This window comes from Juglans microcarpa x Juglans regia, chromosome 3S, assembly GCF_004785595.1.
Source record: "Juglans microcarpa x Juglans regia isolate MS1-56 chromosome 3S, Jm3101_v1.0, whole genome shotgun sequence".
NCBI lineage: Eukaryota > Viridiplantae > Streptophyta > Magnoliopsida > Fagales > Juglandaceae > Juglans > Juglans microcarpa x Juglans regia.
The window spans coordinates 1,080,272-1,141,219 of record NC_054599.1 but is presented as its reverse complement, the minus strand read 5'-3'; the positions used below and the strand labels follow the sequence as shown (position 1 = coordinate 1,141,219).

The 60,948-nt window shown below is 33.5% G+C and overlaps 5 protein-coding genes and 1 long non-coding RNA gene across 23 annotated transcripts in view; 3 read left to right on the top strand and 3 right to left on the bottom strand.

Moving 5' to 3' along the window:
* Positions 1 to 2,150: 2,150 nt before the first annotated feature.
* Positions 2,151 to 8,126, bottom strand: LOC121258251. 2 transcript variants are annotated; one of them, XM_041159689.1, is made up of 3 exons: positions 7,955 to 8,126; positions 7,415 to 7,504; positions 2,151 to 5,168 (listed from the first exon to the last, which is right to left on the bottom strand). In XM_041159689.1, the coding sequence occupies exon 3, from the start codon at positions 5,085 to 5,087 to the stop codon at positions 2,781 to 2,783; it is 2,307 nt and encodes a 768-aa protein (XP_041015623.1). In that variant the 5' UTR covers positions 5,088 to 5,168; positions 7,415 to 7,504; positions 7,955 to 8,126; the 3' UTR covers positions 2,151 to 2,780. The 2 variants fall into 2 exon arrangements, with proteins under 2 accessions (XP_041015623.1, XP_041015622.1); XM_041159688.1 differs by lacking the exon at positions 7,415 to 7,504 and having other exon boundaries at positions 2,151 to 5,166; positions 7,955 to 8,125.
* Positions 8,127 to 9,983: 1,857 nt separating this feature from the next.
* Positions 9,984 to 18,157, top strand: LOC121258252. Of its 16 annotated transcripts, none has more exons than XM_041159699.1 (12): positions 9,990 to 10,221; positions 10,310 to 10,386; positions 11,608 to 11,644; positions 11,852 to 11,916; positions 12,164 to 12,324; positions 12,440 to 12,545; positions 13,113 to 13,295; positions 14,314 to 14,476; positions 15,417 to 15,715; positions 16,383 to 16,471; positions 17,309 to 17,339; positions 17,940 to 18,157. In XM_041159699.1, the coding sequence occupies exons 5-12, from the start codon at positions 12,253 to 12,255 to the stop codon at positions 18,008 to 18,010; spliced, it is 1,014 nt and encodes a 337-aa protein (XP_041015633.1). In that variant the 5' UTR covers positions 9,990 to 10,221; positions 10,310 to 10,386; positions 11,608 to 11,644; positions 11,852 to 11,916; positions 12,164 to 12,252; the 3' UTR covers positions 18,011 to 18,157. The 16 variants fall into 16 exon arrangements, with proteins under 16 accessions (XP_041015640.1, XP_041015626.1, XP_041015635.1 ...); XM_041159693.1 differs by having other exon boundaries at positions 11,777 to 11,877; XM_041159694.1 differs by having other exon boundaries at positions 11,777 to 11,916.
* Positions 18,158 to 26,060: 7,903 nt separating this feature from the next.
* On the bottom strand, positions 26,061 to 26,875 carry LOC121257824. Its single transcript, XM_041159073.1, has 2 exons — positions 26,657 to 26,875; positions 26,061 to 26,573 (listed from the first exon to the last, which is right to left on the bottom strand). Exons 1-2 carry the CDS (start codon positions 26,873 to 26,875, stop codon positions 26,061 to 26,063), a joined length of 732 nt encoding a protein of 243 aa, XP_041015007.1.
* Positions 26,876 to 29,884: 3,009 nt separating this feature from the next.
* Positions 29,885 to 34,486, top strand: LOC121258458. Its single transcript, XR_005939409.1, has 2 exons — positions 29,885 to 30,262; positions 33,100 to 34,486. It is a non-coding gene; the product is annotated as an uncharacterized LOC121258458 (long non-coding RNA).
* Positions 34,487 to 37,808: 3,322 nt separating this feature from the next.
* Positions 37,809 to 42,567, bottom strand: LOC121257885 (RNA polymerase sigma factor sigE, chloroplastic/mitochondrial-like). Of its 2 annotated transcripts, none has more exons than XM_041159141.1 (6): positions 42,349 to 42,567; positions 40,389 to 41,156; positions 40,136 to 40,282; positions 39,206 to 39,442; positions 38,767 to 39,030; positions 37,809 to 38,323 (listed from the first exon to the last, which is right to left on the bottom strand). In XM_041159141.1, the coding sequence occupies exons 2-6, from the start codon at positions 41,094 to 41,096 to the stop codon at positions 38,126 to 38,128; spliced, it is 1,554 nt and encodes a 517-aa protein (XP_041015075.1). In that variant the 5' UTR covers positions 41,097 to 41,156; positions 42,349 to 42,567; the 3' UTR covers positions 37,809 to 38,125. The 2 variants fall into 2 exon arrangements, with proteins under 2 accessions (XP_041015075.1, XP_041015074.1); XM_041159140.1 differs by having other exon boundaries at positions 42,357 to 42,565.
* Positions 42,568 to 58,396: 15,829 nt separating this feature from the next.
* The window catches only part of LOC121258566 (probable WRKY transcription factor 53), a 2,643-nt gene continuing 91 nt past the window's right edge, over positions 58,397 to 60,948 (top strand). Inside the window, exons 1-3 of the mRNA XM_041160101.1 lie at positions 58,397 to 59,149; positions 59,304 to 59,432; positions 59,964 to 60,948. The exon at positions 59,964 to 60,948 is cut by the window's right edge and continues 91 nt beyond it. Coding sequence (XP_041016035.1) covers positions 58,824 to 59,149; positions 59,304 to 59,432; positions 59,964 to 60,669 — 1,161 coding nt within the window. The 5' untranslated portion in view covers positions 58,397 to 58,823 and the 3' untranslated portion in view covers positions 60,670 to 60,948. The remainder of the gene's footprint in view (positions 59,150 to 59,303; positions 59,433 to 59,963) is intronic.

Below are 60,948 nucleotides of genomic sequence, written 5' to 3'. Positions count from 1 at the left end.
TGTGATCATTTGACGTGATGAACATTTCATTTTTTTTTTCTTGGTATCTGAATCAGAATGCATGTGATAGAGTTTTCCAGTGACTTCAGCAGAGAGCTAACAGATCAGCAGTATTAAATTCTATTATCAAATTAAAAGCACATTAATGCTGATGTTATTGAGTTTATACATCATTGATGATTTGCAAGTCTTAATTAATTTGTGGATTCATTTTTCTATTTTTGGTTTGAATATAAACTCTATATGATCTTTGATGAAATTATGACCTTTGAAGAAAAGAAGAATCTCATAATTTTTGCAATGAATATAATTACAGGACGAGTGTCTAACTCTAAGCCTAATTTATGAAGTTTGGAGCTATATGATTGGATAAATCTATGCCTTTTTTTGGTTGGGACAGGAGGCCCAATTAAATTATTGGCAGCTGGCAGGCAATGAATCCCGAATACATCTGGGTTCCGGCCCGGATCTTAACCTAGATATATTCGGTCTGTGACCCAATCCGGGTTTGAAATCCGGATTTCGGACTAGGTATATCTAGATAGATATCCAGTTTAAAATCTGGATGAACAATCTTAATTATTATAGAACAAGATATTTCTTTGATGATTCTTCGAGATAATGAAAACTTGCAAGGACAGCCTCCAGATATTATTGCATTGCGCATCGCATTAGCCGGCAAACCTGCGATTTGTAACACCATTTACTTTTACTTAATCATTTATGTCTGGGCTAGTGATTGTTACTTTGTCAATCTGTATTCATTAATATCAAATTAAAAAGTAATTAAGCATTTATTGCCCGACATTGATCGATGTTTAATTTTCAATAAAACCGCAATTCACTGCATGCAAGAGATATGAGCATTTGCAACGGAAATTACAAATATTAACTCAATCACCAACGAGTTTATTTTCCTTGCAATTAATTTTTGACTTGGGAATTGGGATGGTTATTGGTCCGGACTTGACACTGTACGTGGAATCCATTCTAGTTGCATTTGTCAATATAGTTCCACGCAAATAATAATGTTTATTAGCGGACTTGATATTACCAACGAAAATCTTTTTCGTTGTAAATAATTTTATTACCAATGAGTTTATTTTCCTTGAATTATGTGATTATCATTGGTTCTACTTTCCTTCCAAATAATTTCCTTACTGATAAACTAGGGATGGTAGATGCACCGGACTTCATACCGTATACTGTTTTGGAGTTTTTTTTTTTTTTTTCAAAACGGTGTCGTTTTATTAAAGAAAATTATGTGTGTAAGTGAGAGAGAGAGATTGCAGGCCGGGCAGGCCTTAGCCTGGGCACTGGCCTCCAGTTTCAACCAGGCGGGCAGAGTGACAGGTGGTGGATCAGTTTCAATCAAGCAGGCGGGGTGGCGGTTGGTGGAGCCATGCCGCCCACCCCTAATGTGTGTTTTACAATTATATATGTTTTTCTACACCAATGCAATATTGGAATTTGTAGGACGACTCCATTATAAATAGATAGAGGAATTGAGAAGTTGTCTTTCAATTCCTTAAAGAACAATACTATTTTTCAATCAGATTTGCTAATACGATACATTTTAAATAAGTTAAATAACACATTTTCGGCGAATGCATATGCTTACAATTTAAATAGATTATTACTTAAAATATGATATATTAGCAAGTATAATTGGGGATGAGAACAATTGTGATGAACAATATCAATCACGTACATTAATATTGGGTCAATAAAATCCAAGATTTAACTCACCAGTCTATTCTTGCAAAGTAGAAAATGCCATACAGTGAATGATCTTTTATATACATACATGTAAAGATAACTAATTGACAATCTGGGTGGTCAGTGATTTTTTTATTAGGTAAGTATGGATGAGGTAGTACTCTTATCCTATAATAATATATCATATTATTAAAATTGTACTAATTTTAATTGACATAACATCCTATAATAAGATGAGAGTACCACTTATCCATACTCTAAAAAGAATTAGTACTTGAATTTTGACACCTCCATTCGTCTTTAAAAAATAAAGCAAAACGATTGATTCATTGGCTCAAGCCCACGAGACAAAAAACGAGGGGAGAACAAAAATATGAGAGCATGAACCCTTGCATACACTGCAAAGTCAAGGTTCTTTAAAAAAATAAAAAAAGAAGCAAGGACCATTCATTAGGACAAATTGTCACAATCCAAAAAAGAAATAGCTGTGGGATCTGAACAATTAGTGAAGACATCCCGATCTCCATGGATCCAACTTCAATCCTCCTTGCTGATAGCATCTCACACAAATAGCATTTACCAATATCTGAAAATTGATATTAAAAAAAAAAAAAAAAAAAAAAAAAAAAAAAAAAAAAAAAAACCTATCCAGTAAGGTGGGAAACATCCACCTCAGTTGATGAAATACTTGAGACATGAAGGCTGTAACCTTTATCTCCTAAAGTATCTTCGGCTTGCAAAAAGACCTGATGGTGATCTAGTATGGTCGTGCATGGCCTTTTTCATATGAAATTTACCTGTCAATATTTTACAACATAACCAGAAAACTCTGGACCACTTGTGATCCATGAATAGCCAAAGAAGCAATTTCTACAATATGGGTTAGGCTTACAAAATAAAGCAAAAAATTTTCAAAAGGGGTGCATCCAGCGATATCCACATCCTAAATCTTCGCCTTCTTTAGCATCTTCTACCCATCAGCTTCCTTGACTACCCTGCCATGCACCACTATCTATCATCATCTTTGGTGTATTTTGTCATCCTTTACTGCCACTACAATCTCATTTGTTCTCTGTGTGGGTATTCCCTACCATCTCATCTACATTTATTTTGGGGGTACTCTGGAACATCTCCTCCTCGACTCTTCCACTGTTCTTCAACATAGGCTCCTCCTTAGCTTCCATTATAACCTGAAGAAGTTCCAAAGAGGTAGCTGCTGGATCCAACTCCCGACAACCCTTTGGAGCGTTATGAGCTTCTTGGCCTGTAAGCAAGTAATTAGGGACCTGATGAGAAAAGCGAAACATTTCTTCTTTGGGAATCCTTCTGACCTCCTTGGGGTCCATGTGCCTTTGAAACACTGTCCTGAAACCAGTAACTTTAATAAGAGGAACAACAGACACACCTTGTTCCACATTAAAGTCACCAAGCACTTCCACCATGTCATATTTGTGTATCAAGTCATCTGGTGTAAGCTCATTCCAAGCCGGGGACCAATTTCTATACAGAGCCCAGACTTCTCCCTCTCTTGGATATATGCAAATGACCCCGCGAATGCCTTTTGTCCACATTACCTTGTGAGAGAAAGAGTTTAATGTTTCCGTTGTTTCTTGTCTGCCAATCCTGAAATCCCCACATGTTTTTGAGAAACCAGAACCTATCCAGTCTATTGGGCCCAATTCCTGGTTGCTTCTTGAGTTAAGCCAACTGATCCGCATCTTAAATGGCTTCAAAGAGATCACCTTATGTACTCGAGCATAGTAACGAGGCATACCATCATCATCATCATATGCAGCCCAGACCTGGTCATCCTCAAAGGAACTTTCAGATCTGTCCAGGTCAAAATTGTGAAAATCAGAATCTGGAACATTGATTGACATAGGTTCAACATCCCGTTGATCTGTATCATCATCCATACGGTTAGAGATAGAATTGTTTTGCTGTCTTTTATTGCTAGCATCTGACCCACCCCCCTTATGCAGGTCATATGTGTCACCATTCACCACACCCAGCTTCTTCTTAGACTCTTTGTCTTTCACCTTCTCCTTCTCTTTCTTTGAAGTATTTGCTTCAGTTAATGAGCTCCATTCTTTAAGTTTCTTGCGGAGTTCACTCTGAGCCTTTTCCAGTAGCATTTTCTGTATTTCAGAAAACATCAATTCTCTCTCACCGTTGGACTTATTATAAGTACCAGAAAAACCATAAAACCTTTCTGTTCCAGAACAACCCCTAGTTGGTTCTGATAAGCCTACCATGCCAGTTCCTCCATTTCCCATAGTCATTTGATTTGCCGCATGGCCTCCATAACTGTTCAAACAATTATCATCTAGCTTTCTCTTCTTCAAGTGTATATCTCCTTTAAGGGCTGAATTACCCGTGCCCTTAAATAGATGACTCCTCTCCTGACTCCTCTCCCATTCGGGGGCAGCCGACCATTCTTCCTCACGCTCTCTCTTTACTCTCTCACTAGCCTGTTCAACAACAGTTGCAGCTTGAGCAGCAGCAGAACTTGATGCAGCAGTACAACCAAAATCAGCCCCTCCGGAGAAAGAATTCCAGTGGAAGTTTGTGTTACTGAATGAATTCAGACCTTCATTATATGGATTACAAATTCCAGGATGATGTCTTGAATTCTGATGCGTCTTGCGAGAAGACCAACTAGAGGACTTAAAAACATTAGGAGGTGGAGGCTTCTCTAAAGCCATAAAAGCTTCGTTACAATTAGGGCAAAGCAGAGTGTGATTTAAATAAGTCCTGAGGTACTCATAATGTGTCCTGCATCTATTACAAATAGTCCAAAAAGTATTAGTTTTGATATGTGGAGGAGGAACTGAAGAGGGGCCCACGCGATTGCCGCTATGACTATTCCTCGCAGTTGAAGCAACATTCCTGGTAACATTATGAAAGCCATTTGCTCTGGGTAGCACTGATGGACCACCACTCCGGGCTGAAGCATTCTGCTGAAATCCTTTCAAATTCCTCTTCTGGTTATATGATAATCTCTTAGCCTTATCTGATAACAAACTCCAGGCCTCGGAAACCAACTTAAATGCGCCCTCTGCACCTAAACACTTGTTTTTATCAGGATGAAGCATGAGAGCTAGCTTCCTGTATTGTTTCTTTACTGTCTCATCATCAGCCAAGGGATCTACACCAAGTACACCATACCAATCTGCTTCCCCACCTATTTTGTTTTCAGAAAAGATATAGACATCAAGTGTCATTAACATTTGAGAGAGCCCCTCAAGCTCGGGATACAAATTTTGAGCCTTCAAGGCAAATTTCTTTGAAGCAGCATAATTTCTCTCCATAAACTTCCTCTCAGCAATTTCTTTAGCCCTGACAGCCTCGTCTTTATTGCACTCCATGGTACTTTCTTCCTCTCACTAACTATGCTAATAAATATAAGCAATATATAACCCCAAGCAACCTTCAATGGTTATGAACCTGAACCCAAAAATAAGAAAATCAAAATTACAATATAAAAAGGAGACATTAGTATCAAATTTTGGTCAATGGTACATGAATCCCGAGTTTTAACTACTTCTGAAAGGAACAATAAGATATAAATCACATCATTCATTTGTAGAACTTTTGAGTTCCTCAAATCCAATTACGTGAAATGGAAAACCAACCATGCTACTATTTTGAACAGGAAGATATGTCCAAACAACTTGAAATGACTCTCCATCATCTTATCATCAACCTGTGTCAACCCCACTTATAAATAACAACAATCATTATCTTCTCTAGTGTTGCAGTCGCCACACATTCATCTTAACAAGCTGATCTCAACTACAATCATTTTAAAGAAGTTTTTCTTGATTGCCAAACAGTCTGAACCATACAGTATAGTTGGGCCTTAAAACAATTCTATAAAGTTTTCCCATTTGCTTTGTGGGTATCCTACAATCATACAGTATCCCAGATGCATCTCTCAACTTCATGCAGCCTGCCCAATTATATGAGAAAAATCCTCTTCAATCTCCCCAGCGTCATGTAATAAATCAACCAAGATACCCAAAAGGACCACTTTGTTACTTATGGACAATAATGGACGCATTTCATATTAACCGGACACATTTCATATTAACCAGACACAACACCTTGAAACTACTCAAATACATATAAACTTCCTTATGAATAATAGCTAAACAAAAGGCATAAAGCATGCAAGTATCACAAATCTGAAGATTTAGTAATCAAAAGGCCCTTTTATGATGTGTGTCTTCAATAATTGTGATTTGCGATCATGAATCAGGGAAAATAATAATGAAAAATGATAGCAGGTGAAAACTAGGCTGGCGGGATGGAAGAGGCAGTACTTATTTAAGGGAGCGAGAATATTAGTCTGATTAACAGTTTTCTTTCACATTTGTCCACCTACTTTATGTCTCTATTTCCCCTTCCTGCAAGTGTAACCAACCACCTTGAGAAGTTTTATTGAGATTTTTTTATGGGGTGGCATGAGAGAGGAGTTGAAATTCCATCTTGTGAATTGCCCCAATGTGTGTTCTCTAATCTCCAAGGGCAGGTTAGGAATCAGGAAATTGATTACATCCAACCATTCAACTGTGCCCTTCTAGGAAGTGGCTATGGTGATATCTCAATGAAAGAGATGGCCCATGGAGAAACGTTAATGAGGTAAATGAGTCTTATGGGATTGTATTATGGAGAAATATATGGAGTTGGGGGGAGTAGTTTTCATGACATGTTGTATATGAGGCAGGCAATGGATCCAAAATAAAATTATGGCCTGATATGAGGTGCAGGGATCAGCATCTCAAAAAATGGTTTTTCTGGATATATTCCCATTTATCTAGCTAAGGATGCATTAGTACAGACCATTTTACAATTCTGAAATGGATCACCTCAATGGGTAGTGGACTTTATCAAAGCAGCACAGGATTTAGGAATCTATCTTTTTAACCCAATCTCTACCCAACTGTATTATGCTGGAGTGAGATAGGATGGGGAAGACAAGGTGCAATGGACCACGTCCAAAAAGAGGGGTGTTCAGAGTTGAAGTTGTACCATAATACATTGATCCCTCACGAGAGTACTAGCTTTCCATGGGAGTTCATCTGGAGGAGTAAGGCCCACCAAGAGTGGCTTTCTTTGGATGGTGTAACTAGGAAAGATCCTTAATTTGAAATGGCTAATTTATTTAGACAAAAGCACGTCACCCTGCGATGCATATTGTTACGATCCTAAGGGTTAAGGGTTTAACAAAATCAGTATCCAGCAGTCCTATAACCTTTGGATCAACGGTTAGACCTTTAACAATCAGAGTAGGGACCATGTCATGAGTTTCATACACGAAAAGGGTCATCTATAGGCTGGATTAAAATATCTTGGTACTATGTATGGCCATAGGATTATGTCATTTTTTTTATAAGTATAGGATTATGTCATTGAATACTAACAGATTAGTGGAGCCACCAAAAGGGAGAAGGCTACTATCAGGTCAGTGTCAATAGAGTCAACCGTCGAGGACGTCAAATTTGGAAGAGTGGTGAAATGTTTCGATTGTTTAGCCAAATCAGTATCCAATGGTCCTAGGACAAATGGATAGGTCTTCAACACATAAATACATCACGAAGCCATCCTTATTTAACAAGATTTTCCTTTTACTTTTATCCATAAAATTTGGGTTCGGGTAAAAAAGAAATAGTTCAGAAAGCGCCTATACCTTTTTTTGGATCAGTAGTGCGTCACCTATACACTCATATGTCCAGTGCTCAACACCACGAAATTTGAAATAATGGATAAAAATTGAACACCACTGAGAATTGTATCACACAACAAATAAATAATTCATTTAATACTGAATTACAGCCAACATGCAGTAAGCCCACGAAATGTAGCAAATAATAAACCCGCCGCCTTTTCTTCACGGTTTATTTTCCCACAAACCATTGAAAACACAATGAAGAAAACTTTAAGAAAGTACAGAAAAATGAACTAGGGAAGCATTAAAGGTGATAATTCACAAACTGAATTCACTTGGAAAACTCAAAATTTCAAGTCAGCAAAAAGTTGGCGGTGGATCTACAGGGGCAGAGGAATCAGAGTAAAGTTCAATTCCCAGTAACACCATTTGAAATCTTAACCATTCAGTATTTTGCAAAACGAAACCCTAGATTCTGTGATTTTCACAGACAGTAGAAATATTTATCAGCAAAATTTATTGCTTTCTGAAGGAAAATCGAAAAATGGAGAATAGAGTAAATACCCATTGGAGAAAGGTCTCCGACTTGAAGAGATTTAGAATCCGAGAAGACCATCCCCGTGCAGAGTCCCCTATTTGTCAAAACCGCCCAAGAACATCAGAGGAATTCTCGGATGCCCATGTAACTTTAAATAAATAAATAAATATAATAATAATAATAATAATAACAATGAAAAAAAAAAAAAAGTAAGTATGGGTTTGGTTTTTTTTTGGTTAACTCTCGTACACTTTATTTTGTAAGGAGCTGGAACCTAAATGTTTAACTATGGTTAAATTTTAACTATGGGTTGAGTTTGCAATGTGCTAGAAATGTTGAAGCATGTAGCCAAATTTTGCAAGTTTAGAAAGAGATAAAAGATAAATACATGAGTTTATATTGTATTTATTTTTGTTTATGTAAATTTGTTTAACAACAATGCGTTTATGTATCTATCTCTTATTTTTTAGACTCAGTGTTAGAACAAAAATTATAAAAATAAAACTTATCTGATTTAGTTACGCGGTTCAGATGAAATGAGATAAGATATTTTGTTGAAAGTTAAATAAAATATTATTATAATATAAATTTTTAATATTATTTTATGCGAGAGTTTGAGAAAGTTATAATGATTATATTAGATGAAATAAGATAGTTTAATTCTGTATAACCAAACCAACCATTCGTAGAAGTTTTCATTCCCCAACTAATAAAAGTTTTATCCAAATAATTTATCATCACACATTTTGGTTCCATCCCAATAAAAAAGGATAATTCCAACTACACAATATTAAAATGAAATTGTGAGGTGGCTAACCTATTGGTCTCTCATTTTTTATAAGTTGTGTAGATACGTACTCATAATGTAACTAACCACCAACCTACCTCAAGGAAAGCATAATTTGAAGCCAGAATCCCCTTCAGTTCATAATAAGCTCATATATAGAGTTCCTGAACAGATGGACTCTGTTAGGAGATCCGCAACGGTTCACATATGGCATTGAATTTGTAGAAAGTGATGCATATTTTAATGAACCATGAACTCAAAAAAATAAGGATGTTCTATAATTTGTCAATATATAATGTATAAGTCCAAGCTACCGGGTCATCTGAAAAATATCGCTCAAATAATCCTCTTAGCGTGACAATATCACGTGGTTTATTGTAAAAGCAAAACAAACACTAAAAGGCATTCAAAAACATAAAAGGAAAAATAAAACCCTAAGTTCCTCCTCGATACCCCTTCTATTTTTAATCTCCCGGCCATTGGGTAATCAACCAATCGGAGTGGATTTCAATCTTCTTTTGTATTTTCCAACACTCTTTTGTGTTTGATTTTGTTTTTGTTTTTTGATTTTTTTTTCATGATAAATCATGTGTCAGCGCCACGTTAAGAGGGTCATTTGAACGGTAAACTCCATATGACCGGATAGCATTTATGATAGATAAGTGGTACAGTCACAAAAATATATCATAAAAATAAATTTATAAATTGACATGACTTCGTATAATAAGTTAAATCTATTTTACAATTTTACGTATCATATCAAACCACACTAATATGTAAATTTACTTTCACAATATCTATTTGTGGATAAAATATTTCTTTTTATGAAATTGCATTACTCCTATATTTGAATAAAAGACAATGCTAGAGCCACCACTTGGGCTCTCGTTAGGAGCTCCCGCTGGCTCTAGTATGTGTTTTTTCATGTATTTTTTTAAGTTATTTTTTACATAAATTTTTTTAACACTTTTAAATATTTTTAAAAAATAAAATAAATTTAGAACATCATTAAAAAATACTTCCTCAATCATAAAGTAAAAAAAAAAATTATTAAAAAAATAGTTCATTAATCATGAAGTAAAATAAAAAATAAAAAAAATCCCAACATGAAGATTGATGTTTTTTTATGATTTTTTATTTTACTTCATGATTAAGAAAATATTAATATTGTAAATTTTTTATATTTTTTTGCCAATTTATGTACAAAATCTTTGAGGTACGATACTACGATCACCCTAAAGAACAAAGTACAGTCACTAAATTGAAGAGTACAGTCTCTATTTATTGTTCGGTGCAGTGGGATTCCATTTCAAAAGGTCTCCTTCTCGTTGCTGACTCTTTCTTTCCGCTTTCCTTGTGATAAGATAACGAAGTCCTGATAAGCCATACCGAAGACTACTTTCGAACAAATACAATCTGAAAACTGAAAATGAAAAACCATTGCGTTCTCTTTCGGTGATTCGCTCTGAAAACAAAGACCTTCAGAACTTTCGTCTCTCCGCCACAGTATAAAATCTCTTTTACCCTGGAGCTCTGTTTTTTTCCTTCACTCTTATGTTTTTTTTGTGGGTTCAGTGACTCTTTTTGTTGGCAGGTTTGTTGGTTCTTCGTTTTCTTTTTTATGCAATGGTATTGTTATCGTGACAAAGGGGTTGGAAGAGAAGGTAGCAGGTATAATTGTTGTTCCCCCCCTTTTATTTCCTTTTATTATGTTCGTTTCCTTTTTCTTCATGAGCAAACTGAGGATGGGGTTGTTGTAGGTTTAAAGTTATGTTATTTATAAAGAAATTGTCTTTGGTACTTTAACAGGTTATGGTAAATGATTAACTGTAGCGTGACAGGAGCTATCACCGCATTTTTCTTCCATATTATGTGAAATGCGGCCATTTTTTTGTAATTTGCTCCATTCATAGTGATAGGAGGCCTATGGCTTCTAGTGCCTTGTAAGAAACAGTGCAGCCATTATTCACTTTCAATGGAACATCCTATATGGCCTTTAACGAATCCCTTCATAATGCATTACTCACAAGTATGAATGTGTCAATAAGTTAATGTAACGGGAATGGCCTAAAGGAGATCAATTGTTCTGGTATCAGATCTGTAATTTGTCTCTCCGAAAAAGAATAGGATCCTTGCTGGCCAACACACATGGTCTAATCTTGAGAGCTTTGGTGCACGATAGAGGCAATGAACCGTATCCAATTTTCACCACTATAATGTTGATTCCATGTTATCAAGTTTGCTCATGTTTATCATTTCTCTCATTTACATCATCCATATTTCAATCTGCAATGAGAAAATTCATGATTCTTCCAGTCTATGTATGTATTCTTCACCTGAATGGGTATATGGATATTGCATAATCATTTGACATAGTCTATTGGAGATTTTGTGACAGCTAATTGCTCTCGCAAAGGAAGAAAAAGAAAGGTCATTATGGTTAGGTGTTTCAACTTTCCATTCCTATGTTTATAAGTAGTGGTTAAAGGGTTCATCAGTTTTTACTTATAAATTTTTTATTTAATCTACACATTACCATGTAGACCCAATGTCATCTGATAGAGGTCCATGTACCTAATTTGAAGCATAGTTGAAATCTTGTCATCTCATTTAATTGGAGTCGATCTTTACTTTGAGTCCTTATAGGAGTTTATTTCTTTGATTGTGCAAGAATTCTATTTTATTTGGCTTAGGAGTCCAGTAATGCATCAAATTCTTGAGGGTTAGTCTATTTTAAATTATATTTAATTTCGAATTTCCCCTTTTATAAAAAAAGAAGAATTTTAACAAAAAACTTGTGGTTTCTTTCCCAAAAAGAGATATCTATTTTTGTGGTCTCTCCTATCCGAAAGGAGTTTTTCATTGAATTTTCCTCTACCATTTGTGAGACAGATCTTGGATATTCATCAGCATTTGGCACTGATACGAGGTAAGTTGAATAGCTTTCTCAGTGGGGTACATATATGTGCTCTGACAATCTTCATGGCACCTGTGTACTTTGATTGCATGCTCATACCAATAAGTCACATGATCAAAGTTGACTGCTTTTATGATACTTCAGGTGCAAGCTGGCTTTCTGTGAGTTGAGTTTTTGTCATCAGCTTTTTTGATTCTCTTGGTCATACATCCTGTGCAGCATCAAGGAAGATCCAGAACCCTAAAGTAATTGTGATTCTCTGAAATGATATAATGACGTTAAAGGTTCTATTATCTGTATCTTAGAATTAGTGAAAGTTCTTATTTTACCTGAAGTGTTCAGCAAGAAGTCTTTTCAGAACTATCGATTGCCCTACTAAAAAAGCAGTGGTTGGCCAATGTAAAATCAATACCCAGGCCTTATACTTGTGAGGTTCTTCTGAACCCAACCCAAGCTTTGTTACTGGGGGTAATTATAGAACCAGCTTGTTAGTTTTTTTCCCCACATCATTAAGTAAAGGTAACTTTACAGGAATCCGAAGGTTCAGCTGAAAAAAGGTGTCAAGGCATGTAACATATGAGCCATGCGGTGACCAACAAAATAATTCACCTGAGGCTTCTATGGTGGACTCCGGTTCAGCATCCATTTCAAGAAACATGAGCAGAAGAGTTATATGCGAAGAAAGTGATGCTGTAAGTAACTTGATCTGATGTCCATTTGCAGATGTATGATTATGCTGTTTAATTAAATGAGAGTTAACTGAATTATACAATGTTTATCTTTGTTTGTTATAAATCATTTGTTTAGGTTCACAAATTGATTGAAAGGTGCTTGTGGTTGTATATGAACAAAAATGAGGTGGTGGAAACCCTTCTGTGCCTTGCAAATATTGAACCTGGCTTCTCCACCTTGGGTAAGATACTATTTTATTCTCTAGAAGTTCCCCCATTCTCACATCGTTTCCCATTGTGAAACAGCCATTTGCCCCAAAAGTTAAAAATTGATGGAAAGAAGTAGATTTAATTATCTATATTATATCCTTGACACTCCCTCTCACATGGGGGTCAGACTCTCCTTCAATAAGTGGGTCCAACACGTGGAATATTTAATCAAATGAGGTAGAGTGTAGAGTCAAAGTTCAAACTTAGGACCTCTGTTCTAATACTTTGTAAAACCACAACTTGTCCCAAAAGTTCAAGCTGATGGAAATAGACAGATTTAATTATTTATATATCATTTCATAGCTGTCCTGTGGGGTCCCGGGGGGGGGGGGGGGGGGGGGGGAATGTTCATTTAAATGAAAATAAAAAAGTAGTAGGAACATTATATTCCATTGTTGCTCAGCAGCAAATTCAATGAAATTATGCAAGTCACAGAGCACCTGTAGAATTGGAACCCATAATTACTCAATACTTTATTTTATAGTTATCTTCTTCATCCAATTGCTCTAATGTCCAGTTTTCCTTTTTCTTTAACTTAGTATGGCAGAGACTGGAAGAAGAAAATGCAGAATTTTTCAAGTCTTACTACGTAAGGGTAAAGCTGAACAAACAAATCCAATTGTTCAATGATTTACTTGAGAAGCAGTCTGATCTAATGAACAGTTCTTCACCTCAGAAGGTTCCATTGCCTTCTATGCAGAGTGGGATTCATTGCATGCCGGGTAAGTTTTGCAAAATTTCGTAGGATATTTAAGTTCTGAACAAATTTGAAACTGTGAAACAGAAAACTGATGAGTGGGAATATACTCTCTTAGCTCTTTTAGGTGCCATAATATAAAATGTCCATCTGGCTGGTCAACTTTTTGAGCTAATTACTTTCAATGGTTTTCGGCACACTTCTTTTATTTCTTGGTTTGGATCAAGATCAATATAAAACTTTATTCCAAAGGGATTAGATTTATTCCAAGTATAAATACAATTCTATAAGCACCTTTGAAATGAATACGGCCTTTAATGATTGATGACATTTCTGACCATGTCGACCATGCCCAAGGATTGAAATTCTACAGTATAGTAATGCAGACTTTGATTAGAGGACAAAAGATTGGCTCCAAAAGGCTCTTTAAGAAATATCATATGGATTTTATCTTTTTTCCCCCTGCAAAATTGCACTTCCCTATATACGAAATCAAATCATACGAAAAGGAACCTTTGTTATGTATTGACTATTGATTGGAAGTGAGATGATTCGTCACTTGTTTAATGGTCTTTGTTATGTAGCTCATGTTGAAAAGCTTAAATAGTTTATTGGTACATGGATGTTTTTCATGAATCATTGTTTAGAAAATTTTCGACTTTTCAAAGGAGAACGTCTTCCAATGTACTTAGAGAATGTAATCACCAAACAAGTGTCTTCTCTGATTGTTGCGAAGTAAAAGTGCCTTCACTTGTGGGAGTTCTGGGTTTAGTTTGCCAGCTTTAAGGCATTGCAGAAGAAAATCCAATTCCACCTGCATTTCTAGCATACCAACCGTACCAAACCTCACTTGAAAAAATGGCACATCCCTTTACAAACACAAGTCTCGTTCCCAAGGTAGGAGTCAGTATAGGTGTTCACTCTCCACTCCATTCCATGTGAACCGAATTGATTCTAATTAAGAATTAGCAGTGTTAGTCCTTTGCCATTTCTGTATCATGACTATCATTGTAATTCACTTTTTTTTTTCCCCTGTAATGCAGTTAATAATCCACCTCTGGGGTATCCAATTCTGCAGCAGCCTTCAATTCCATTTATGAGTCAATCCCCAAGTTATTTTGTGGACCGTATGCCCAGCTGTCAGGCGGTACACACGATCCCTTCACCAGGCAATTTCAACCCTACACAAATAAATTCTTGGGCATGGTGAGAATTTTAACCCTTATCCAATTTTTTTCCTCCCTGTCATTTGTCTTTGTTGGTTGTTCAATATGTTTTTGTTATATGCATGAGTAACTCTAAAAGAGAGCCTGTATTCAAAATACACATTCTATATTTAATGTTCAACTTTTAGATCTGCTTTTTGCTCATTTATTGCATATATTGCACAGAGACACTACGAAAATATCTGAATTTTTTGATTGCATATAAAATGGAATGACATTATCTTCTCTATTGATAAATGTTGTCCGCAACCAACATTGTGCAACTACTGATTCATTTCAATTTTCTTGTCTATCAAGTCTGGTTGAATAAGAACTGAGGGTCTCAACATACACTTTTAAATGAAACAAAGAAAGGGGACACACACAGTTACTTTTTGTGATCACTTAAATGAGTAAGACCATGTAGTAGGAGAAAGGGATGGGGCTTGATTTTGGCTTCGTGAGTTGGGATTAGTTAGGTAAAAAGTAGTGGACCTTCACGTTAATTAATATTCTAGACTAAGACATAGATGATGACTGATGAGTTAAGTTGAGTTCATTTAGAATTAATACTTTCTTTTGTGTGTTGAACTGTTTATTTTGCCAAAGCTCACTTTATGTTGATTCGAAAAAAAAATAAAAAATAAAAAAGGTCACTATAAAGTGGCATGCGAGCTTTACTCCACTGGTCACATGCTTTCGCTCCTGTTTCTATGTCTTCTCTCTTCCTGGAGTTATACTCTCTGTCTCAGATTTCTAAATGCATACCTATTTATTTCTTTCATCAAATGTTGGCTGAACGCGAGAGATTGATTCTAGGACTTGTGCAGAACTTAATTGTTAAATGGCATGGTAGGAACAAGTGAGAATTATCTATGGCCTCATTTATCATATGTACTTGCTAGCTTACTGCTTTTCTCCCTGTGAAATATGGTGGCCAGCTGTGCTGCCTATACAGTACCTTCCATTCCTACTTGGTCTACCAAGTTGGAGAATCATTCAAGTTCTGCATTAATGGCATCCTGTGGCCAAGTTCCCTTCACTTTATCAGCGATGGCAGGACTTGGAATGGAAACACCAGCACTTAACGCTGCAAATAATCTTTATGTGGAAAATGTAGAAGGGTTGCAACTTGGCTCTGATGGTCAAACTGGACCACCCAAGGAACTTCAATCATTAATGCAGATTTCTTGGAATTCACGCGGCTCAGATATAGCTGCGGGGTGGCAAAACTTACAAGGTGATATGCAGCTTTCTTTCTTAAAAGCTTTGCTTAATTTGAGCAATTGTTGGTCCAGGTGCAGCTAGTTGTCACACAATTGATTATCTATCACCTGAGTTATGATTCCAAACTTGCACAAGTTGGTGGTTTGGCACTTGACTAATAGTTGGTTCATGAGTCTAAATTAGCAAGAAACTCGTAGTTTCTTGGATATAATAAAATATGAGTGTTTGTGAAAGCGAAAATGCATTTCACTCCGAAAGAGAACAGTGGAGCAGTGTCCAAATATAGTTGTTAAATCACATTTATTTAAGGAATGTAGGGAACATGTTTTTGTACCATCATGGTTTGATGAAAAGCTTTCATTTTAATGGTTTACTCATGTACAGTTTTGTGCAGTACTTTGGCCTTTCCTTAGTATGGTATTGACAATTCCATGGGCACTCCAGCGGCTTCTAGTTAGAATGAGCAAGAAAACTGCAAAAATCGCCAATTGGATCTGCATTTATGAAATAAAAGTATAGTAGAAGCTGTGTTATGCATTTATTAGAAGTAAATCGCAACCCCCCCTCCCCCCCTCTTGTCCAACTCCTATCTCTTACCTTTCTGTGTCTCACTCTTCTCCTAGAGTGACTGGAAGAACTCCATTCTTAACATCTCTTAACACGTTTCTATTTTTTGACAGATGTTGGAACACCAGGCAACTATTCGAGCGGCTCCATTTTGCCTTTTGATGCAGATGTGTTGCTTGATTCTGCAGAGCAAAATACGTGGGTAAAGTAAACCTCGCTTGCTTATTATGATGTTTTCTATGTTGAACCAACTGGATTACAATCTTCTTAGTGTACAAGTTTTGGAAATAAACTATGCATGAAGAACATTCTGAAGAGAGAGAGAGAGAGAGAGAGAGAGAGAGTTGGTTCACATTCAAGAAATGCGGTCATGTTAAATATTTTTGAAGTGTGTATGGAGAGGTTGGACTGCATATAGAGGCAGGGACCCTAGTGCAAATAACTGCAATGGATCAGTTCCTTTAGGGTAGGTTTGACAAGTGGGATGGGACACAAAATTCTCATATCATTGTATCTTATCTTATCATTACAATTTTTTTAAATTCTTATATAAAATATAATAAACAATTCAACTTTTTCAAATTCCAATTCAAAATTTTCAAATCCCAAAACAATAATAATATTAAAAAAGTAATATTTTAAACTTTCATTTAAAACCAAAAATTTTCATCTTACTATCCAGATGGTCATTCAGATGCGTGATATCCATGTAATTTAAGGGTGGATCAAGCCACAGACCTAAACATGGTCTACCATAGTATATTATAATTCTATTAGCGGTTCCCTTTGTGGCCACATGATGTGGGGCCAGTGCACAATCTTGCACACAAAGATAAGTGTTGGCCAATCAGATAAATCAAATAACTCAAGACAAGTCATGCATAGTATAAACATTAGTAAAAGCAATCATGAATTTTAATTCTCTTATGTATGAAAATTTTTATGAAATCCTTATATTTATTATGTTTACATGTAATGGGTTTTTTTTACTGAGTTTTTGACTTATTTTAATTTTATTTTATATTTTTTAACTACTCAGGTGAGGATGATAAGTATGAGCAAGCAGGCCAGGCTTAGATGAAGTAGTTGATTTAGTTCCAGACTTCTTAGAATTAATTATTTTGGTGAAAGACATTTTATTCAGTTATTGAAGTTTTTTTTTTAATATTATTGTAGACATGCTTTATTAAATAATTCTTTTTATTAAATAAATATTTATTTTATTAAATTATGAAATGTCTTGCCTGGCTATTTTATGAAAACACGTGACATCCCTAATCTTAGAGAAGAGGGTGTGACAATGACCAATGGATCTTTAGCCCTGAACCAGAGGAAATCCAGCGATGCTGAATGACCAAGGTAGGGAATAGAGTGAAGGTAGAGTTGTTGATTCACTAACATGGGTAAGGAGCTGACAACACAACGTGGAAAACTTACTCACAGTTAAAGGAAGCTTTTCCCCACCTTGTGAGTAAGGTATTTTGAGCAATGGAGAAGTTTCTGTGAAGTGGTTTGAGATGAAGGAAAGTAGGAGAAGACCTTAGTTCCCGTGGGTTTTGTTCTTTATTGAGTCAGTTAACTTATGTTAACTAGTTACTTTATGTTTACTTGTTCAATGGACTTGTCTTAATGTGTCTTTATGTTACTTATTAAGTAGATTGTCTTAGTGGGTCGGGAAGGTTGTTCGTTAGTGACCCGGTCTTATAAAGTTGGACTTCTTGTTTATTTGCTTTGTTACTAGAGTCAGGCCATGACCTTTTTTTCTTATTTGCTTATATTAGCCTATGGCCATAGAAATAGGAATATAGTAAAGGGACTCTGACAGTAAATTACTGTTGGGGATTATTGTAAAGGCATGTGGAAAGTAAAAGAATTTTTCATTCCTCTTTTTCTCTTCTTCTTCTCTACAGAGGTGCTCTACTTGAACTGAGCTTATCTGGATCTTTTCCTTAAAGCTCTGTGTGCAACATAATGTACAAGACTTCTTTGCCCTCACTAGTTTTCGCTATGTAGCAACGGTTTTGGGAGTGAGAAGCGAAAAGAGGGTTTTGGAAAGACTTAGGGTGCGTTTGGTTACCAAACTCACCTCAATTCATCTCAATTAATCATTACAACTTTTTCAAATTTCAATGTAAAATATAATAAACAATTCAACTTTTTCAAATTTTAAAATAATAATAATATTAAAAAATAATATTATAACAATATTTTATCATTACAACTCAACTCAAAAAAGGAGATGGAGTTCTGCCAGAAAGTACAAGGCCCAAAATCATTTCGCGCAACAACTGGTTATTAATATAGGTTCTTGATTGGGCTTGGAAGTTCAGTTGAAAATAAAAATAATTACAATATTAATAACTGATGATTTACTTTGGAAACGACATAAAATTATTAAAAAAATTATTAAAAGCCTATTTTTTTTACATGCTCAACGCACTAGATTTGCAAATAACTAACCTTTGGAAATGACCAAAATCGGTACTTCCAATTCCTCGATGTACATTGAATATAAGAATTTCAACTATAAAGGTTTACTTTGGCCATCAATCCACACCGGGAGTATACATTTAACAATTGGGTTGCATATAATTTGGCCCGAATCATCAGTTATTAAGTTCATTGCATACAAGGGCTGAATCATTTTCAAAATAGTTACCTCAATTATTAATTTCAACAATAAATCACCCCATACATTGAACTATAATTCATAAAAAAAAAAAAAGGATGAATGGTATGTGTTATAATTTAGATCACCCAAAAAAAAAAAAAAAAAATTCCAATGAGTTTCCAAATGTGACATAGATGAATCGTTGAGCTATACCAAGAATATAATATAAATAACTAAATCTGCCACTTTCCATTAGTTTAAACTTTTTTGATAAATAGTGATTTCATATGGTATCAAAACAGATATCCTAAATTTGAACTCTCGAGTAGTAAATTCTACCACTTCCTATCCGTTTGAGTTTTCTAGGCAAATGATGATTAAACTAATTGTAATGGTAATGTCCAAACCATTTATATGAGCTATTAGCCATGCATGCATGGTTACATTCGTTGTGTCTTGCATCGATCTCACTTGTGCCCCCAACAACTTTTGATAGAATTAGCAACAATAAAAATGGAAACGAGAAGGCATAGATATTTCCTGTACGATCTTGAGTTGCGTATATAATGATTATGATTTAGTGTGCTCCAAACATAAAGTAACTTTATAATTTGAAGTACCACGTCAAGCCACATCAGTAATTTGTGAATTTACTTTTGTAGAACCCCATGTTGGTTAAAGCATTTCTCATGCCTAAAATGCCAAAGGAAAAAAAGGATGAATTTATTCATAAGTACTTGGTTTAGAAAGAAAGATCAAACTTGAAAGTCAAGTGAGGCAGACAGTAACAAATTATGAAGCGAGTCCTATATTATTTGTTGTTAATTCATTTAATGTTATCCAAAATATTTATACAGACAACAATAAATATTGTAGAGCTGACTGTATGTGGCCATCTCTCTCTACTAGATAGGATTTTTTTCCCATAAGATAAGCAAACACTTGAACGAATGTTGCGTATGACCCATTAAAAATTATGTGGTTTCGGCTTCAACTTGGTCTTTGATTTTAGGTAATAATGCTCTTTGTAACCTCGTATTAGGCTTTTATTGGAAGGCAATAAGACAAAATTGATTTGGCTCTCTGGTCAGTAGAACTGAACGCGTCACAAAATCTATAGGCCTATATATTAAACATGGCACGTAGGTATGCTGCATGCATCAGCTAACTCAAAGGTAAAAAGGTGATACTATATTAAAGACTGTACATAGCTATTCTATTTACGGAAAAAATTTATTCATTATCTATTTAAATTTTTTTTTATTTTCTCATCATTTTATGATGTAACATTAAATGATAAGTTTACGAGTAAAATATAATAAATAATTTTCAATCATCTAACGTCACATAATAAAATGATGAGAGGATGATAAGAATTGAGACGATGAGTAATATAAGAATTGAGTTGATGACGAAAAGCTACTATTAATTAAGAGAGCAAAATTCTCACCGAGAGATGGTGTTTTGCTGAAGTTTTTACCAAAAGCTTTGATCTCTTTCAGTTTTTGGAGGCTTTTATCTCATGAGCTGCATTCATCATTGGCGTTTCGCAGCAAAAAATATTTTCTAAAACTCGTGGAGTAGTAGTAATGTACGTATGGTAAGGCATATATATAAATGTTATAGACTGATCTAATTAACAGGGTTTATGCATGCATGACGTGAGGCGAGCATGAAACTTGCACCTACGGCCTACTTGTACATGCAAAACATTCGTGACCCACCTGACCTAATAATTATATATATATATCAAGCTGCTTTCTCTTTCTACGTACCCTTTTCTAATTTCTTGAAGACATCTTCCAACTCATACCTAAAATTGATAAGCAGAGAGTTCTTTGCTGCGGCAGCTAGCACTCTTTCAATAATTCTTTTACCTAGAAATTAAAGATAATCAGGACGATATTGAATAATATAACTAAGGGGATAAGTAAAAGAAACTATATAAAATATAAAAATCTTTTAAAACATGTAGTTTAACTTGTAATCTAGTTTGTTTTTCACGCCTAGTACCATTAAATAATTAAGTTTTGAAATAGTAAATTGCTAAAGTACTATGAAAACAAAATGGGATGCCAAAATAGGGAATGCACCTATTCTAATAGCATTTACTTAAGTAATAACGTAAATATTGAGTTATGATCATTAAGACTTCACTTGCGAGATTCCACTTGAGGGAGTTGCATAGAAAATTCTCTAGATGTTACACGCAGGCACTACTTGCCGTCGCAATAGAGTCAGATAATATCGCTGCTAAAACACAAACTAAGAATGTCACCATACTCTGAAAAGTGAACTTTGCTGTTATTGCTTTTGCAATGAAAAACAAGTCGCCGTAATAGTCCTGTTTTCTTGTAGTGAGGGCCAGTTCATGGTTAATGCCACTTAGGCCATTGCACGTACAAGGACCAAAACTAAAAGTGAAGATGTTTTTTTATTTGAATATTTTTAGAAAAAATATAAAAATTATTTCATTAAATAAAAATTTAAATAATTTTTATATTTTTCAATGTGTGCAAGTAGGGCTACAAACGAACAGAGCTGCTCGTGAACAGTTTGAGCTCGACTCGTATAAACTTAATTCGGATTCGGTTCATTTGATAAATGAGTTGTTCGCGATCACTAATATTGGTTTGAATATTAAACGAGCTAAACTCGTGTAATCTCGACTCGACTCAGTGTAGACTCGTGAACAAAATTCGTATAAACTCGACTCGATTCATTATGGGCTCGTCACAATACTCGTAATATTTCTACATATATATATATATATATCCTTACACATATTATTTTATTGTATATATTTTATGTGTTATATGTATTATTTTTTGTTACTATTTTATGTGGCATGTATAAGTAACATATTTTGTTACTTTACAATAATAATGTATTAAGTGATTGAGCTAAATTATTGTATATTTTATATATCTAGAACCAATATATTCCAATTATTTCATGCCATTATTATTAGTTTTAAATGGATAAATGGTTAAGAGACATAAATTCGAGTTGTGAGTTAAATTGGTTGATAGCATGATTTATGCTTAATTTTATAACTTGTGATTTAATTGGGTAATATTTCTTCACATGCACAACACATTTTTAATATTTTATTCTTCCTTTTTATTTTTCTGGTTTTACTCTTTCATATAGGCTAATACTAGTAAGGGCTGCCTAGTTGACCAATTTTATTATGTTTCAAATTTTTAATTATAAACAAACAAAAATTTATGTATAATTTTAGAATTTTTTTCCTGTTTACAACACATTATACACATGATCTGCATAATATTTATAGCTATAATACAATGATTTATAACAACCAAGTCACAACTATGTACATATATTTTTAAAGTATATTACAAGAGCAATAAATTTGAAAGAAGATATTTAAACCATTCAACTTACTGTCTCGAGAGCGGCATTAACAGAGAGTACATTCGACTTGTTTTGGCGCAATTGGCCGTATTCATTTATCAATGCGCCCAATAGGATCATTCATTCTTTAGTTGAAATTTGAGCAAGTAGTATTAGTATAATAGTATTAGTATAGAGAATATATTAATACTATTATATAGTTATACTAAATTAAAATCACTATAGCAAATACTAATATATAGTTATACTAATCACTATAACTAATACTAATACTAATATAAACTATAGTTATAACTTATACCTATACTAAATCTCTATAACTTATACTAATATATTATATAGTTATATTAAATCACTATAACTTATACTAATATAGTTATACTAATAACTATAACTATATATAGTATTAATATCACTATAGTATTATTGATAATACTATATTATCACTAAGAGCACTCTCAATGGCTCATTCATCCTATCTTTTAAAATACATAACTAAAACCCAGTTTTTCTATTTTACATACTGACTTTTACAATATACCATACATAAGCTTATCTATTTTTTCTTCATATCATTTAAATATTATACTTTTTAATTTTTTTTATTCATTTCAAATATTTTCTCTAACTATCAATGATATCCTTATACTTTTTGATATTTGTAATATCTCCCCCATATACAATGTCATAGAATTATGTTCTATTTTAAATTAATCTAAATTTATAAGCTAAACAAAAATATAAATTAATTCAAAAAATAAAAAAGAAGAATTTATATAATGAAAATATTCTTAAAGTATATTATGAGAATATACATTCTCGATAATTGTAAAAAAATATTCTTAAGATATTATTTGGTATATTCTATGAATATTCATTTTTGATAATTGTGAAAAAATATTCTTAAGATATTCTTCGGTATATTCTCTGAATATTCATTTTCGATAATTGTAAAAGAATATTCTTAATATATTCTTTAGTATATACTAAGAATATACCTTTGGTTCTCTCCAAACTTCAACTATAAATAACAGCATTTCTTCATAACTTTCACCAACATCTTCATTTCCATTTCATTATACAATTCTTCATGTTTTTCTTTCTATATAGTTTTTATGGATCCCGTCTTTGAGGTATTTGACTCTTCGTCATCTGACGAGGAGTTCGAATTAAATTTAGCTCTTGCTATGGAAGCAGAACGTTTGGGTAATGAAAGAGGCTCGCCATCACATCGTAATTCTATTCCACATTGCATATTCATTCGAAGAAATTCGTTTGAAGGCCACAAACGCCTTTTCCAAGATTATTTTGTTGAATCACCCATATATCCTCCGAATCTATTTCGTAGGAGGTCCAAATGCAACGTCATCTTTTCTTGCGTATTCAAGTTGCAGTTGAAACATATGAACCATATTTCATCCAGAGAAGAGATGCTACTAGAAGACTTGGGCATTCCTCCCTTCAAAAAATAACTGCTGCGATGAGAATATTAGCTTATGGAGTATCTGGTGATTTTGTGGACGAATACTTAAGAATTGCAGAAAATGCAGCAACCGAGTGTTTGAAAAAATTTGTTAAGGCTGTCATTAGCATATTCTCCAACGAGTACTTAAGATCACCAAACGACAGCGATATTACTAGATTGCTTGCTGTTGGAGAAAGTCGTGGGTTTCCTGGGATGTTAGGAAGTATTGATTGTATGCATTGAAAATTGAAAAATTGTCCAAGTGCATGGAAAGGAATGTATTGTGGTCACATTCATGAGCCAACGATAATTTTAGAAGCCGTAGCGTCATACGACCTTTGGATATGACATGCATTTTTTGGACTACCAGACTCTCATAATGATATTAATGTCCTAGAACATTCTTCTGTTTTTAAAGAGCTCGCTGAAGGACATACTCCGAAGGTCAACTACTCAATAAATGGAAATGACTACTCAATGGGATATTATCTTGCTGATGGTATATATCCTTCGTGGTCGACGTTTGTCAAAACAATTCATGCTCCACATGGCCATAAAAAAAATATTTTGCTACAGCTCAAGAATCAGTAAGAAAAGATGTAGAACGGGCATTTAGAGTGCTTCAAGCTCGATTTGCAATTGTACGCAGACCTACACGGTTTTATGATCGACAAATGCTAAAGGAGATTATGATCGCATGCATAATTTTGCATAATATGATCGTGGAAGATGAGCGGAATTCTTACCTTCGAGTAGAAGACTTCGTTTATGAACAAAATAATGAAATATCTCAAGAGCCAGTATCCCATGAGCATACAGATGAATTTGTAAACTTCATTCAACGTCATCATCACATTCGAGATCGAGGACTTCATTCTCAACTCCAATCGGATCTTATTGAACATTTATGGCAAATATATAGTCAATCTTAAGTATTTGTATTTTATATTTCACTATGTTTAGTCTAATGTTATATTCTTGTTTTGTACAAAATGTAACCTTAATTTTCTTAATTTCACTATGTTTAGCCTAATGTTATATTTTTGTTTAATGCCAAGGGTAATGACAACGTTTTCACACTTCAAATTCCCATGGTTTACAAACTCCCTACACCCTGCATGCAAATAACAAACAGCCCTTGCCACACTTAAGCATATGTCAATCCTCTTTCTCCAATCCAGCCTCTTACTCAATTTAGAATCTTCAATGTATCTCTCCACAGAACCATTCTTTACATACTCATAAACCAAAAGTCTGTGACTTAATTCACAACAATAGCCCTCTAACTTCACGAGATTTTTGTGATGAATATTTTCAATTTTTGATACTACACTACGGAACTTTCTTTCTTCTATGTTACCTTTCAGGTCTTTGATTGCAACGGGTTGGTTGTTCGGTAGCATGCCTTTGAACATCTTCGGTCCTATTTGGCACTTGAAATTCCCTGTAAGGTCCTTGAGTTTAGAGAAGGATAACACAATTAACCCCTTTGAGTTATGCCCTGTGTAAGCTAATAATGCTCTTCCGAATTGCAGTTCTTCTTTTGTAGATGAAGAAACCAAATACCAACTGAAATACAAAAAACACAGCCAATGTGCCAACTGAAATACTCTCTTACAATTTTAGTGGTAATTTTTCTTTTACTCATTCCTCCAAAGGCAAGTGGGGCTTTGCACTAAGGATAGAATAAAAATGCTGAATACAATGGGACCAAGAACACTAAGGATAAATGCTACCCAGGAAAATAAAAATGAAGATAAATAATAAAATGAGACCAAGAACACCAAGAGATTATATTCCACAAAAATACATTCTTACAAACATGTATAGATTCTAACTCAGGTAATATCCAATGTGGAAAAAAGTTGAATGTAAGAATTTTCATCAATAAGTTTAGATTGTCATATCCTTAACATAATGATTAAAGCAAACTCCATAATACAGTAAGTTCAGATTCCAACTCATTCATTCACAAACTACTTATTCATGCTCATTCATTCACATGATATTCTTAAATCATTCACAACTACACTTTAGTGTCCCACCATCATAATTTTCCAGACAAAGAACACATTAGACTATTAAGATAGTTTAGTGTATGAATTGTGTTGTGTTCTATACAAAAGAAAATATGGACTATCCACTGGCTACATTGTGGCTTCATATTTGTGCATAGTTCTATACAAAAAACTATCAAAATAACTTCCAATTGTGGCTGAATTTGTGGCTTCAAGTTTGTGGTATGTTCTATACAAAAAATATCAAATGAGCATTCCCAAAAGTGGCTGCATTGTTACCTTTAAAAAAATGTTCATTTGCAGCCCATACACCACTCAGTCATGGCTTTGTAGACCTTTGCTTCTCAAGTATTTCCAATTGGAGGTTACGGAAATATTCTTGTTGCATTGGAGGCAAACTTGAGATGTCTATCCTCATAAATTCCTTATCTTCTCTCCGTTGATCCAAATTAAGCCTTTCTTTTATAAGGCGGATAAGCTCTTTCCTATCTTCTCCCTTCTCAGCATTTGCTCTCTTCTTCTCCTCTCTCATTTCAGTCACCAAGTCAGCAAGATTGGAAGAGATACTATCTTGCCTCTTTCGCTTTTTTTTAGCCTTCTTACCAATGGGTCTCTCCAGATTCACATCTATAGATGGAGATATGGTGTCTTCATCTATAGATATAAACTCTGGCACATGAGCATCTGGGGTTACTGATCTTCTCTTAGTTTTCACACTGCGCTCAGCCACAGTTTGTTTCCATTTTGGATGGTGCCTTAGAATAGTCCAACAATAAAGGAAGTTGAATGTTGCGGACTGGTTACTTCGATAGAGCTTCTTTGCTTGCTCAATCTAAAAAATCATTAAATGAGATGTGAAGTATATATAATAAAATGTCATTTGAACAATGAAACTAAAAGATATTGTTTGTGCACCTTATCTTGCTCGGTAACCCCACTTGGAGACCTTCCTTCGATTTGAGCTAAGGCCCCACAAAACTTATTTGTAGCATGTTGGATGGTTGACCATCTATTTGTGAGAGAGCTTAAACTACGTTCACAAGATCTGAGTTTCTTGTTTTGCTCATAATATTCATGTACTCTAGCCCATTGAATGTTTGTACCAAAATGAATGTTTGGATTGATCAACCCCATTGATCGGGTCCAAACTCGTATTAAGCCAAGCTGACACTAGTAAATTATCCTCCTCAACGCTAAAGTTTCATTGTCTAGATTTTAATTTTCTAGCAATAGCTTGTTTTGGGCTAGGAGGAGTTACTTGAGAGTTTAATTCATTCAAAGATGTGAGGAGGTAGTCATTGTAGCTTTCTTCCCCCTCTTGTAAGAGAGTAGTGAATGAATGAACTTGATAGAGTTGTGAATCTATCCTTCAAAGGAAAAAAAAAAGAAAAAAAAATGGGATCATGGAACTCAATAATTCTATCAATTAAAAAGTTTGTCAAAAGAAATTTTAATAACTACCACTTGTTGATTAAACTAAATTAAAAATTTTACTGATCTTATCAAATGGGGATAACAGGGCAGGTTAGTGGTGTACAAAAAAAAAAAGGAAGTTGATTACACAAAGCCAACCATTTTTTTTAATACCATCAAAGTCGACTATCTATACACCCTCCACCAACCCCATTCAATTCATATATATATGAAATGAAGCTAGGAGACAACAAGTAGAATCTCCCAACTTGAAAATTTCCATATGGTAAATAATACAGCAGGCTAAACTGAAATAAAGCCAAATAAAACACCTATACACTTAGAAATTAAATGAAACCAAATAAAACACCAAGTTTCAGAAAATGAATGAAGCAAAAAAAAAAAAAGCACCAAGTTTCAGAAATTCACCCCAAATAAGAAAATGCAGGGACCCTTCGATAAATAGCACTTCTAGAGTTTTTACAACATACAAATGGTCAGCATTTACAGCATTTAAATTGATTTAACAAATCATAAGAGATTATATTCATAAGCCAACTATTTTTGTTAAGACAACCATTTAAATTCAATAAATTTTACTAAGCTAACATTTTTGTTAAGACATTTTGATGCCTCATCTAGATTCTATCTATTTCTCTTAAATAGCATACAACTGAGTAAAAGACTCAAAAGTAATACATAAAACCATTCAACTAGAGTTGGTTTTCAACTATCGAAAAGGCTCAACATTCAGCCCAGTACCACTTCATTCACATCTATACACCCTCCATCAACCCCATCCAATTCATATATATATATATATATATATATATATATATATATATGGATAATTGTGAAGAATAAAAAGGTGAGAGTTCCAAAGAAACACATCAATTACCAAAGTAGACAAGAGGTATCACCAACGTAATTGAGATAATAGGCTTTCTGGTTGTGTTTTAATTTTGGATGGGAATATTTTCAATCATGGAGGTTATAATTTTCTTTGCAGTTTTACGGAGTTATTATGTTTTACTTATATAAAAAAAATAATAATTTCCTTTGCAGAATGCTCATAGGCCTACGTCAAATCCTCTTCCATTACAATCTGAAGCTTTTTCTAGTTATAAGAATGCATTATCGGCAGAGCATATTTTAAAGAAGAAAAATATGCAAGCATTCTCGTCCCTCCCAGAATCTAACAAAAAACCCTAAATATATGACCATCCCCAAATCTAAAGAAGAAAAAATTTCAAAAAATACCAACATGCTCGAAAATCCAAGATTTCATCTACTAAAAATTATCACATAACTTATTCGAATGAGAATAGAGAGATTAAGAGAGAAGAGGCTAAACCATACCTAAAACCCACTCGTAATAGAAGTTGCGACGGGGATAGATGGAAGATGATCAGGGCAACTGTGGAATGATGCTTGCACTGGAAAGGAAGCAGATTTGAAGACGAGCAAAAACCAACTCTTGTGATCGATGGAAGACGAGCTGAAGGCACCTGTGAGGAAGGGAAGGTACGAAATAAACGGATGGAATGCGAAAAGGGGCTGAAATGAAATAAACTAAAACAAGGTAGGGAAGGGAAAAGTACATAGATGAGAGAGAAATAATTAAAAATAGATTTACAATTGTGAACAGTTACCTCTAGATGTAGTGGTAACACTGTAGAGAAATGGAAATTACGGATGAAATAGATGATCCGTTGGACGCCTCTTTCAGACCACTTTCTTCAAAATATACAGAAATAAGGGGTTTAAAGAAGCCGTTGGGAGTGCTCTAACATATAGTAATAGTACTATACCAATAGTATTACTATATACTAATACTATTAGTGTATTACTAATATTTATATATATTAATATATATATATATCAAGTATAAGAGATTAGAGATTTAATATATATATATATATATATATATATTAAATCACTAACATACTGATAGTATGATACTATAGTATTAGTAATTATATTACAAGATATAGTAATAGACTAATAGTATATTATAGTAATAGTATATTATATATAAAATAGGCCATAATGGTGTGGATTAGTAATAGTATAATTAGTATTAGTAATATTCATTTATATTAAAATATATCATAGATTCATAGTATACTATATAAATATCATATTATAATATACTATATATAGTTTAATACTCTTAAATATATATATTTTTAAGAATCTTCATTTCGGCGCCCTTTTTTTTAATATTCATATATATATCATATATATTTTTTTGAATCTTTATATATATATATATATATACACACACACATACACACACTAGTAAGGGCACATTGCATGTGTGCCCAATTACAAAAACATGAAAAATATTTTTAAAACATGAACTAACAATCATAAGTGGTACTAACAAATCATATATAATTTCTTTGGATGGTAATTAATTAAATCATTCTATCTAAAAAAAAAAACTCTCCATTTAATTAAAACATGTGATATTTTAATAATTTTACTTATCAATATAATAAAAAATAATTTAAATACTCCTCATTTTACACTATTATGATAAGTCCCTCTGCAGACTGATCTATGGCAAGTTGTCTACACTTGCCAAGCAGTAGGATTTTTAATAATATATATATTCTCTATCCATTCATCGAGTATAGACAAGATTCACAAGACAACTTTGTCCAATTTTTTTTTGGCAACTTTATCTTTATCCCATCACCATGTCATCATGTAAATTATTTTTTAAGTCAAGCTTTTGATTTTTCGGTTTGAACTTTGGACGGAATGCGACACATAAAAAAAGAAAAAAGAAAAAGCAAGACATAGGACCCAAGATGCTTGGTTTTAACTTTTTTCATTTTGGACGGACTTGAATTTGAGTTTGGGTCTTTTACTCTTTTACGAAGCAAGACGCAGGACACAGTTCCTTGGTGTGACGTTTTCAGACTGAGAGGATGGATTGCACAGATAGTTATAGACTTTGCATTGTTTTTATTTGGCCCGTGAGCAGAGTGAGAGGACTGAGGAGAGACCGTGAGATTAAAAACTCAAAAATTCAAAACCCTAATATTTCGAAAGAGGGTCCTCATCTCAGTGGTGCGTTGTGTTTTTTCTTCATCTCAGGTTCGCTCCAAGCTCTGTATTTTTTTCATCTCAATGGGACTTTTTATTTTCTTCATTTCAGTACGTTGTGGGATGCGAGTATTGTGATTGTAGATCTCCTTATCTTTTTTTTTTTTTTCGTTAGCTTTATTCTCTCTATTTCTCGGTTTCTTGTATTTATTCTTTGTCCTAGTGTGTTGTAGTATGGTTTTTCTCGATTCCCTTTTTGTTTTCTGTGGTGTAGATCTGAGCAACTCTTTAGATTTTTTTTATTCTTCTTGATTCCCTTTTTGTTCTCTCTATAGTGTGGATCTGCTACTATTGGTTGTATTGGTAGTAATGTTGTTATTTTTGTGTTTCTTTTCGTTGTTGATTTTCTGTTCTGTTTTATAATATGTAATTTAGTATGTAAAAATAGTTCTTGTTTAATGTTAATGGCTTACATTCTCTTTAAAAATGCTCTTAGATCGATTGAATGCAGCAGTTTTCAGTCTTTAGTGGTTTATATTTGTGTGATTCCTTTGGTTTTACACCTTTTTGTGTGATTCCTTTAACTTGTCATTCATTTTTTGTTATATTTTTATTCTTTGATTTTTACTATATTACTTGTTATTTAGTTTTCACTTTTGTGTCTAATATTGCCACTACTTGTCTAAAAATATTTTTTTAGACATGTCTGAACATGTTACAAATATAGAATGCTTATCTGCAAGTCCACTCATGGAAGACATAAAACCTACACAAGGAGATGATACTGCCACATTTTTTATAGAGTGTGATAATAATTATGGGAACCATGAAATTGGCAGTATTATTGGTGGAGAAGAAAACCCAAGTGCCCCTAAGGATCCCCAAAAATATGCATACCAGAGGAAGCCTAGGAAGAAAACTTCTACTGTTTAGAATGATTTTAAAATAGTGGTTAAGAATGGTGTAAAGAAAGCTGAATGTAACTTTTGCAAAGACCTATTGTCTATTTCTTCATCAGGTTCTACAACTCACTTCCATAGGCACTTGATTAGCTGTCTTCCATACATAGCTGCTTCTAAAAAGTAAAATATTTTAACTATTGACATGAAGGGTCTGAATGTGTGAACACAGTGAAAAATTTCTCGTATGATATGAAAAAGGTAAGAGAATTTGCTTCTCACATGATACTTTATCACGAGTATCCATTTTCCATTATGGAACATGTTGTGTTTAATAAATTTATGAGAGCTAATACTCCTTATTGGCAAAAGATAAGTCGTACTACAGCAAGAAATGATTGTGAATCCACTTATAAAATTGAGAAAAAGAAACTGAAAACAATATTGAGAAGTGTGAATAAAGTCAGCATAACAACAGACATGTGGACTTCAGGTCAAAAGATCTCATATATAGTTGTTACCTGTCATTTTGTTGATCCTAATTGGCATTTATGAAAAAGAGTTTTAAATTTTTGTAATGTCCCACCCCCACACAGTTGATCTCACAACAATTGTTGCGCACATAATTGTCATGTGCGTTGTTGCGCAACACAAGTTGTCATGTGCGTTGTTGCGCACATGATTGTCATGTGCGTTGTTGCATAATTGACAACGCACACAGTTTACCTGTCATTTTGTTGATTCTAATTGGCATTTTGTTGATCTCATATTTGTTGCGCACATATATCAAATTTATTTGTCAAAGATGGACAGATTGGTGAAATTGTTGATTGTGTTCAAGAATAGGTAAAATACTTGGTTGCATCAGAAGCTCGTATCAAACAATTTAGTGACATTGCAAAACAGTTGCAATTACCAACCAAGAACTTTTTTTGGATGTTCCTACTCGATGAAATAACACTTACCTAATGCTAGTAGTAGCCTTAGAGTTTAAAGAAGTCTTTCCACGATATGAGGATAGAGATCAAGGTTTTAATTATATTCCAAGTATTGAAGATTGGATAAAAGTTGAAAATGTGTGTCAAATTTTGACAGTTTTTAATGAGGTGACAAACATTATCTCAGAAACCGAGTATCCAACTACTAACTTATTCCTTCCTGAGGTATGTTGAATAAAAGATGTGTTGAACAAGAAGTCTCTTGATCAAAGTGATTACATACGAGCAATGGTTGTGAAAATGAATACAAAGTTTGAGAAATATTGGAGGGGAATGTAACTTGCTTATGGTAGTAGCTGCTATTTTAGATCCAATGTTCAAAATGATGCTTGTTCAATTCTGTTTTCCAGTAATTTATTTAGAACCCGAATCTATTAGAAACATAGAAACCATCTTGAGAATCTTACATGAGTTTTATGATGAATATGCTGAAAATTATAATTTGACTAATGTGGAGTCAAGTGGACATGAAAATTCTCGAGATTGAGGTTCTTCTTGTGGTAGTTCTGTCAATGTTGTGGGGAAGAATGTGATGAGTGGCAGGTCTATATTTGAATCATTTGTTAGAAGTGTTGATACCATTCAACCAGTGAAATCTAATTTGGATGTTTACTTAGAGGAAAGTGTATATATTTGTAGTGGGGATTCAAATTCACATTTTGATGCCTTGGAGTGGTGGGAGGTCAATGATCTAAAGTACCGCATTTTATCTAAGATGGCACGTGATATTTTGTCAATTCCAATTACTACAGTGGCTTCAGAATCTACATTTAGTGCTGGTGGTAGAGTGATTGATCCTTATTGTGCATCAATGTATGTTGAAACAGCAGAAATGCTGTTATGTGGAGCTGATTGGGTTTGAGTACTTCATGATTTGAAAAAATCATCAAGTGTAAGTATAATTTTATTTAGTGATTTTTCGTTGCCATCTAGAACTTGTTTTAACTTATTGAGAACTTGTCCTAACTATTTTTTCTCTTTCATTTTGTAGAAAGAAGATCTAACTTATAAGGAGATTTTACTGCCCTGACATGAATTGCTGGCATGTTGTATATTTTTGCCTTTTGGCATAATGCTATTTATTATTAAATTGTTATTTTGTTATATCATATTGCTAATGATATCTTGTGTGTTTTGTATCATAGGTTGATAGGGATTGTCTTCTGGCAGGTTTTTTATTTTTTGTGAATTGATCTACTAAAAATACTTAAAGGAAGTATGCTTATAAGACATGCTATTTAAGTAGGGATGTAATTATTTTTGTAAAAAAAACTTGTTGACTCGTCGAAGCTATCCAGCTAGACAAGGTTGCTAGAAATTTGATTTTTTTTTTTTAAAACTTGGACATAGGTAATTTCATTATTTGAATAGCTGACTTGAATTGCAAAAGTATATGGAATGTTGCAAACCACTGTTTTTTTACTTGATGGAGAAATATGGATAACATGAAGTAATTTTTTGTAGTGTTTTATTTTTGTACTTGGTGCTCAAAGAAATGGTTTAACATGTTGATATTGCTTTCATGTTTGTTACTCTTGGCTATTATTATTAGGTTGTTTATTACTTTTATTTATTGTTCTACAGGTTATTATTCAACTATTATGTTTCATTCATTTTTAGACCAAGTGTTTATTATTAGTGTTTATCATTTTATCAATAAGTTGCTTAATCTTAGTTAAGATTAGTGAATTTATTAATGTTTATATATTTTTTATTCTCTTTAAACTAAGACAAACTTTTACACACTTATGTAACTGTCAAATGTAGAATTAGCTCATATATTCAAAGGTGAAGGCCAACATATTTACATTGATTTATTTCTAATGAGAATGTTAGCTCCTATATCACATGTGCATAAGAAATGGGGCTGAAATGAATAAGAGTTGGTGGACTTTTCAGCTTGTAAATTTGAATATATGATTTAGAAGTTATTATTGTGAATTTGTGATTCCTTAGAAGTTGGAATTATTTACTTGTTTCAGTTTTTAACTATATTTTGGCAAGTGATGAATCATTGATTTATTTGCAATAAGAATGCTGTGAATAAACAATGCTATGTAATGTGTTGCTGTGCATCAGAGTGGCTCAAGTGAATAAGAGTTGGAGGGTTTTTTTCTAGTATTTATTTAGTTTGTTTTCCTAGTTGATGCTATAATTAGTGTTCTACCATTTGAAATTGTAATTTATTGTTATACCTTAGAAGTTGGAATTATGTACCTATTTGTAACTATATTGTGGCAAGTGATGAATCATTGATTTATTTGCAAAAAGATGTTGTTTAAGCAATGCTATGTCATGTGCTGCTGACTGCTGCGCATCAGAAATGGGGCTGATCCGGCTAAACTCATGAATAAGAGTTGAAGAATATTCTTCTACCATTTTTTTTAGTTTGTTTTCTTAGTTGATGCTATAATTAGTGATCTACCATTTGAAATTGTAATATATCGTCATGCTTTAGAAGTTGGAATTATTTAGCAATTTGTAAGTTTGTAACTATATTAATTATTGTTCATGTTCTGTATAGTTAATCATTTCACAAGAAGTAAATGATTAAAAAAAAGTCTTCTCAACCAAATGAATCCAAATCAACCTTTGGATTAAAGTTGAAAAGATTCTATGTAGAAAAGAGAACATGAAAGGTTGTTGTTAGCAGCATTGGTTTGTCAATACTTTAAAAAAAATAGTAGATTCTGAATTGTTGATTTATTTGCAATAAATATGTTATATAAGCAGTGTATAGTGCAATCTAATATTTATTAATAAAATTATAGTTAAAATTTATTAAGAGAAATAATCTTATTTATGCATCATATTTAACTTGAGCTCGAGCGAATAGTTTGAGCTCATTTATTTTTGGTATTCAAGTTCAAGTTGAGCTTGATCTTAATATATGTTAGGCGAGTCGAGTTCGACCAGAAATCTCTAATACTTTTCGAGCTCAAGTCTAGTTCGAGCAAATATATATGCTAATCGAGCTTGTGACCCCTAGTTTGAATTCGACTTCACTCGGTTTGTTTGCAGCCCTATGTGCAAGGCGCCATGATACTAAACTTAATTTTTAATATAATGACTAATTTATATTTTTAAATAATTCTTTCTAAAATCTTGTTACATTGAGGCACAAAATTTACAATGAGGCCTCATTTTAAATTGTTGCATTAAATATAAAGTCAAAAAATTTTATTTAAATATTTTAAATAAAGCCACATTTTATTGAAAATCTGAAAAATATTCAATATAATAATTTATATTTTATTATATTATAATTAAGAGTGACTCACTTAAATTTTGCCTTAGGCCTCAATTTGTATTGAGCCACCCTGGTTACATGAGATGTCATGATACGTCAATCATAATAAATATACTGCAAACCTCTTTATTGACACACTAATCGCACCATTGATGTGAGTTTATGTAAATAATTATTAATACTTTGATTCATTTTATAGGTATACTGTACACTTACTATGTGACTCAGTATACAACATGTTTCTTGCACCCAGTTATATGGTATGTGGTTTAAGAGATGGAGTTTCTTGCACCCAATTATGTTTAAAACATCTGGCTAACTAACTGCTATTGTTTTTATTTGTGACATTTTAATTGGGTTAGCCTTAAAGGTTTTTGAACTTTTTCTTTTTAAATTTTGATTGATGTGGTTTTATTTTGATGCGTTCTTATTTGGACGTTGCAAGAAAGGGTAGTAAAAGTCATGAATATGTATCTTTTACATGCACTTGTAAGAGTTTTTAGCTTGACTAGGTTTTGGTTCATAATGTGTAGACTATCTACATGTAAAAATGCTCTCTGGTTATCTAATGATGTTTTTGCTATGTGTGAGTGATGATTCAACTGAAATCTCTTATATAAATATATGATAGGGTGTGGTTTAAGAAAAATGATAGTTACAATCGTAAATATATAAACGTCCCACAATCATTTTGAAAAAATGAATAAATATGAGATTCACATAAAAAAAAATTCAATTTTAAAGAATAGATTCAACGACTGTATGTAGCATTATTCGTAGTTTAAAGATAGCATAGATTCAAGCTAGAGTTTGTCTGGTACTACATCCTCCTTCTTTTTCTTGATTTTGTTGACTTTGCTAACATTTATTTTCAATTGAATAATTTTTTTTAATCCTGTCTAGTTGGCACTAGAATAAATTATAAGGAATAAAGTTGGAGTTAATTATTTGTAGGGTTATTCTCTTCTTTCACTAACTTTAGCGTGGATTGATTAAACTACGAAGACCAAGCTGAAATAGATTTTGTCCATTGTTCTCCTAGAAAGATTATATAATGGGTCTGAAGGAGCTATTTGACTGTGCTGTCCATCTCTATTAATTTTTTGAACAGGGTGAGCTGATGTTGCATCCTACGTAAAGTCATGTATATATGGTTTTGTAAATGCTTAGTCTTAGTCAGTTGTACGCTTTTTGTTATTATGATTCTCTTATTAGGATGCTATTGACTAAAAAGTGTTTTTGCTGGTCATGTACATGTTATAAATGTTCTTTGGATATCCAGGGTTTGTATATATTATATATTTTTAGCTTGTATTAGATCATTTCGTTTCATTATTTTTTGTTTAGTCTCATTTTATTGCTTTAACAATTTTGTTTTTCTGAAATCTTTTAGCCTTTGTCTCGAATGATACTCACTAAACATTTTTGACTCAAATACTTTTTTCCCACAATTTAGAACTAAAAGCAATCATATTTTCTACGGTGAAATAATATTTTTCTCATAATTAATCTTGTGAGAAAATGTAGATATTTTCTACAAGTTGGGTTTTTGGCGGAGAAAAATATTTTATATCACCAATTTTATTTCACGAGCTCCCCACGATTAAAATTTGTGGGAAAAGAATTTTTTTACAGAATTAATGGTTTTTGCCACTACAATCCATCGTTGGAAAAACAGGTATTTGTTGTAGTGTGTTGTATCACATTCCAGGTTTATAAATAGAAAAATTCTATACACCATACTGTCATCTCACTTTCATCTCATTATGTAAAATGTGGCATATTTATAGCACATTATCACAATTGGATGATCTTTTATTGGATAATTTTTTATCATATAATGATGATAAATGTACCAGTACATCTTACATAATGGGATGAAAGTGATATGATAGTGTAGTATATAACATTACTCTTATAAATATTAACACAATATTATACTTGCCCTTTTACAAATATTTCATATGACATCCCACTAGACGCTTGGTTGAATGAGATTTGCAATATTACCTTTGCTAGATCTCCCATCATAGGAGCTTGGCCTAGCAAACATATACTATATTTCTATTTTATGACGGATTTTGAATCTAGTATTAGTCCTTATTTTAGCTCTCCCCACAAATATATATATATACATACATACATATATATATATATATATATATATATATCTATCTGATTGTATGGATATATTGATCCAAAGAAGTTTTAAAAACTCACGTATCATTATATGATATATATGTTAGATCTATTTTACAATAAAAGTAATTTTACAATCTAACTTATAATCATATAAAGACACGAAAATTTGTGGATTTACTTTTGTAAAATGTTTTTGTAACTAAAGTATTTCTTTTAAATTATATAATTTAGCATATAACACATTCACTCACTCCTCTTAAGTGTAGCTTTGGGACTATCCTAAAATTTAGAGTAAAACATTTTAGAAGAACAGAAAAAATTCACTCACTGTACATTGCTATGATGGGAAAAAAAAAAAAAAAAAAAAAAAAAAGGTACTAAATATCACGTATAACACGGCTATATGGAATGTTTTGTCTGAAAATTAAATTACACATACAGTATCGGACTTGATCTATGTTTGCCTAGCTTCATCTTCTTTCTCAACTTCTTTTTTTATTTTTTATTTTTTGGGTGGTTAAAACTTAAAACGCTATAATACAGATCATTAGTATACAGCCGGATTGGTTATCAGAAACCATTAAGAGGGAGGAGTTATGTACGAGACGGTAATTTTTATATATGTTTATACTAAATGTTGGCGAAGATAATCCACTCGAGCTGGATGCTTGAGCTTCATGAGAGCCTTAACTTCATGCTTCCGAACCATTTCTCTCGAAATATTTAAGTTTCCTGCAATCTCTCCCAATGTTCTATCTCCTTTACCATCAAGTCCGAATCTTTGTCTTATTACTACGCTCTCCTTCGGCTTCAGAGAATCAAGCTGCAGAAAAACAGAAATAAATTCCATTTTTTATCATTTATACCCTGAGTACATCAATTTGATCGCAAGTTCTTGGAAAAGGAAAACATAATAACAAAACTCTGAAGGTCTCATGATTCCATTATCTAGCTGGAAACCAACAGAGATCAGGAAGAGAGAGATTTCGCATTCTCATCATCTTGGGGAATAATATTATGAGTAGATCATAGCTCATGCAGAAATGGGGAAAAGGAGAAAAAAAAAAAAAGTGTGGAATGTGGATAATATGATGGAAACACAAACAGGTCTCATGTTTTGCATGAAACAGAATAGAAAAACAGTTGGTGAAGAAATTCAACAATCCAAATGAAAATTCTATAGAAATAATAAGAATAAAAAAAGTGAGTAAGCTATGTATGCAATACGAAATGCAAGGTTGGGGAGGATGAGCGATTAATAATTACCACATCATCAAGGGCAAGCCTGAGAAGAGCATGTTGCCTCCAGTTATCACCTCCACAACCATCAACATCAGTGATCCCATTAATGTACTCTTCTTGTGTGGTTGGATGCCTTAAATGGAGAGAAACAACAGGTTTCGAGGCTCTCATAACTTCACGATACCTCTCAGGGGAGATCCCAACTTTTTTTATTATCTCATCCTCTGTTGGTAATCTATGAAGCTCAAACGACAACTCAAGTTTGGCTCGCTGAATTTCGACTCTAACCTGCGTATATTTAAGCATCAAAGTTAAAACAGATCCATCAAAACTAACCATGATGGTCCTAACACAATCAGAAGGCCGAAAGGTTCTTTCAATCTAGCTCAGAATACTATTTACAAGATGCGTGTATCACTAAGCTAAAAAGAAGAGTAGAAAGCTTGGAAGGAAGAATGCATACCGATTCAAGGCCAAACGAAACACGTGTAAAACTGGAGAGTGTCATGGAGCGTATAATGGCATGCCTGATCCAAAAAAGACCATATGTGGAGAGCCGGAATTTCCTTTTTGGTTCAAAACGATCGACGGCTGTAATAAGTCCCTTCACTCCAGCCTGACAAAGGTCTTGGAATTTTGGGCCATTCGAGAAATCTTGAAAATACTTGTTGATTACAAACAAAATGAGACGCAGATTGTGCTGCAGTTCAAGCAAGCATTATGTGTTAATCTACAATTATTTAAGAGAATCAATGTATTCCAAAAAATCAGTTCTTGGAAAATCAGCTGAAAGATACCAAAATTATTTCGCTTAAAAACATCCACAGAATATAATCAGCCTCATATACTGATCATAAGAATACAGAAGCCATAGGTAACATAGAGAAAAGAGAACAGAGCAGGACAGAGGCTTTAATTAGCTAACATGCAATGCATTCTTCATATCATCACAAAGAAATTAAAATGTGCCTATTGTAGCTGATTTCACTAGGCCTGGAATTCAAAAATGCTATAAGTATGACTCCCAGAATAATCCCATTACATTCTATATGCACCACAAATTGAAGTCAACTTGATCCTAGAAGGATATATGCCAACTTCAGATGCTCTCTCTCACTTCTTTACAGACTTTCTTTGAATTTGCATTTTCTCATATCATTTTCTATCCTCGAGAATATTTCTAGAATATTGCTTAAATGAAGATGAGAAGACAAGTCTATTTTGTTGCCAGAAAAGGAACCTGAATTACATGTGTTATTTGCATCTTACTGCATGGTGGACTCCGTTAAACATACTTATAACACATCTCACTACTGCACCAGTTCAAAGAAACATTTTGGAATAATTCCGCATAAACAACAGAAGTGGGGGAAAAAGGCCAAAAGAATACTACCTTTATGAGCTTATTTCTTGCCGCTCGACCAACCTCTATGAGTTTTCGTATTTGAACTGCCTTTATATCCGTTGCTTCAGCTAATTCACCTTCTGTTGGTTCTTTCCCCAAATCTTTTTGCAAGTTCTCTTTCACTTGAAGGAGTGCCTAACTTCCAGAAAACACTAAAGATCACACATTTTGATCTCAAAAAAATAACAAATAGAAATTCAATGGGAAATTGTAGTTTCCAAACTGGAATCAGAAGGCCCACCTTCATGGGTTGCATCAGCTTGAACAACCAAGCATGCTCTGAAGAAGGAAGAACTGGAGGTATCTTCATCTTTTTCCAGTCCAAGCTAACCAAATCAGTTGAAGCCGAGTACTCCCTCACTAGCTTTTCAATCTTTGCACTTTCATCCTTACTATCTTTTCTCTTCCGTTTTGGAGCAACTACTTCATCTTGCTTATTCCTTTTCAATGCAATCCTCTTATCAAGACTCAATCTTTTAACCTTATCTATTTGGTTCTTGATCACATTATCACTGGCTTTCTTCTCCACCAGCTTTTTGTCAACTTCGGTAATCTTTCTCCTCCTTCCCCGTATTTTCCTCACCAGGCCATCTATATTTTCCTCATTAGAAGCATCAGCTGCTGGAGTGAGCTTGTATAAATTTTCGAGCTTGGCGGCGGCTTCATTGTAATCCACTTCCAAGGCACACGGAGAAGCTTCATCTGTGAGCACAGCTTTCACTCTTCTCAATTTTTTGTTAGCTTTTCCTAGTCTCTTTTGGTGATCCTTACCTGTTTCTATGGGCAGAGGGATTTGCTCCTGGGATGTAACCAACGCAGTGGTATTGGATTTATCTGCTTTGAATGCTACAATCAAGGGTCTTTTCAATGTAGACCTTTGAGCTGAGAATTTCGTGCCCAATCCAACCGGAGTTCGTGAAGCTGAGCTAGAAACAGTCACAACTCCCATGCCAAGTTGCCTAAGCAAAGCTTGAAATGATGAATTGAGTGCTTCCTTACTGCCCAAATCCTGCAAGTACAAAAGAAACATGTATTCCAAGTTCATTTCTGTCCTAACAACATAGCACCAATTTAGTGAATCATTAAAATTAATGGTAGTGTTAGCACATAATTTTTTTATTTTTATTTTATTTTATTTTTTCTTTTTTATGTCGGGAACCTCTCCATGGTAGGGCCCTTCGGACCCACCTCTGCAAAGTAAACCCCGGTTCCGTGCATCACACTCTCAGAAGTTTTCCTACATAGAACTGGTTAAATCACTGATTTTTTACCACGGGGTGTAAACCCAAAAAATTGGTTGCACCCATGAGATGTTGAACCATGGACCTTGAAGGGAGCGATATGCTAAGACCAAGGCCTTCACCACTTGGGCCAACCCCTTGGGGCTTGTTAGCACATAAATTAAATGAATAAGTTCACGTCTTTCCATTGGTTTAAGTTTTTGGGACAATTCATGATTTAATCACAAGTAATACCAACAAATTCAGGAAGCTAACAGCTCCTCCATACAAATATGCATTAAAACTCAGAATATCAGTTCTGTGACCCCCAACTGCCACTTCTTTTGTAAATGTGATTCCAAGACCCTATACTTGCAGATTGCATGTATCAGCAAACCAGTCTCAATATTCTTTGATTACATTCTAATCAAGGTCATGCTTTATGAAGTTCCAAATCCAAATTTAGCACTAACTAGCAATTAATCCAAATAGTCTGATTCTAACGAACCCAGTTTTCAAATTTGAATCTCTACAAACCAAAAGCATGCAGTTATGATAAGTATAAACTCAAGAAGGAAGAAGTGCTAGTTAATAGTCCATTAAGGAATTCGATGTTTATTGATCAAACAATTATTCTACACACCCTCAAACTCCATGATTACACTTCTCAGATAATCAAAAGCTTTTACATCCAACCCTAATCAGGGCACCTTTTCTTTTCATTCGCGACGTTATACTTCTCAAATATTTTGAAGGAAACCTCCAGTAGCTGCATTAGTGATCGAGGGTTTCTTGTGTTCAAAATCATTGAAGTGAAAATATGATTCTAAATTCAGGACAGTACTGAAAAATGTTACGGCCTATTCTTGGTGTAAAAGATGATCAAACTTGTATAGAAAGATACACACAACTGATGAGAGAAACTTTTAGCGTAAGAGAAATAGAAACAAGGATAGGGAATTCAATGCAGAAATACCAGACCTACGCACCTGGACGAGACACTGCCCGATCCGAGTTGTCGAGTTAAGAAAAGGTTTTCCGGTTTCAGATCTCTAGAATGAGGAAAAGTGTGAGAGTTTATGTATGAAACTCGTAATTAAGGACGTGAATTATGGCGACCACAAAAAAAAAAAAAAAAAAAAACGTCTGTTGAAAAATGAACAGCGGAGACTTGGGGCTCAGGAATCGACGGTGGATGAGGTAAACAAGTGGAAGGAATATGGAGGGTTTGAGAAGTTCGTTAACGTGGCTAGCAGAGGAGCAGAGATTATGCACTTTGGGAGGGCTGTTGCGCTGCGTGGCCATTTGAAAGTGGACGAGAAGATATTTTGATGAGAAATATGGATGGAATTAATGACACGTGGGATTTTGTTATTGGTTGAGGGATATTACTCTCTAGTTTGTGGGACCGTCTTCGTGTGGTGGCCTGCGGAATCACTACGTTGCGCAATAGCAACCATGTGAAAGGAAAGTAGCATTAGAATTTGGAGACTCGTGGCTGAGGATCACCATCACCGTGGTTGCATTTTCCCTTTGATTTGTAATTACTTCATTTCTTTTTGTATACCCAAACCCAAAATTTTAAATATGGGTATATCTGAGTCTAATTATATCTATATATATTGTATTAATGACTTATTATATATATATATATATATATATATATATGCTTTTCGATATAATATTGATCAAATAAATGATATCTATATTTAATTGTAATAAGCAATTCTATTTCCTTTGAGCTCTAACTTCATGCATGTTTATCAAACTTCATATTTATTGTTTTCTCCGTTGAAAAAAAAATGAAGTTGGACGTTTCATATAATTTGAAATATAACATAGATTTGCCAATCAAGCGTGCATGGAATGTACTATTCGTAAGATTTAACAAAATAATACTGAAGAGGAATGCAGTAGCTTACTGCTTTGTGTATATTTGATTGATATAGATAAAAGTATACAAGTATTGGATTGTTATAGTGGTTACATAAATCATATATATATAGATACAAGTATTAGATTGATCCTAATATAAGGTAAGGAGTTATCTCTATAACAACTAGCCCTTATCCTTATCATCAGATCTGTGTTCATCTTTTGTAACTAACACTAGAGCATGATCTAGCTACATCTTTTGTTGTTGTGTGATTTGTTGGGATTACTGTCTTAACATCCCCTTCAAGTTGATAGGGAGTTCACGGACTGAAACTTGTCCCTAAGATAGAGGAAGCGTGAGGAAGTAAGGCCTTTGGTGAATATGTCGGCCAATTGAACATAAGTGGACAAATATCTAAGAATGATGTCCTTCTGAGCAACCTTCTCACGAATGAAGTGGTCCACTTCAATGTGTTTTATTCTTGCATGGAAAATTGGATTTGCTGCAAGAGAAAGGGCTCCAAGGTTATCACACCAAAGAATAGGAGGAGAGTTGAGTGGAACTTGGAGATTAGCGAGAAGCATGTGAATCCAATAGAGTTCTACTGTTGCAAAGGCCATGGCAAGGTACTCTGATTCTATGCTAAAACGGGAGACGACATGCTGCTTTTTGGCACTCCAAGACACTAGGTAAGGACCAAGAAACATTGCATAACCTTTTGTTGAATGACGGTCGATCATATCACCTGCCCAATCAAAGTCGTTGAAGGCCTGAAGTTGTAGGGATCCTTTTGCAAAGTGGAGGCTGTGATGAAGAGTGCCCTTTAAGTAGCACAACACACACTTTGCTGCAAAACAGTGAAGAGAAATGGGTGCATGTATAAATTGGCAGAGTTAATTAACCACAAATGCTAGCTCAGAACATCTGAATGTACAATACTGAAGAGCACCCACAACTTGTCTGTAGCTGGTGACATCTTGTAGAGGGTTACCTCTAGTTTATGAAAGCTTAGTACTTGTGGCTAAAGGAGTAGAGCAGGGTTTAGCACCAGCCATCTTGACCTTGTGTAGTACATCTGAAATATATTTGGATTGTGATAAATAAAGACCGGACTAATCCCTAGTGACTTGAATGCCTAGAAAGTAATGGAGTGATCCCAAATCTTTCATAGCAAAGTCTTTCTTTAAGCAAGAAATAAGATTCATAATCAAAGATGAGTGTGTGCCTGTCACGATCAAATCATCCACATAAACAAGTTTAAAAATATGCACTCCAGGCCTTTGGTAAGTGAACAAAGAGTAGTTAACATGGGATTCACAGAAACCAAGTTGGAGTAAATTCAAAGAGAGGTGATGAAACTAGGCTCTTGGTGCCTATTTTAAGCCATAAATAGACTTATGTAGTTTACACACATAATTGGAAAATGATGCATCAATGAAACGAGGTGGCCGTTCCAGAAAGACTTCCTCTTCCAAGGTCCCATGTAAGAAGGCGTTTGATACATCTAACTGCCTGAGGTGCCAGTTGTGGTGAACAGCAAGTGCCAAGATAATTATGATGGCGGAAGGTTTGATGACTGGGCTAAAGGTCTCGGAATAGTCCAACCTATTTAATTGCTAGAAGCCTTTGGCGACAAGCCGATCCTTAAGTCTTTCAATTGATCCATTTGCCTTTTGCTTGACCTTATAGACCCACTTATTTCGAATCACATTGCGGTTGCTTGGCCTTGGACATAGTGACCATGTACCATTAGTCTGTAGAGTCTGAAATTCTTCTCTCATGGTAGCACACCATGCAGAAACCTTCACTGCTTGGTGAAACATAGAATGTGCAGTAGGTATGACATGTGAGGTGAGTGCACATAGAGGTTATTTGGTGGAATAGTAAAGGTGAAAGTTAGAGAAGGCCTTGGACTAAGAGGTTCCTGTTTTCGAACGTGTGAGCATGGGATGAGTGTTTGGTGAATGTATTGTAGGAGGGTGGGTGGATTCTCAAGTATGTCATCACTAGAACTAGGAGAAGAAGTGGGATTAGTAGTTTCCATTGGTGAAAAAGTGTCATTAGAGGGTAATGAAGATAAAGTAGAAGGGGATAGAGAAGGTACCCGATCACTGCTGATGATGTTGGTAAGGAAGTTCCCTGCATCAGGGCAGTATTCTTCTCATTGGGCTTAGATAAAGAAGGAACTGTGGAGCTGGCTGGAAACTGAGCTTCATCAAAGATGACATGTTGACTCAGATAAACTCGATTTGTGGTATGGTCAAGACATCGATACCCCTTATGATTGGAACTGTATCCAAGAAATATGTACTTTTAGATTCATAAAGAAGCTTGTGATGATTGTAGGGTCTGAGTAAGGGGTAACATGTACACCTAAAAACTTTGATAAAGGAGTAATAAGGAGGTTTGCTTAGCAAGAGTTGAAATGGAGTCATGTATTTTAGTATTTCTGTAGGAAGCATGTTAATAAGAAAAACTGCAGTATTGAAAGCTTCAACTCAATAGGTTAGAGGGAGACCAGTTTTAGTCACATCTCTATGTTTCCTCTTAGCAACACCATTGTACTGAGGAGTATGTGAGCATGACATATCGTGGATTATACCAATGGTTTGAAGAAAATCTTGAAACTGATGAGAGGTGAATTCACTAACTCCATCAAATTGTAGACATTTGATTTTCTTATTGAGTAGGTTCTCGACATAGCATTTGAATTTAAGAAAGCAAGAAAATGCTTCTGACTTAGCATGTGATGGATGGAGCCATGGAAACCTAGAGTAATCATCAATAAATATGATATAGTAACAGCATCCACTAATGGAAGGAATCATTGATCACCACAAATCACTATGTATTATTTCAAGAGGACAATGAGATAATCGAGTGAAAATAGGAAATGATAACTTTTTACTTTTGGCCAATTGACGGAGTTCACAAATGGAGCCACTATGAGAATGACTTTTTACAAGAATTTGACTTTTAGACTTTAAGAAATTGACTACTTGAGATGATGGATGACCCAAACAAAGATGCCAAGTGGAGAGATATGCTGCAACACCAAGTTGAGCTGTAAAGGCATGAACTTTATTATTTGTTGCTTTATTGAGAGATGTGGCAAGATGAATAGGGTAGAGTCTATCTTTACTTGGACCTTGTAAAAGAATTTATCCCGCGAGATTGTCCTTCACAACAAAGTAATCAACAGTGAGTTTAAACCAGCACCTATTGTCTCTACAAAATCTTTGAATTGAAAGGAGGTTTGTTGAAGCAGTGGGGCAGTGTAGGATATTGTTCAAGTGCAAGGGTAAATAATGTAATTTAATATGTGTGGAACCAGTGTGTGAGATGTGCAAACCTAAGCCATTACCTATTGCAACTTCATTTTCACCTTGGTAAGGTTCACTGATATGAAGATTACTTAAGTCAGCAGTAATATAGTAATTGGCACCACTGTCAGCTAGCCAAGTTTGATTATCAAGAACAACATCTTGACTAATAGCAGCCATGACAAGAAGTTGAGCTAGAGGATGGCAGCCCTTGTATGCAAAATCCATCATGTGGTAGCAGTTAAGAGCTTGGTGGCCGAACTTGCCACATATTTGACATTGGGGTCTATTTTGATTGGAGAATGAGGAAGATTCAGTTCGAGATACTCGCTGTGTGTCAATTTTCTTTTGAGTGGAAGGGTGCTGTGATATGAACCCGCGGGAATGGAATCTCTTGAACCAAAAATCAATTTGAAAACTCATCCAAGAAAGCTAAAAATCAAGTCAATGGATGGAGGATTTAGACTGATCTTTAAGACTAGGTCCATGTTTGTGCCCATCATTCGGTCCATGTTGGTGCCCATCATGCTGACTTTGCTTGAATGAACCACCAGATGAATTTCTCCTATTTGAGTTGGAGTTATATTTCTTTTGTTGAGAATATAAAGAAAAGCCACCTGAGTATTGGGCAAAATTGTGGTTGTTGATAATCATTTTATACTTGAGCAACTCTGTCTGAAATTCATCAAAAGAGAGTGCAGTTTGACAAGTTGCAAAAGAATAAGAAATAACAAATGCATAAAAAAAGGGATTTAAGCCACTGATCAAGTTGGATATCAAGTCATCGTCATCAATTGGCTTTCCAACAATAGCCAATTGATCAGCCAATGACTTGGCAGTCTATAGGAATGAGCTGCAGGTTTGTGTTCCTTGGCACAAAGATTGTAGTTGTCGTTTGAGATGAGCCACTCTAGACTTAGATTGAGAGGTAAACCGTGAGGTAAGGAGAATCCAAACTTGCTTCGAAGTGGTAAGACCATAGACAGAGGATAAAACAGTCTCAGACAAAGTGGCATTCAACCAGCTTAAAAGATTCTGGTCCTTATGTTGTCATAAGGCAAAGCTTGGATTGATAGTTGTGGTCTCTTTGCCCTCAGAATCAAATACAAATTTGGGAGGACAAGATTCAAATCCATTAACAATGCCAAACAAATCAAGGTTGCAAAGTACAGGTGTGAGTTGTGATACTCAAAGAAGATAATTGGTGTGATCAAGCTTTATTGAGATGAGTAGGGCTAGACTTTGTGCAGTGAATGGAGTGGTGATGGGGATTGCATCTGCAAAAAACAGAGTTGGATCGAAAGAGGTTTTAACCCAAGAATGTCTCTAGTACCATGTAAGATTTAACAAAATAGTGCTGAAGATGAATGCAGTAGCTTACTATTTTGTGTATATTTGATTGATATAAATAGAAGATACAAGTATTGGATTGTTACGAGAATCCAATAATAAACTGTTTGTGAATATAAAATAGTCTAAAAGTAATTATGTTCCCAAATAGACCTAAAAATGTTATCAAGCTTATATATATATATATATATATATATATATATATAAAGCTTTAAGCCATGAAAGAGAGTACATTTTTTCTCTTCCTTAAATCAAGGCTGGTTGGCTCACAGGGGTAAGCGAGTATTCAGAGCATTAGTATTGGTTTCATCAAAGTCTTCTCCCAAATTTAGCTAAAAGTACATATTTTTCATAAATTCAAAACCATTCAAATCATAAATCCACATTGGATTAGTCAAAATAATAATATAATATTATTTTTTAATAATATTATTTTTAATTTTTTTTCGTACACTAACCATATGTTAATTAATAATTTCATTTTTACTTAAATTATTATTTCTCGACTAATTTTTTTTCTTCAACCTAATTATCCAACAAACACATTTTAGAATTAAACATGGAAAATACTAAAGTAGTTGGGTTCGATATTTTAAAATACAATATTACTTTTGAAGATGAATAGTACATTTTCAAATATGAAAAAACACTTAGAAATACTGTAGCTCATAGTTGAAGCCACAATATTTGACTAGTCCAAAACAATTGATTTTATCTCTATTTTTTCAAATTTTGAAGAACTAGCATTTGACTAAGCCAATGCTAGTTCTCTTAGGTATGTAAATTATCTGGGTCTCGCCCTATTCGAAGTCTGCAAAAGTGAAACATTATTATTTATTATGTAATGTATAATATAATCATGAATTTTATAAGCGTTGCGTATTCATTTTGAAAAAAAGAAAAGTCTATTTTTAAAAATTAATTTTTTTATATGAATCTTATATTTATTCAATTTTTTTAAAGGAATGCATGGTACTTGCATGAATGTATTGTACTTACACACTCTATAATTATAAATATTATTTTTTATTTTATTTTTTATATCAAAATAGAGAAATAATTACGTAGGTAAAGTACTAATAAAATAGGGGTGCGTGGGTCTTTTTTACTATTGAAAAAAGTAGGCGGAAACATTGGAATTTGGATGCAAGAACGCGACCCTTTTTACTAGATCTTGCGTACATGACTTCGCCATACCTAAAACATTATTCTAACTATTAAGAAAAAAAGCACATATTTTAGTTGCAAAAGAGAAAATAATTAAAGATAAATAATAGTTACAGTTGTGAGTATATAAGTATCGTACAATCATTTTGAAAAAAATAAATAAATACGGGACCTATATAAAAAAATAATAATTTTTTAATAGTAGACTCCACTCTTTTTTAAAGCAACTGCACGGCATTTGCGCACTCTGATTGTATGTAACATTACTATTAATTAAATAAAGAGGCCAACAAATGATGGAAAATTTTCAACAAAATTAAGAAACATTACGAGAATGTTTGGATAATAAGTTGAGATTAGATGAAAGTTAAAAGTTGAATAAAATATTATTAAAAAATTATTTTTTTAGAATTTGAAAAAAAATGAATTGTTTATTATATTTTGTGTGAAAATTTGAAAAAATTGTAATGATTAAATGAGATGAGATGATATGAGTTAAAATGCTTTTTGTATCTAAACCTCCCCTACATCTCACATAAAAAGAAAGTCATTGAGATATTCTCATGATCTCATCTCAATATCCAAACACTACAAATATAAACACTTTTTAATTTTTAATTTTTAATTTTTTCATCTAATAATTACCTAATCATTACAATTTTTCCAAATTTTCAAACAAAATATAAAAAATAATTTAATTTTTTCAAGTCCTAAAATAAAAATAATATTAAAAAATAATACTTTAACTTTATAATATTTGTATTCAACTTTTTATCTCTCCTACTTTTCCAAAATCTTATAAACATCTCAATTCAAACTATTTCACTATTATTTACAAACAATTTTACTCCTATAAACAAATTATATTATCTTATCTCACTATCTAAATGAGGCCTAAATAGATAGAATTAGAACAGTCCTCTCAAATATTTACTATGTGCCTCCCTAGTTATTAGTAGTATGTTCATTGCTCAACATAAAATAACAATATTGATCTCTCACTTTATTTCATCATTCTAGATCACTCGGACGAAGTCAAAATATTATTTAGGGGGCCAAGATACTTGCATGTAAACTTTTTTTTTTTTTTTTTTTTAAAAAGTATGATATAACTCCATATATATATATATATATATATCTTATCTTATCTTATCTTATATGTAATAAGTGCCAATAAGCATGTGTCGTCTATTATTTCACTTCTTCCAATTTTGCCCCTCATTTCAATTCATTTTGCCCGGGTTTGACATATTGTTGTTCGTCCATTTTCTTTTCTAAATTTGCCCCTGCATTTCAGTTGAATTTTGCCATGTCTGCCATTCTGCGTTCTTTTTTTGTTTTCCATTTTTATCCTTCCATTTCTATTTATTTTGCCCATCTATCATTTGGTTCTGCAGTGATCTATTTTTATTTTTATTTTTGCCCTTTTATAGTTGTGTCTTAAATTTGTGAGCCTATTTGCCAATTTTGGGAGTGCACTGAATAGGTTTTATGTGTAAAATCACTTTTATTTTTTATTTTTTATTTTTTAATTATTTATTTTTTTTCGAAAAGCATACAGATTACTATTCTGAAATATATTCTAATCTTGTTTCCTCTTCCACTTTTTACAAATATCTCGTAAGTTCTGCTATTATCTAATTAATTTTTTTAATATATTTTCTTATTTTCTAGAAATACTTTTCTACCATCGCTTCGACCGATTGCAATTTAGTATTATCAGATTTGTAGAAATTGAATAATTTTTTATTTTTTCTTATCCTTCTCTTCGGCCGCTTCCACCGCTTGGCAATTCATATAAAAGCAATTCCCCTCATCTTTTACTTTATACTCCATTTCCTCTTAGATTTGTAAAAATTGAATAATTTTTTTTATTTTTTCTCATCATTCTCTTCTGCCGCTTCCACTGCTTGGCAATTCATATAAAAACAATTCCTCTCATCTTTTACTTTCTACTCCATTTCCTCTTTAGTTCTACTTACCGTTAATTCTCTCACCTTTAAAATCAAAATCCTCTCACTCACATCGCACAAACATTCAGTGGCTCAGGGTTGATCATATTGTTCCTCGCGTCTGTTTGTTTTTGCTTCCAATTATGCCATATACCATATCTGCTCTTATGGAATGTTTTTAGACATAAATTAAAGAAAAATTGCAAACTGCAAACCATTTGTCACATGTTTAGTACACATATAAGTTCAAAAATTGGAGACTAAACTGAAGGTAACTGTTTGGCTTTTCTTGTCAGTTAATTATTCATTGACTTTAAATTATATTTAAACTGATATGCCTGTGTTCATTTTTGTTTTCAATTACATCATATATTCTATCTGTTTTTATCACGTGGTTTATACACATACAAATTAGAAAATTACAAGCTACAAACTATCTAAAACGTAGAAAATAAAGTTATCATGTACACTGATATGCTAAAATCCAAACCATAAACTGTTTAGCAGATAGTTTCTACACATGCACGATAGAAAACTATAGACTGCAAACTAGAAGACTAACCGTATATATGACGGTGCTTAAAAGAAAAAAAAAATTAAGATAACAAAATAAACAAACCAAGAAAAAGAAATGTGTTACCTAACAGATTTGAATTACAAATACCCAAAATCATTTTACAAAAAACATATAATCAGAAAATAGACAAAAATAGAACAACATAAATTTGTAGTCCAACAGATCTAAATCAGAAGTACTTAGGTTTAGAGTAAGAGGTAAAAATCTTTTCCAATTTATAAACATGAAAGGACAATAAGAATAAAATATTCAGATATGATAGAGTTCATAGAGATTAGTAAGAAAGAAACGATCTGGACCAAAACTTCACAGACGTAATAGAAAAAAAAAATTAGACTTGAAAAATAAACAAAGGAAGTACAAATATATAGAGCATGACGTTTGAATAAAAAAAATTGAAACATTTACAGTCACCGTCTACAGATCTTCAGATCGATAAGAACAAAACACGGGAGGGTAAAAATTTAAAATCTAGAGAATGGCAAGCAATATATGCAGTATTCATCATTTCTGTTGGACAACAAAGACTATAAATACAAAAAAAAAAAAAAAAAAAAAAAAAAAAAAAAAAAAAAAAAAAAAAAATTGCCATCAAAGAGGAATACTAAAAAAAAAACGACAAATATTAAAAAACATGCACGGAATAAAACAATAGCAACAAGAAAATGTTATTCTTGTAGCAACAAGAGAAGAGAAAAAATGTAGACGAAAACGAAATAGACGACAAAATGAGAGGAAGAAAGGTGTGCGTGTGAGAGAGGAGACAAAGGGTAGAAGAATCTGGAAGGAGGTGGAATGAGAAAGGTAAATTCACAAGGATGTATTTATAGGGTTGATCGTAGAGTTAGGATTTTTTCCTTGTGAAAACGGCAACGTTTTGGGTCTGGGTTGGGCTTCACATATGTGTCATTTATGTTATTGACCCAAATGATTTACAACCAAGACCAAATAACACATGAGCTGAACTCCCAAATATTCATTCGTCTGAGATCAAAGCTAGCCCATTCGAAGGAATATCTCCAACTTATTAGACACGGTTTACACTGATTGACTGAAGAAATTAAACAAAGGGTATCTAATATTATACAAACCGAGAAGGGCTGGAGGCGACGATCAACCTGGGTGGATATTGATGGCAGCGAGGCTGAGGTTGACGGCCACGGAGCCCGAGAGAGAGAGAGAGAGAGAGAGAGTGGATGAGTTCGGGGTGGCTTACCGAGAGGTGTGACTGCAGTGGCAACCAAGGAAGAAGAAGAATCAGTCTGTGGCGTTGGTTGGATTGGAGCAGGTGGGCGGCCTCGGCAGTAGGAAGGAGAAAAAAAGTTGAGAATTGAAGGAAGAAGAAGAAGATGTCGTGCGGCGCATTCAGAGAAAGAAAGAGACTTGGGGTTTTCGGATGCACACATGCTGGGCTTAATTCACATAAACTTAGCCCAATAAAATACACTCAAATCCCCAACTCACCAGCTAGGCCCACAGAAATTAATATACTACAAACCACTTGAAAGCCCACGGAAAGAGTAGGATATTTAACACTTAGTTAAATTATAATATGATTAAATTGTTATGATACTAATAAATTGTTATATTATTAAATTATAATTATATGATTAAATTATTTAAGACTTATTATAAAAAATTATATAATTAAATTATTTAGTGTTAAGTGTTAAATTATATGATTAAATTACAAGAATTATATGGTTAAATTACATGGTTAAGAGTGTTAAATAATTATATGATTAAATTATTTAACACTTATTTAACAATTATTGTTATAGGATTGAAAAGTATAGAAAAAAATATATATGGAAACAAAAGAAAAAAAATTAGGATATTACGCAAGTTTGATTTCCAATCTCACAAAATTTTCTTATGATATAGTTATTTTTGTTTGTGACAGTTAGATAGTCACTAATTATAATTGAATTTAAATAAAAAAATATTAACAAATTATATTCTAATATGTTAGTGTAGCTTTATTTAACAAACGACAATGTATTATCGAAATAATTATGTGATTTTATATAATATATTTCTTTACAACAGGTACTTTAGTTTTGTCGCTTTATGCTTGTCTTCCTGTTCGTTGTTTGGCTCTATTTCCACTGATCTTTTATTTGCTCCTATTTCCATGTATGTATTAATATTATTTATACAAATAAATGTTGTTGTTTATATTTTTTAATATTTAATACATTTATTTCTACAAGACATCTTGCAAATATGTAGAATTGTGATTATTAATTAGAATTGCCCAATATTTGTTGTGTCTGTATCAAGATTTTTAATTGTAAATAGTTCGATATTATATTAAATAATTTGATTTTAATATTAAGCATATTTTATTGATTGGAAGATATTCATTTATGTTTTAAATGTAGATAATTGTACTATTTTTTTCTTAGAATCTTGTTTTTGTGCTTTGTATGTTTACGTGTTTGACAGATTGTTATTGATTTCTTATTAGTTTGTAAGATTGCTGCAATATTCATATCTTGTCATAAGAATGCCAACTGATAGGCCGATCTTATTTAAAATATAAACAAAACCATCACATTTTATAATTATATATATTAAGCTATTTTTTATTATTACATATTTTTAGATTTATAAATGTTATTTTTAAAAATATTTTTTATATTTTCACAATTGGGCACACGTGCAATGCACGTGTTTGCCCTTTACTAGTGTGTGTATATATATATATATATATATATATATATATATATATATATATATATATATATAAATACATGTTTCTTAAGTACAAATTCTAGATGTTTTATTTGGCATGGGTAAATTAAAAAAGCACCAAAAACAATTGAAAAAGGTAAAGACATGAAGACTTTTAAAATAAAATTATATAACCATTTATCGATAATTAATATAGACCATCTAGAAACATCAACTAAAAAGTAATCAATCAATCTGGGCCCCCGGCCCCCCGGAGCTTCGTCTTTGCATCCACCGATTCACATGCATGTGATCAAGTACTTCTATTGTTCTAATCTTCAACAAGCATTTATTTTCTTTATTAATACTTCTCTTGAATAAGTCTAGTACTACAAAATACAAAGCTAATTAAGTATGATATATTATAAGCTTATATTAAGAAAAAAATTAATATATAGAAGAAAATTAATTCAATCACAACATATAGGATGGATCTCTTGATCATAACTTTTTGTTATTAGTACTAGAAAAAATATAACATTAATTCCAACTAGGTTGAAAATATCTCATTTTAAATTATATTACTATATATATATATTAAAAAGAAAGATGCATGTCTCATTTCAGATTCTCGCCTTATAAGGGCTCAATTTATAATAGACTGTCCCTGCCTTGATTAGGATTAGTTAATTATGTCTTGTAGCTTATATCCCATGAGTTTTTTTTTTTAAACAAAAATTAATTTATAATAAAAAAATAATTGATTTACATACAACTTATCAATTTATAAATATTTTTATAAGAATAGACGGCCCGAATTACTTCACTTCTCTTAAATTTTGTTAAATTTAACAAAGAGAGATCCAAGTAGGTACATGCATTAATATTATAACATTCCAAAATCTTTAAATATATATATATACTAGTACTAGTGTTTTCCCAATGGGCTTCCATGCATGCTCTAGATTTTAGTTGGTACGTACCTAACTTGATGACTTGCTACGCTTCTTCTCAAAGGTCAACTATCGGTCGGTCCACACAGATTCCACACGGTATATACATGCATTTAGCTAGCTAGCAGCGTCTGTAACACTCCCGGGCCGATCCGATCATTAATATAAATAACATTGCGGCTACAAAAAGACGGGCGATTTCCTATTTAGGAGACATTCACTTTGCTTAACTTTTCAAAGCCTTTGGATCTTTTGCCATTCCTTTTTTTTCCTTTTTCTTTTTGCCCAAAAAAAGATGTTCCCCGCCGGCCAGCTTTGTGCCAATATTTAATATTATTATATGTTAACAATGACTTGGTCCAATTTTTAGTTTTAGTTTTTCGCTTTGTTTTTTAAATGTCTCGATCAAATAATTAAAGAGATTTGAGAAATTCAAGATGCTCGTCCCAACTAGCCAACACTTTATATCATGCATAATTATAATATCTAAAGGGTACGCATGTGTATAGGACTTGAAAAAAAACTAGGATCAACGATTATTATTATATTCTTAACCATATTCATCTCCAATCATCCTCTCATATATAATATCATATGTTTGAAAAATAAGTAAAAAATGATAAGTAGTTTTCTAATCATAATTTAATGTCACATTGAATAAATATGATTTATATAGATATTATCTTGCCTCCCACGTTACAATATACCATACTTTAGTAAGGTACAATAACATGATTAAAGAAAAGGTTGACACCAAAACTAAGAAATGGCATGGAAAGGAAATCATAATTAATGTCGAAGTGTTCCACAAGCTCACGTGCGTACGTAGCGCGCTTGACTTTCAATGTTGAAGTATACGACAGGCCGTAACGAATTATCATTTAATTATTACATTATATATATGAAACATAATATGCTTGTCAGGATACATATGTCTGTGTGTACACGTGTATGCTGCAAGAGTAAATCCTGCGCAATAATTTAGAATATATGGCTGTAGTCGGATGCTACAATAATTTAGAGTAGCACTTGTAGATCAGGATCATCTGCGTCGCAAAAATCATCTGGTTGATTTTTCAAAAAGAGAACTTTAGGCCTAATTTGTTTTTATAATTTTTTTTAACTTATCTTTTTTAATTATTACAATTTTTTTAAAAAATTTTTATATAAAATAAAATAAACAACTCAATTTTTTTTTAATTCTCAAATAAAAATAATATTAAAAAATATATTCTAATAATATTTTATTCAACATTTAACTTTAATATCAACTTATTTCATTTTATCTCATCTGTAAAAATAAACGAAGCCAAATCTCAAAATGCACTCTTCTAGCCTAGTAAAAAGTAATTACTGTTTGATAAACATTTATCTAAATCATTTTTGAAGATAGTTACAATAATTTTTAAAAATTGTAGTATCATTTTTAAGAATTTTGTAGGGATGGGGTACGCCAACAGCGGGAGCAACCTTGGCCTTTTATGTCCAACCAAATTATGATTGAACGTTACATACATTAAAATGGCCAAACAGCTACTTCATTACAAGAGGAGAGTTCACTATAAGAAAAATGAATATTTCTAATAGATTATTTGTGACGAAAATGATTATTTACGACGAAATAGATTTATTCTGATAGGAAATAGTTATTTTCACAAGAAATAGCTGGTCATAATTAAGCAGTTTTCTTATAGTGGGGGCTGGCTTTTAATGATCAGGCAAAGGTTACAATTGCAGAGGTTACATATAACTTTTCTCGATCTCTAAAATCTCTCTCAAGTATAATTCTCTCTAGTTATATATTTAGGTTGTAGAACATGTGAGTATTGATCTAATTTTTTATCATATAACATACTCCACTATTGATGATGATAATTTGGGATAAACAACAACAATAGAGAAGCTTGTGGAACATAAACTGCACACGATCATTTATGATTTACCGCTCGAAGTAAACCCTTTTGCTATGATTTAGTACTTAGTCTCTAATCCATTATTTCTTACAAAAGCTTTAATCTAGCGTTTTTTTTTTAAGTGAACTTTCAACTTTGTTTTTAATATTTAAATAATGTTCTTTTATCAATTTACTAAACATACTAATTTTTCTTTTAAGCTGTCAAAATTAAGAACCTTTTAGGCACTTAAATTCAAACCGAATTAAACAAGGAATAAAATTGATTGCATATGTTATTGTTGATGGACCATCCGTGCTGCTAATGTTTCAAATCAACTTGACTAATGAATTATTTCAACAAATACTCATGTCTCCACGACATGATGAGATTGGACCAATTATCTATTTCCATTTGATGTATCTATGAATTTCTCATGTTATATTTATTGTTTATTGCGGGTGGTTGTTGCATCTGATCTGGCCTAATTTATTGATATATATTTATTTTTTTATTAGAATTAATCTATTTTTCCCGCAAAAAAAATCTCATCAAATATGAAACATAATATCATGACGTTGACCTACCAAATTAAGGCTGACTGGGGCAATTGAAACGTATATACCACAAAACTCCAATCATCAAATTTTACTGGAAATAAAAAAAAAAAAAAAAAAAAAAAAAAAAAAAAAAAAAAAAAACTCAGTCCCGTGGTGTGTACGTTTCATTATTCACTTCAGGAAAAAATAAAAATAAAAAATAAAAAGAAGAAGTGAAATTAGTGCCGACGCAAGCTGAGTTTAGAAGTCTTCGTCACGTACATGTCATGATCGCCCTTGATCATGTGTTCATTTTCCAAATATCAAATAGTTGTAATAATGTATAGTAACGCGGAGCTTATGTTTGAAGATTCTTTGGTCTCCTCAACTCTCCCAAAAAGCTCCCTTCCCATCTTTGACTTTCTTTTTTCTCTAATTAATTTATTAATTAATGCACGGCCTGTTTGGACCCCTCTGACCCAAATTCCATAGTCATCAATTCAAAAAGCAAGAGAGAGAGAGAGAGAGCCAGCGCGCGAGCGAGCGGAGAGAATCAGTCAGCAATTGGACCTGCTCTCTCTTTGAACTTTTTTTTCGATTCCTATGACCAAAGACCGGTCTCAAATGAAGAAAATCCACTCGGCTAATTATCTCGGTCAAACTTCTTTTATTCATCTCTCGTAGCTTAATTCTTCTTTATATACCCTCAGATCCTGATGATCTCCCCCTCCTTCCTCAGGCTTTCATCTCTCTTTCCAGCTCCCAGCTTTTGATCTTCCTTTTTCTGGCACTTAACATATTCCAAAAGCTAGATTATCTTCCTTTCTGTATTTTGTTTCTGTTTCTTCTGCTTGTTTTGGACAGGCTTTTGGCCTTTTCTTTCTCGACAGATACGTACCTTTGCAAAAAAAAAAAAAAAAAAAGAAAGCTTTTCATTAAAGTCCCAGTTTTACATCTGTTCTCAAAACCCAACTCCTAAATCCTTTTGGCTGAGTTTCCATTAATCACTCATGCATGCATGCTTCTCCCTATATAGCATGCAGTTGAAGCAAATTTGAGTGAAACTAGCTGCGGACCAGTACTGGGGTGTATTTGAACAAACATTTGTTCATATTCTTCAGTTTTTGCTTTTTCGGATCAGGGTTTTATAAATGGAGAACATGGGAGACTGGGAGCAAAAGAATCTTATAAACGAGCTGACACAAGGGAGAGAGCTAGCTAGACAGCTCCACAGCCATCTCACTGCGGCATCTTCATCGCATGAGACCCGGGAATTCTTGGTGCAAAAGATCTTGGCTTCCTATGAAAAGTCACTCTCAATGCTCCGTTGGAGCAGCTCAGTGGGCGAGCCACAGCCGATAGCAGGTGCAGTCGGAACTTCCGAATCCCCACCTTCTATAGTTGGCAGTCCAAGGAGCGAAGATTCAGATCGGGACATCAGGGATCTGGATCACAGATCGGATACCCCCAGAAAGAGGTAAATTCAAGCTACAAGTGATCTCTTAAGAATTATATTATATATATACATATATATATATATATATATATCTACTTAATTGACAGCGCGCTTAAACCTATCTAAAAATCTTGGTGGTACTGGTTTTGTTCTTATATGGATCTTTGTGTTTCAGACAGGCTTTGCCAAGGTGGACACAACAAGTAAGAGTTAGCCCCGGGATGGGACTTGAAGGGCCTCTTGATGATGGCTTTAGTTGGAGGAAATATGGTCAGAAAGACATTCTTAATGCCAAATATCCAAGGTAGGACATCGTGTTCCTGAAATCTATTTTGGCTATAGTTTCCAAGTTAATTAGGTTTGTAGATCAGAATGATCATGAGCAACTCTGAAAACATATATAGCTAGGATTTCGTTTCAGAAAAAAAGAAGATTATGCATGGTATTTTGAAGATTATCATCCATATCAAATTGTAACAAGATAATCTATACATTATGATAGGATCAGTTTACATCGGTGTAACTAAAGCATAGAAGCCACTTCTTACTAATCTGAAGTTCGAACCCTTTTTTATTGTCCCCAAAAGAATTTAGGTCATATATGGATATACTTCTAAACATTTGTCTGCATGCCTACAAAATATCATCATGTATAAGCTGCATGAATTACCTGCATAAATCCTTGCTGGCTTCTTGACCTATGCCAGTAATTAATTGTTTAAGATCTGAATTAATTTGCAATTATAAATTTCATTATTATGAATAATAGTGCTTCTTATTTTTTCACGATCGTTTAAGTTTTCCATTAATTGTAGATAAATGTTCGAACTTGCAGAGGCTACTATAGGTGCACTCATCGACATGTCCAAGGTTGCTTGGCTACAAAGCAAGTTCAACGATCCGATGAAGACCCGACCATCTTCGAAATCACATACAGAGGAAGGCATACCTGTAGTCAAGCCTCCAACATAACGCCTCCCCAAGCATCACCAGAAATGGTACTACAAGAACCAAACAACGTCATGGATCTTCAGCAGCTTAACCCTCAACCACAACAACAACATGATCATCATGAGCCAGTACTGTCACAAGAATTAATGCTCTTGAACTTCCAGGCAAACCTCAAAGTCCAAACCGGAAACCTAGACACCCACCACGCCGGGCAATCATTTCCCTCATTCATCTTCCCTTCTTCGTCGACTTTTGAGGCTGCAGATTATCATCATCATCCAACACATGAGCAACAATCTGTGTTTCCAGCTTCTATGATAGACAACAATTTTGTGGGAAGCTATTCTCCTTCATTCATGTCTCCTGAAACATCTGGAACAAACTATTTCTCGGCATCTCCTGGTGGAATGAATATTACTGGCTTTCCTGCAGATCAGCAACGGCATTTTCAAAGCTCCGAGTCTGAGCTTACTGAGATAATATCAGCTGCAACTTCAGCTACAAATTCACCAACTGTTGGTTTGGATTTTCCATTTGGTCCTAAATTCGACCCCAACTTCTCATTTGACAACCACGGATTCTTTTCCTAAGTGAGTACGTATTTACGTAGATCGATCGCTGGAAGAAATAAATTATAAATAAACTCATGAATAATATTATAGCAATTAATTAAATTGGACGGAAGGTATGCTAGCTTTAGACGAGTGTATGAGTAGATGTTCCTAGCTAGCTAGCTGGCTAGTTAATTAGCTGCGATATTTAGAGGGAAACCAAACTCCTTGCGTTGTATTATCATCGAAATATTACTACTACTCATGGAATCATGTGGAGATATTGGTCTTCAATTCTCTGGCGATCAGAGAATTTTG

Bases quoted from the DNA above. Each gene is read 5' to 3' on its own strand.
- LOC121258251 (XM_041159689.1), bottom strand. From the start codon at position 5,087: ATGGAGTGCAATAAAGACGAGGCTGTCAGGGCTAAAGAAATTGCTGAG.
- LOC121258252 (XM_041159692.1), top strand. From the start codon at position 12,253: ATGGTGGACTCCGGTTCAGCATCCATTTCAAGAAACATGAGCAGAAGA. The intron at 13,296-14,313 runs GTAAGTTTTGCA...CCTGTAATGCAG, and splicing joins TGGGATTCATTGCATGCCGG to TTAATAATCCACCTCTGGGG. The intron at 14,477-15,416 runs GTGAGAATTTTA...TATGGTGGCCAG, and splicing joins CAAATAAATTCTTGGGCATG to CTGTGCTGCCTATACAGTAC.
- LOC121257824 (XM_041159073.1), bottom strand. From the start codon at position 26,875: ATGGGGTTGATCAATCCAAACATTCATTTTGGTACAAACATTCAATGG. The intron at 26,574-26,656 runs GTGCACAAACAA...ATGATTTTTTAG, and splicing joins GGGTTACCGAGCAAGATAAG to ATTGAGCAAGCAAAGAAGCT.
- LOC121257885 (XM_041159141.1), bottom strand. From the start codon at position 41,096: ATGGGAGTTGTGACTGTTTCTAGCTCAGCTTCACGAACTCCGGTTGGA. The intron at 40,283-40,388 runs GTGGGCCTTCTG...TCTGGAAGTTAG, and splicing joins AGCTGATGCAACCCATGAAG to GCACTCCTTCAAGTGAAAGA. The intron at 39,031-39,205 runs GTATGCATTCTT...AAATATACGCAG, and splicing joins TTTCGTTTGGCCTTGAATCG to GTTAGAGTCGAAATTCAGCG.